The sequence below is a fragment of the Pavona decussata genome, unplaced genomic scaffold (assembly GCF_977016875.1).
Source record: "Pavona decussata unplaced genomic scaffold, jaPavDecu1.1 SCAFFOLD_72, whole genome shotgun sequence".
NCBI classification, from domain to species: domain Eukaryota; kingdom Metazoa; phylum Cnidaria; class Anthozoa; order Scleractinia; family Agariciidae; genus Pavona; species Pavona decussata.
The window spans coordinates 465,529-525,900 of NW_028145491.1; the positions used below are offsets into that span (position 1 = coordinate 465,529).

The window sequence follows — 60,372 nt, forward strand, 5'->3', positions numbered from 1 at the left end:
ATCGCGGCGTTTCGAGTGCTTTTTTTTTGGCGATTAGTGCAGAGCCCATGTCACGAGAGACCACTGTATTTGGCCTCAGCTGTAATGTTTCCCCACCCGTTGTGTTTCCTTCTTTCCACTTTGCATCTGTGTAACTTGTTTGTTCGTTTGTTTGTTATGTTTTTGTTCGTTTTTTTCTTTTTCGCGTGGCCAAGCTAAATAAATAAAAACAAACTAAATAAGCAAGTATGCGCTCTACTTTCATCACAGCTAGACTAATCACGTGACTGCGATATCCCAGCAAAAATTGCCCTTGTAAGCAGAAATTCGATGAGTTGACGTGAAAGTGTTTTGCCTTCAACCAGGTTCGACTGCTGAGGATCAATCAGTTCGGTGCAATGCTGATATCCAACAAAGACTACAGTAACAACCGCGTAGGGTCACAGCAGTCCGCACTGGTCATCAACAGTCCTTTCTACTATGGAGGGGTTCCCCGGGGCATCAATATGTCTGCCCTAGAGGTAATACTACAACCAGACTCTAATATACTTTTCAATTGAGATATCCAAAAAAGATCTCGTATCTTTCATTAGAGGTTTCAAACAGCTCCAGCAGCTAATCGTGATCTTTTTTATGACTTCTGAAGTGATAAGTTGCGTGAATGAAATTAATACAAGAATTTTATGAATTTGCTCTGTTTGTTTGTTTATTTTGATTTGACTGGCCTTTAAAAGTGACGAATGTGTTAGAGCATGTGCTTATTTTTGCGTAAACTGAGCTCTACATAAGCCCACTACTTAACACTTGTTTTCTCGGACTTGGCGCGTTTTGTACTGATGTTTTTGATTCGGTTAATATTGATCTGTTCGTTGAATCATCTGCTCCTATTAATGATTAATCCGGTGTGGTTACTTCCCTTTTTAGTTTACAATAGCCACTTGAATATTTTTCACTTTTTTTTGTTTTGCACTCTTTACATATTATTGTAACTGTCAAACTGTGAACTGATTACAATACATTACTGGTCATCAACAGTCCAATGTCCAGTCCAATGAAACAATCCAATGTCCAATCCAGTGTCCAATCCAATGAACCAATCCAGTGTCCAATCCAATGAAACAATCCAATGTCCAATCCAAAAAAACCATCCAATGTCCAATCCGATGAAACAATCCAATGCCCCATCCAATGAAACAATCCAATGTCCAATCCAATGAAACCATCCAATAAAACAATCCAATGTCCATTCCAATGAAACAATCCAATTTCCCATCCAATGAAACAATCCAATGTCCAATCCTATGAAACCATCCAATAAAACAATCCAATGTCCAATCCAATGAAACAATCCAATGTCCAATCCAGTGAAACAATCCAATAAAACAATCCAATGTCCAATCCAATGAAACAATCCAATGTCCAATCCAGTGAAACCATCCAATAAAACAATCCAATGTCCAATCCAATGAAACAATCCAATGTCCAATCCAGTGAAACCATCCAATAAAACAATCCAATGTCCAATCCAATGAAACAATCCAATGTCCAATCCAGTGAAACAATCCAATGTCCAATCCAGCGAAACAATCCAATGTCCAATCCAATGAAACAATCCAATGTCCAATCCAGTGAAACAATCCAATGTCCAGACCAAAGAGACAATCCAATGTCTAATCTATGAAAACCAACCTCTCTCTGAAAACTTATGTTTTCTCTGATAATGTGACTTCACTCGTGATTTTTCTTCCTTTTTTTTAACAGAGCCATGGAATCGGCTTCATTGGCTGTCTTGGTCCTCTTTCCATCCAGAACGCTAACTCTCAAACTAAGACCTTCAATCCTCGGTAAGCAGGTGTAATGTAGTTTAATGAAACACAAAGGTTAGTTATGTATTCAAACATCTTGCGGCCTCTTTGGAAAAGATAAATCACGCAAAACATTTCAACGTTTTCCTATCACTCGTTTGCTCTCTTTTCTTAGTAATTCATTAAGCCGTAAAAAGGCGTAGTTATTCTTTCAAATGAATTGCAATGGCATTTTTCGAGCAACAGAGCCTATTGTCAAGCAGTTATACCAACTTCGGAAAGGTAATATACAGTGAAATAAAACTTAAAATCATTAAGAATTTTAACCAGATTCGAAGACGGTGGCTTTTTGAATCTAAAGTTCACCTTTTTCTCCAGGCAAAGGTTTTTTTTGCAAGTATGCTGGTTGTTTTAAAAGCTTTAGCACGCGAGTTAATTACTGGACGCCAAACTAAAGCCCTGTTCAAACGGCGCATGATACTGTAGTTGATGATAGTCAGAACTATCATCCACTATTATCAATTATCAAGCGGGTGGTAAAACGGCTGAAAGAAACTCGTGATAGCTGACGATAGTTTACCGTGAACGTCTGGTGTCAGGCACCTGCCGAGTGTACACATGACGTTTTGTTAAGTTACAAAACTTCGCAAGGATTAATTTTTCGTGGAGAAAGCGGCTGGCATCGTTTCCTTCAGTTGTTAGAAGAACTAACGGAAAATAAATCTAGAGAGCGCTGGTGGAAGACGAGAAGGACAAGGGAGTTCATGCACCGTTTGACCGGGGCTTAAAATATCCGTTATGGATAATGCTTTTATTTGCGCGATTTATAATCACAAAAACCCAACAGAAGGTAATTTTTTAATATACATCTTGTAAATATGCGTGGTACTATTGATTGTTGCAGGACTGACAGAGACGCCCAAGATTCTAGCTACAATTACAAGTCGTGTTATAGCGAGATACAGTCGCAAGCTAGTTTCAGCGGTGATGGCTATGTTGTTTTAGGTAAGATCACGAGATTCCATCGATTGTTGTCTTACTTGGGAGCTTCATTTTCAAAGCTGGGCTAACATTTGACTCACTCCGAAATTAAAGGTTTTCAAATTAGCGCACAAAGGAAGGCGGGTAGGAAAAAGAAGGTGAGGCGTCTAGCAGTTTCGTCTTTCACCTTCTTATGGTACCTCCCGCGTCGCACTCATTCAAATGCGAACGGACTGTGGAGGAGGCAGGCCTCTGGAACCGATACGGCGCATTTTAAAAGTACAATCCACCATCAAACTGGGGATGGTTATCCACTGGTTGTTTTTTTCTAACAGTGTATTGGCCTTTTTTCTTCCTCTACCACAGACTCAGATTACTCATTGCCTGACAAAACAGACATAGAAATTACCTTCCGTACCACCACTCGTTCCGGGCTTCTCATCTCCATTACCAATAGCTCGGGGCCTGGATCGATTACTTTGGAGCAGCTGTACGGACAGGTAAATAGAAATTGTGGCCATTCAGATGTAGCATTCCCCTGTACTCCCCCACCCCCACCCCCAAAGCGACCCCGAACGAAATGCATGAAAGTTAGTTGAGTCACTGCCTTTTTGCGAACAAGCTCTGTCTGGCTACACGGCAGCTGCGCAACTTGGTTTCATTTGTCGTGCCGTGTCCAACTCAAATTGTTGATAATATATACATTTTTATACATATTGTGGTATATTTGTACTTGCAACCACTGCTAAGAGCTTTGTTTTTGGAACAGCCTCTAAATTCGACTACAGTATACGTTTGAAATCGTCTCAAATTTATTCTCGAGGAAGGCGGCTGCAGGAAGCTACATGTAAGATCGTTCTTTGGAGTTCTTGTGTATCCATAGCGTTTTCGATAGGTGCTTGAAACGGCGCGGAAAATTTACTTGTGGATGACGTTGTTTTGTCGCGGGACAAGATACACGAAACCGAAGATGGAAAAAAATGGAAATAAAATATTTTTCTACTGACCTGTTTCTTGTGCATTTCAGATTATTCTCATTTTCAATGGTGAGAGTAACTCATCCGTGATCAGGTGGACAGATCCATCTATCTCTGTGGACGGGCAGTATAACGCCTCCTTCCATCTCTGCGATAATAAATTCCACAAACTTGTGATGAGAAGGAACCTCAGTAATGTGGAATTTCAAGTCGATGATCATTCTGCCGTCAGAGGAACTGTGCCCAGCGGTTTCTCACTCCAGCACGGAACCTTCCATATTGGTGGTGTATCAGGTAAAATGAAAAAAAAAAAAAAAAACATGTCCTGTTTCACTGTCCAAGTGTGTTGTTTGTTCCGTTTTCGTACTATAATAGGATAAACGCTTTGAAGTTTTCCATAGCGGAACTAAGTCCAGCTTCAAAGCATAGAGTGTTAAGTCTGGTTAATGAAAGTCACTGAGTGTTCTTTTGCCGTGTTCCTGTTTATTACATATAGTGTAATTTAAGTGTGGATGGGATCTGAAAAAAATAGTTCATTTTACTGAAAACTGTTGAGCAGTTAGTTTCAGTTGCTAATCAGTGACATGTCATTACCAGACTCAACACTCAACACGCTCAAATTAGCACAAGAAATTTTTTTTATCAAGCTTGAAATAAGGTGGGGTTAAACTAAAACAAAAATCGCGAAATATGGAGGTAACTGTGCCCTCCCGTGCTCCAAAATCAAGATGTGCAGCTATTTTGTTTGTTTGTAATGCTGATGTTTATTTTGTCCTTGTGTTTTCAGATGGAACTGGTTTCCAGGTTCACAGTGGCATGTCTCATAAAGGGCTCACAGGTTGTGTGCAAGGCCTGACAATTGACGGACAGTCAGTCGGCATTATCCGGAACACTTTGCTTCATAACGTACAACAGGGTTGCAATGCCCCAAGAGCTGCTTAGTTTAGTAGCATTTATCTTGGCTGAGCCTCATGCGGTTGAGATAAACAAAAAAACGGCTCGAAGTCCTAATTTTCATGTGGTAGTCAAGCCTAATCAATCTCGTACCCAGAATCCTCAGGCTCTTTGGCCAGCGGTTGGTCGCCAGGACCTCTGGCGACCAACCGATGGCCAAAGAGCCTGAGGACTCTGGGTACGAGATTGGGGCATAATAAGTAAGAGCAGTTGTAATCAACGATCAAGTAGATAGTGCTAATTTATATTTTTAAACATTTAAGGAAAAAACCCCGAAATCTTGCTTCGCGTAATGGAGTAGCTTTTTCTAGGTTTAAGATGATCTGTTACCTAAATCTCAGCTTGTTAGCAAGTAAGAGGTAATTTGTACACTCTTTCTTTTTTGTAAGAACGTTGAGGTTGCTATGGGCCAACAGAGTATATCTAAGGATGATTGAAAATTTAACGTGTAGAATACTTTTAGCTTTCTACACCCAGACTTTTGACTTTATAGTATTTAATTTATATTTTTGTATCGATGTAATCTGTTTTCAGTGTTATTTTTTTACTGTAAGACCAGTTTTGTGATATTTTTTGGCCTGGCCCTTTGAAATTACACTTGTTTTCTTTAAGGCCGATGAAATACGAATAGTTAGTGATTGAAATTGATACAAGTGTACTAACCGAAGTTGAATAGATCTTGTAGTTGCATTTTTATACTAAATAAGATCTTATTAATTACAATATAATAATTTTCAATCTCGATGGCAAACGATGTGAATCTTGTCACAGGTAAACTGAGGTTGAATGGTGTGAAAAGTGTTTGAAAGTTAATAAAGCAATATTGCTAACTGCAACCTTGGATTGTTTTATTATTATTATTATTATTATTATTATTATTATTATTATTATTATTATTATTATTTATTTATTTCTTGAGATTAGAAGATCGTCCATTATTGGACCCCATGCGTACCCAATCGAATGTTCGGTAATCGAGGCACGCATTTTAAGGTTTCTCGTTGCAGAGGACAGAAAACTATAAATAAACTAACAAGACTGGGATTCATTCCACAGAGTAATCTCTACGGAGGTACAACACTGATAGATAGAGGGAGGGGGGGGAGAGGACTGAATAGAGGAAATGCGGTAAACTTCGGCATCATTATTTTGGTAGAATGATTGAACACCGTTCCTCCCAATTCAGTTCTTGTTTGGCCACATTGTAAAAGTTGAACGAGTTGGAATAATCGTGAAGTAGTTCAGTAACGTAAATTACATAGTATATTTTCAAGTGACGTTTTCGTTGCCGTTGCCGTTGTGGCTGCTTTACGGCCCTTGGGGCCCGTTTCTCGAAGGACCCGGTAACTTACCGGGCCTGATAAGTGTCTTTGGTGATAAATGGTTCTTAACAGAAGTCAATTTTCGTTAGCTTTAAATACTAAATTTTAAAATCTTATAATTCTATGAAAACATTGGCCAAGTACCATGTCTGTAATCACTGTGCAATCGGCGAAAAAAAACATTTAAAAATATACTTATCGGGCCCGGTAAGTTGCTCTCTGATCGTCTGGTTACCGTGATCATACAAAAAAAGAGCTACCAACCAAGGCCTTCGAGGAAATTCTTTTGGCCTTGGTGCCTGTTAATCTCGTACCCAGATCTCACTCACATGAAATGTAACTGCGACAGTCATAATTATTATCTCTATCACATCGCAAATGATATTTGATCAGTATACGTCACTTCATCTGTTATCCCTTAACTTAATTGGAAAAAAACGTAGAAATCCGAATTTGGCTTGGAAAGAGAGGAACAGCATAAAACTTTGTCTAAGTTTGAAAGTTTATCAAGTCTAATAACATCTGAGGTCATCAGTACTTGCTCCGGAAGACACCCTTTTCCTAATTATAGTTTTCAAGTTTCAATAACTCCATTAGCCCTATCCAATACTCTAATTTGCTATTTTTTCGGCGCAAAAAATGTGCACGTACAGTTGAACGCCACTTTACGATAACACGTCCAGTTAGGATAATATGCGGAAACCCTGTTAAAAAAGCCAACAACAGCGATAAGACTTTCAGCCACATAAAACACTGACGTCATATTCGATCACGTGCACGTTTTGGTTGGCCAAAGAAGCTTGCGAGAAGACAGAAACCCTTTAACTTATTAATTTTCCCTTGAAGGATTCTTACACTTTTGTTGGCAATAGATCAAAGTCAGCTTGGGCGCTCCTTAGAGCAACTCTCCGACAACCGAGAATTTCGACCAACAATTGCACTAATCTGACAAAGTGCTTAAGGGGGAACTTAACCTAAACGCCATTTTTCCGCCACTTGACATGGCTTTAATGGAAATATCTCGTTCATGTTTCAAGCAATCCAAAAACTCTATGCTCATCCCGTGAATCTTTGTTGTGGGGTGTTTTCTGAATTTTTGGGTGATTTTTGGGTATATTTGGGAGGAGATAATTTTTCTAGAAGGATTGGTAAAATTAAGAGAAATAAGAAATATTGAAGATTTAGTGAAGTTTTAAATTAGAATTTGTAGTTAATAATCAATAGATGGACACCAAGTTCGTCCACTAGCAACTCGGGGTGCTCTTGCGTGGGTATCAACTGTCTGTTAGTGTTCCAAAAATCAGTTTCTTTCTTCTATCCCTTCTTAAAACCTCTTCAAATTTCATTCAAATGTAGGTTAAGTGCCCCCCTTAAAGTCCATGAAAATCATTAATTCTTGATATTTCTCGAGAACGCTTCCATGCTACTGGATAGAACACCTCAAAATTAGTGATTTGGTCAAGATTGAGAGTTAAGTCTTGCATGAAGTGAAGCAACCGATCATCGAACTTCCATAGTTTGCTTATTTTTGTTCGTCTTTTGCCTACTTCGAATGCAACGAAAAGAGCACGTGACAATGGTTGTGACGTCATGAAGATTATTGCTTTTAATGTCCGCTCCCATGATAACCCCTGTTCCCTAGGAAGAGAGGAACCTGGTGACGAGTTTGCGTGGAAACCAGAAGCAAAAATAAGGATTTTGCTGGTACTGTTTTTCCAGGAAAGTCGTGTAACCAGTGCTGCTGTTTATCGAATTATGCCAAACATCGTAATCCACACATGCCTACCATGCTCATTTCAGAAAAAAAGGGTTGCATATAAAAGAGACTATAAAAGACTATTCAGGCCAAGTAATGAGAAATAAACTGAATGTTTTTGCATGCACGTGCAGAGCACGCGCAGATGGTTTAATTAATCAATTAATGGTTTATTACGTTATTGATTTGCTGTTAATTACAATTACATTCGTGAATAGATTCGCAGTCAGGGTGCATTGTCTAAAGGTTTGCCTTCAAAGAAAGTGATTTTAAAATGAAGAAACTTCTCATCGCATGTGTTACTGTTGGAGTGGCTGTTGGAGCTGGAGTCTGGCTTTACAAGAGATGGAAGGAAAATAAAAAGAAGAGCTCCGAGGACGAGGTGAGCGAGCAAAATTTGGGGGCAAAGGAACAATCAAATCGAAACAAAGAACAAATTGTTGAATCATGGAACCACAAACCTCTGGTGCTCAGCACGTTGATTGGAATCGCAAGCGGGTTACTTATCATCACTTTTGATTACCCTTTTATTATCCGAGGACGCAAGATTGTTTGAAGACGTTTGCAAGTAAAAACCCCATTCAGTGATTTAATTACGTTATACTGACGAATAGTGAAGCCTCGTCTTACGACCACTACGTTGATACTTCATGTTTTACTCGAAAACCAACAAAACAATTCCATTCTAAGTAGCTTCACACTGTAAAACGACAGCCTGCGACGAGAATTCAAATAACTAGTCGGTGAAAGATACGACCGAACACTGCTAAAAAATCTGAGTCTTTGGTGTCTGGGACAGGAAAAAGCGCCAAAATGATGGGGCCCTTAACACATTTTAACCAAGAGTTGTTATTTCTGAATGTAGTAGATTCTGTTTTTGAAATTGTTATTTTTCAGTGTTCGATTAATATATTCTTCTTCTCTGTTACTTAGCCTGGAGTGCAGATGGTTTACTGAGGAGGAAACAAGAGCGGAATGGGTGGAAAAAAATTAGAAAAAAAGAAGAAAAAAATATAAAACAAAATAAAATGGAAACAAATCAACAAAATAAGTCGAAAAGAAAGAAGAAAAATGTTAAAACGAAGAAAAATGCAGACAAAGTAAAAAACGCGCAGAAAATGTTGCAATCGCAACGAAAGAGAAAAACCAAAAAAACCAAACGGTAAAAAAAAAAAAAAAAAACGAAAAAAGAAAATGAAATGAAAATAAAGAAAGGGTTATCATTATTGACAAATTGTAACGGGTTAAGACCACACAACGCAAAGACAAAGATTTCACAAGGGCGCATACGCTGTAAAATAATGTTCGTATTGTTTATTTATTTTGTTGAAGAAAACAGCTTTACTGTCACAAGGAGAAGCACAATAAACTTGTAAACAAACATTTGTTAACCTCTTTTTTAAATAATACAGCATTGTGATGATAGAACACTGCCTTAAAATTTGCGTTCTATTCTGTTTAAGCAGCTGGAACTTGTGGTGACAGTTTACTGCAACCGTGATCTCTGAAAATTTTACAATTTCTTGTTTGATTCTCTTTTAATTCCAAAATCCCCATGAAATGGCGAAAACTTAGTCATGTTGTGCTGTGCTCTACAGCTGTAGATTCTCTCTTCTAGTCGCTTCCTTTACAATTTCGCCATTATCCATGAATTTCAACAATCAACCCGCAGCCAGCCTTTTGTAGAAAATGCTTTTCATTACTCCTTGGATTCTTCCTGAAAACATAAAATTGAAAGGGAGAGAATTCATTCCGTGCAAAACCTAACACTAAATATAATTAGAAGAGAGCACTGGGATCAGATATGGAGCAGCCAGCGTGGCCTGGGGCCAATTTAATAAAGCGTTCACTTGTAGCTGTCAATCTTGGTCCTTGCTATCACACGCTCATGCAGAAAACGAGTCCAAGAAACGTTCTTAGCAGACTTTAAAAATTATTTTTGAACTCGTGTTTGAATTCCTTACTGCGTTTCTTTTTGTGTTCGCTTGTAAAACTAGTGGCCCAGTTTATGAGCTAAAAGTTTTATGGAATCGACCCCTGGGCTTAATTCCAGAAAAGTTTGTTGTTAGCTTATGCCCAACCTCGTTCCGAGGAGAGACCCTAGGAGCGAGGTTGGCTCTTGCTTTGTTCTGAGAACAGGGAGCCTGCAGAACAGGCATTATTTATTTTTATTTTTTTGCGTTTTTCAGGTGAGCGGAGGCAAGCGCGAATCACACCTACGGGCTCGTGCCCCGCGCTCGCCTCGTGCTTGCCTCCGCTCGCCTGAAAAAAAAAAAAAAAAAAAAATAAAATAAATAAATAAAAAATAACGCCTGTCCTGCAGGCAAGAGAACAGACAGACGGCACTGGCGGATCCAGACATTCAGATAAGTGCGCCGTGGGCCTGCTGAAGAACGCTCGACTTGCTTCTCTTCGAGTAAGGAAATATATTGGAACCTCGGTCCTACTGGCCTCGGTTTTCGTCTAAAAGTAAGGGGGGGGGGGGGTCCCCCACATCCACCACTGGGTGGGTTACTGGAAGTCATAGTTCTCATAGATTTTTATCCGGGTACTCTGATTTTCGTTAATTTGAAGTGGATGCAACAACCCTGTATAACACATTGGATGCTGTGATGTAGCTTTCCTCTGCTTGAATTCATTTAATGTTATTTTCATTTATAAAGGGAAAGATACAAGGAAAGGGTATTTTATCCAGTTTTACTCTAAAAATCTTTCACTTTCTGGTTGTTGTCGCAAGGGTTAATTTAATTGACAGAGATTAAATTTTTCGTCTTGAGCGACATTAAGTTTACTGATAAACTTTAAAGGTTTGCTTTTAAAAGATCAAAACAATCTTACAAAACTCCATTTAAAACAGCAATGAACGCATGAATCACTAAGAATGGCTAAGCAAGGCACCATAAAAGATCAGTTTAGAAATAAACGAGAAACTGTTTAACGAGAGATCAGAGGTCACACAAGCTACACGTCATCAGCCATTATTAGTATATTTATGATATCAAGACCTATTGCTTATAATATAATGGGGTATTTTATCTCTATAAACCAGTAATAAGACCACTTTTCAAAGCCGGACTCCTTGGTGAATATCACTTTCCGAAGCTCTTGGAAATAAAACCACCCCTCTAGGGACCTTTCAGAAAATATTCCTGGCTTCCCGACATTTTCAACTAATCAATTAGATGGAAAAATGTGACAAGAGGAGTCCATGTTTGTCTTCTAACAATGAAAAAATCCACATTACTCAGTTCATACGTTTGATTAGCCAGTTATAATGCAAGCCATCAGATTGGTGACATTAGGAAGCAGTCACAAAATCCCACAGCAAAGTTACAAAGGCCTATTTTTGGAGGAGAGTTTTATGTAATAATTGTTACTTACTATCAAGCTGCAATTGTAGGCCGATCAACACAAGTGATATTTGATGTAATTTTTCACAATTTTTACTGAAATTGCTCTTATGCTCACAGGGAACCTATTGATGCCAGTGAGTTCTTATAAGATTTCAGTGCCATTTGGGCATGACTTCAGTCCAGACATACAGACAAACAGTAGTTTTGAAAAAGAACACTCTTTCCTGAAAAAACGGACGGCCAGCTGGGTGCCCAAAATTTACCGGTACTACAAAATTGTAGCTAGTTTACACACAAAATTTGAAAATTTTGCAACCTGACTGGTGAAAACTGCAGCAGAAATAGCAACAAAATTTGCATTGAAATTTAACTGCACAAACATGTATTAGGTATCAGTATAAGCCAAGGGGATAGTGTGCCACTGGCCTACAGTCATACACTTCAGTCTCATCTTGTTTACTAAGAGTCATTAGGAGACAAGAACAGTGTAAAAGAAATGTAACATTTTTGTTACTTTAAAAGACAGGTGAATAAACGATAGATGTATTTTTTTTCAGTCAGTGATACAAGCATACTCACAAAAAGAAAATCCAAGTTCTCCCAGCAGAAAGTCAAACCTACGACCTTCCCATTACTAGAGTGGATGCACTACCTTAACACATTTCTTTCACATATTCCACTCATCAACATTCAAATCCTAGCAGTATGCAGGATGTTTGTCATATGAAATTAGTTCTTTCAGCCTAGCTTCCACAAGTCTCCTGTAGCTCGGTGGTAGAGCATCTGAACTAGTAATCGGAAGGTCTTAGGTTCGACTCCTGTTGGGAGAACTCAGATTTTCTTTTGCCAAGCATGCCTGTGTCACTGACTAAAAAAATATATTCTATCAAGGAGTTTGAGTCTACAGAATGGAAAAGAGTTAGTGGACAGAGTTGCAGACCTGAGTGACCTCGTCATGTGCAGACTGCCAGTGTTGTAACAGCTCCTCCTGATTATTCCATGCTTGCATGCAGATTGGGCAGATGAAACCCTGATAGTACAAGCACCCTTGATTGGTTAGAATTCAGCACGCAGGATTCTAGGCAATCTTGTTACACATACAAAGAGCACATACTGCAATAAATATCACGCTAGCTTAACAAAACTTCCCACTCAAAAGACTGGTTAGTGTTAGCACAGGCAGCCCAAGTTCATGTCACTAGAGAGCGTGTAATAATAATTAATTATAACACATTCTCTAGTGATGTGAGCTTGGGCTACTTGTGGTGTTTAAGTTAGCAGCCAGAGATATTCTAACAGCATGTTGCAAAGACAAAAGAAACTGAAAGCTGCATTTTAAGTTGTTTAAAGGTATTCACAAAGTGAAACAGTTCAACGTGCAGTTTAACAATGGGGTGTTTATGCTGCAATAAACCAAATCATATGGAGAAACAGTTCAAAGGACAATTACAAAACTCAAATGTTTAGATGAAATTATGCAAGGGATTACTGATAACTAGTTTAAACGGTTCAACATTCATGTTAGAGTGTTACTTGTGCGTGATTCAAACAAACTAAAGGCAATGATTAAGGTTAAAAGGGTCTTCAACATTGCCAAGTGATTTAGGTGCAATTAAAGTGATTATTTTTAAGGCTGTTTTTATTGACAGCAATACATTTTTTCACCAGAGAATCCTATGAGTAATGTCAAAGAAAAAATTCTGCTTCACTTTTAATATAAATTTAATTATTTTTATAGCTTATTTTAGATTGTAAACTTCATGATAAAAGGTTTTGAATGATACTTCTGGAGCTAAAATAACATGTTGAAAATAATCATGTGGTAATATCAATAGTTAATCAGATTTCAAAATGTAAAGGTCAGCAATATATTAGACCTGGGAGCACGTACATTCTGCGAAATGAGGAGTACAATGTTGTCACAAAATCTAGTCAAAGCAACCAAAACTACTAGGTTCTTATATCTTGTCCCCTGTTCAGATTTTACATGTAACCTCTTACATTGTGATTACAACACACTTGTGAACTAAGACACAATCAAGGGAACCTTAACTGTTCATTTTTGTCCACAAAGCACTGTATGTTCTAATTTGAATCAGGCGAAATGCTGTTGTCTTGCACATACATTGCCTGTATGGAAACCATTCATATTGCTGTTAGATACAAAGTGTATTTAGTTTGGAACAATCATGTGAAAAAAAAAAGTGTGAATGGGTGGGGTGATAAAATCCATCACATTTTACATAGTGGTGGTGCTTAGGTCCTGCTGAGATGCCATGCCTCTCAAGTAATGTACCCAATATATTTTTCACTCCTATGCAGCAAGCCCTCACATACCTTAATTGAGACTTAACCCTGCTTAACCAAAATCACTTCAACAAGTGATTTTGATACACAACTGCAAGCCACTTAGTATGGTGTGTGAGGGTGCGGCATCTGAACTGGACTTTTTGTTTCACCTAAGTTACAACGTACAAGGAAACTGGTCATTTACTAGATCCATGTGTGACATACATGTACATCCTAGAAACTGCTTTGGTTTGTGAAGTTGAAAGTTTTTGCTGTTGTCATTGTAAAAAAAGATGTAAAATTTTTAGTTTGATCATGAAATAACCCATAGCTGTAATGGCATTTACCTTCCTTGTTGCAGTGGAGGCAACTTCTCCTGTAAATTTATTTATGTTTTACATAGCATATAACCAGTAGTCTTAATCACACTGACCTCAACAGTTTCAAGCACCTCAGGTTCATCATCAGTGTCCCCAGCGGGTGACGTATCAACAGCTTTGCCTTTCCTGTTTAGAACAATGAAAATAAGTCATTTCTTTTATCCATTTCAACCAAATCACCACTCCACTTTACTTATTGAAGAACAGTATGTATACATTGCACACTTTGTGAACATTTTGTTCACATCTATTACACCTTGCAACATTGCATTGCAGCACATACATACACAGAGTACAAACCCAGTGTCTTGACCTTGCTCGCCAGAAATTTCCCATACACTGCTGCATTAAGTTAAAGAGCAATTGAGGTCAGGACCCTACCACCTTGCTGCAGTGTTTTCCACACTGTTTCCATCATGTTTTATGTCTGTAATTGTTTGTAACAACACAACTGTTTTTTATGAGGAATGAAAACCATAAACGACATACCAATTTTATGCATTTGATTGCTGTCACTCCACTCATGTCCTAAATATTTGATGGAAGTTGCCATCTGATGCCACTTTACTTCTATTCTAAGACCTTAGCTGTTCTACGAAACCCCCAATTTCATTTTTCAACATCTCTCAGAATATCGAACAATTTGCTTCATGAAACTACAAAAGAACATTCTCTCAAGTGTTAATTACAATCCATGAATATTTTACAAGTAAGTCCACCAATTTCTTTTCAATGGTATTTTAATCTCATAAGAGTTTTCAATCAAATGATATGTTGATAAACTTTACTACTGATATGTACAGGTTTAAAGGTGCTGGGAATCAATGTGTCATTCATAATTTTTGCTTGTCTTCTCTGTTGTCAATCTGCTATGTCATACATTTCATTGTTGTGATTAATTTAATGGAAGTTTCCATCCCAGTTTACTTCTTTTTAAAGACCTTTCATGTATATCTTGTTATTTGTTTCTACAAAATGTAGACAATTTTGCTTCATTGAACATATGTATCTCAACTGTTCACACCAACAGTGAAAATTTATCAGATATACCTTTCTAACTTCTTTCTGTCCAAGTTTTTCTTGGAGGCAATTGCACTCTTGAGGCACTCCTAGAAGGGCAGGGAAAATTCTCATGGCATTGTCAGCTTACTAAAAGCATCACACACAATTGAACATATCCCATTTATAAGTTATATGTACAAATCTAGTAACTTGGCTCTATCACTAGTGAGACACAAACATTCAGAAAAGCATGGGTTTTGCTGAAAAAATGATCAAACTAAAATTTTCCCTCCTTTTGTATGACATGTAAACATCTTCAGAATTTTATGGTAAGCAATTAATTCAAAATTAAGACAAAGTTGGTGGCAATTAGAGTTCCAGTCAATTCCTGTTCATTACCAACAGTTGCCTAATGAAACCTGACTGGTTCATGTTCCTAAAATGTCACTTGAAGCAACAGTGTGTTACCATACCACGATAATCATTTTAAAGTGATTAAAAATCTGAACTGATGAGTAAAAATAATAATATTAATAATAACAATAATAATATTCACTATTGTTACAATGTGCACTTCAGGACCTAGAATACATGTACATGTACAAACCTGTATGATGGTGAAATGTGGGATATTTTGCATAGACTGAACAGTTCTGTAAAAGGGCAAAGTAAAAATAATATCAGTTGAAATGGAATTTGGTGCAAAAATGTTGTGATATATAATTTTGTTAGTGTCATTGTTAGTTAGAAATCCCTTTCTTTAACTTTTATTTCATTTATATAGGAATTTTTTCTCATGACTTTGTGCTTTTACTTGTCATTGTCATACATTTTAATTTAGTAGTATCACTTGCCGTAGGTCATGTTGTATTGCTGGTCGTGTTCTCTCGTTGTCTCCCTGTGGTTTAAAGTTTTTCTTGTTCTGTAAATCACTTTTAAGGTACATTTGCTGTTTCTATGATGTTTATTTGCGGTTTTCAAGTTCATTTCATTGTCTTTTGTTTCATTTAACTCTATTTATTTAATCTGTTTATTTCAAAGAACTGTTTTAGGATGGGCCTTTTTCTCCTGTATGAAATAAGTGATTAGTGTATGGTGAATTTAATTAAAGAATGTGAGCTGAGTTGACTGCCGACGGCTGCAGTTTTATCATGTGCATGCAAATGTGTACATATAAAATTTTTGTATGTACATTGTGAGACAATAAAAATGTGCGTTAAGTGTTTATTTTGGTCATAAAGACAGCCTTTAGTTCCTTTATGTGAAATGGTATGCTCCACTACCAAGTGCCTGATTTTTTAGCATTTTTCATCTTCTTCTCTTTTCCTGCTATGCCTAATATTATTATTATAATGGAGTTGACAACTGGGAAAAAAATTTAGTTTACATACTTTAGTGAATACTCAACGTCATAAGATATTCCCTGCACTTTCTTGTGAAGGCTTTGCATTTCAATCTGCAAAAAAAACCAAAAAGGTCAATTTGTTACCACCAACAAGAAACAGACTTCAGCCTAAGACAAATAACCTGACTGCGAAACATACTACTGAATGGTAATTACTGGAAAACTACTGATTGAGGTCTGTTTTTAAAAAGCTAAAGAATTGGATCAGTAATACACAATATGACCCAAAGAAGCTGAGGCCATCCCCACAAACGTTTTCATTTCTCATTGTGTTTCTAAGTTTTAATATGCTTTACATGCATCTGAAAGTGTTTCTGACATCTCATCTAATCAATTCAGTAAACTGGATTGAACTTAAAACTTTTTTGGATTGGTGATGGACATGACGATATCAGCATGACTGGCTAATAACTCATACAAATGGGTGGTGAACAAGATTGTTTGTGGTTTGATAAACCTTGGATAGACGTTGTAATTAAGATGATGTGGGAGAACTACAAATAAACATGCTCACGTATACATGTACCTTCTTGTCGATAAGCTGAGGAAGAGATCGTCTGACATGTTCCTGCACTCTGTAGAGCCCAACGGATGGCTCATTTAACATAGTGTGAATGTTTTCAAGGAATTTTTCTGTAACTGAGAAATAAAAAGATGTTGCAGTAGAGTGTAAATTGTGTATTACTATTTACATGAACTGTACTGTTTAGTATTTTATTGTTTTTCTTTGCAAATGTACAAGAAAGAGAAAAATGTCCCATGTGGAATGAAAACTCTTCTCTTGATTTGCTTTTGTAATTCATGTGAAATAGGTTTCACTTTTATCTTCTATCTAACACTCCAGTGCTTAAAAATAATAGATTTTACCATCCAAAATGACTAGTGAAAGCACAACAGCTGCTAGCCAAAACTAAAATTTTACTAGTGTGTGGCTAGTTGGCTAGAATACGTCTCGAACCCTGCAAACTTTTACTTTAGGTGGTTAGCGGTATTAGAAAAAAGTAAAAACAAGTTAAATAACAGTTTATCTATTTTCTGCCAAATACTGATTCCTCAATATGAAAAAAATTAATAGCTGGTTCTTTTTGCCACTCACCCTCAACCAAACCTCAAGTTTGTAGGTAACAGTGTAAAATGCTAAACTCAATCTTATGGAATTACCTAGAACTTAATACGGCAAAACTCACTTCCATTATACTGCTTCAATAATAAAAGTTAAAACCAAAATCTTTCCACGGATACGGATATTCAGACTATATACTAAAATATTGACTTTACTTCTATTTATGTACTTATTAATATTTTGCGAGGAAGCCCTTTCACAAACGTGAATTATAATTTGGGGTCCGTGGGAAAATAAATAAACTAAACACCAGGAATCTCTTATCAATATGGATAAATTGATAACTTATATGAGTGATTGCAGAATACCTGGCTCATTTGGAAGGGTTAACAAATCTACTGCTTCCACAGTCAATGAGAAATTAAATCTAAGGTAGTAGAACTTGTGGTCCTTCAGTCCTGCGGTCCAGTACGACTGGAGGAGCAGTGTTTTTACTTGAATATCAAGTGGGCCAGGTATTCTGCAATCTAGCCAATTTATAATTCAATATTAACGGCCAAATCAATTGCAGAACAGAGATAATAAAAAAAGGCTGACCTGAAGGTGGTGAATGAACTACAGCTTTTTACATGAACATCTTATAGTAACATATCTGTTCATTTGACATACCTCTTCTTAATTTGTATTCTGTTTCTTGACTTGTGAACTCTAAACCACCCATGTCTGAAAATGTGAATAAAAAATGAACCATGCATTAAGGTTACCGTGTACCTTCAGGGGTGGCTTCACTTTAACGGATGTAGCGCCTCTCGGTTACATCACAGATACCCAAAATCGTATATCAAATTAAAGCTTATAGAACTGGGTATCCAAATATTTCATTGCTTTTTCAAGAAAATAAATTCCTAATTTTTCCGCAGTGTCGAAACTTGAAGGCACGGTTCGTCTTTCTAGAGTTCCAACTCAACGCGATTTTTATATTTTGGAATTTTGTTTTTCTTCTCACGGTCAGGAACTCAAAGGCTAAAAAAGCGTGTCGGGGTTTTCCTTAATTCGATTGCGTTCAAAAGTTCCGTAACATTTTTAAAACTGCAAGGAAAACATGCGGAGTGAACGCACAGAAATGGCTGTCAAGGAAAGAGTTTTAAGAATTATCAAATTCCCCGACACCCTTTTGTTAATTATACATTTTTCTAGCATCTGGCCAAATTTTACAGAAATCGGCCAAATCGTTGTTGAGTTGTACTCTTGAAAGTGTCTCCTCGAAGCGGAAATTAAAGTTCGAGAAAACAGCGCTTGAAAAAAATTCTCGCTACACAAACAGGTACCGCCCCCTAACGCCTTTGCGGAAAATTAGCCAATCATTTTGCAAGCTACTTTTTCTTCCGGTCACCTCCTGTGAAAATTTTCTCGCAGTTTTGCACGTATTCACGTTCCAGGGTAATCAACTCCTTCACCATTTTGTTGGATATCTGCGGTGTTTGTTGTAATCTGTAATCATTATGGGAAAAACAAAACGGGGACTGAAGCCGTCCTTGTCAAGCAAAGCTGTTGGGCCGAAGCAGAAGCGGCAGAGGCGGGCAAAATTATCAGCGCAAAGAGCTACGGAATTATCGGGGAACCACCGTAACCGCATGTATTGTCTCAGTCAAAACGAAAATTCTTGCTACTCTTCGAAAAGCCGGCGAATACATCTATTCGAGCGAAATATTGTTGAGGATAGCGAAGTTTCGAGATTGTTTATCGAAAGTTTTGGTGAAAATTCGCTATTGAATGAACGTTCCAAAACGTTTATTAATGCTGCAAATGGGAAACAAGTATCCGTTTGACCCTTGAAAGAAAACGTTTAAACGGAACCGTTGAGAAGAGTTGACTCAGTTTAACGCTTTGGAAATTACACTAATACAGCAAGTCTTTGTGAAAACGCTACAAGCAAGAGTGGCGACTGTTCGCCTTACTAGTTATCTTGTAGCGACAGCTGACGTTGAGGAAAGATCAAGACAGTAATTATTATGCCTCTTGATTCTTTGCGTTATTTTTCAATTTTTTTATTTTCAGCTTGCCGAGACTTGTAAGGTTTACGCACCCGAACACAAGATTCAGTGATGTGATAACATTCAGCCGCAAATCATGAATAATAAAGAAGCTCATGAAGCGCGATTCACGGACGCGTGAATTGAAACAAGCGCGTCTCCAAATATTCGCTTGGCTGGAAGATTTTAAGGCCTTTACCTACTTTAAAATGTACCTTAAAGTTTTTGTGTTCTTCTATCTTAGTTTCGTACTCGAACAAACGCAAGTTCTTCCACTAAATACAGGATATTCGGAGTGCAGAAACGTGAGGGGTTCAAGACTATAGAAAGACCGTTCGCGCGACTATCGCAATGGGTGGCTTTATCAGCAGCAATATGCTGTCAATCAAAGTAAAATTTAACTTCCGGTGGAAATCGCTTACGTTCCAATTTCTCGGCAAATAATCACTCTTTTTCTAAAATTCTTTTTTTGTTTGTAAGAGCTTACTGTCAGGTTTATTTTTATCTAAAAAAACGAAAATCCAAAAATTTTCTCTCTGAACGTACACGGTAACTTTAACTACCTACTAAATACAGTCATAACATCAAAATGCAACGTTTAAAATTACATGTACTACGTGTGCAAGCTCCTGGAAAAAGCTTATATTGTATCCATGGTGTCAATTTAAATTACTTACAAAAATCATGTATTTCTAATTACTTAACCAAATATGTTAAAAGGAAATCTCCATCTCAGAGGAGTTGGTTTGACCGGATTAAGTTTAAAACATCAATAGTGAAAAGTTCAAGTCACTCTCACCACATATGTACAGTAACTACTAATAAGATTCAGACATGTTGAGAATGAAAGCATGAAAAACAATTTTCCGTCGAAAATTATCTACTCTAACTTTTTTCTGTAATTATATTGATTATGTGTACATATAAGTAATCCTTTATTTAAAGAGGGTAGCACTAAATAGTGAAAAACACTTATAAATCTGTGACCTTCTGTCTAAACTTAAATAAAACTAGACAATTTCAAAGGTTACAACTATGTACAACAAGATCAACAATATTCTGAATGAAGAAAAATAATATTAAGACTAAAATGGTACAAAGTTTTGATTGTATTTGAGTATTCTCACGTGAGTATGCATGCAAATCTGAATATTATTGTCCTTCGTTAATTTTTCGCGAGTATCTCAGATATTGCTCGTTACATCAGCAGGCATTTTTTTTCTGCATACCGGTAAAAATAAACACCATCGAACAACAGTTGATGTACTCGGGTGTACTGTCCTGGCTGTAGACGTGATACGTCAAGACCACTACTTGCTGTAGGCAATGACCGGTACTAACCTGTTCTGCCCCCATAAACCATATGACTGTCTAACATGGCTTTTGCAGTGTAAATCTCAGTTATGCCAGCCATCTGAGGATCTTTTAATGTGACTTTGAGACGTTACATACATTCTTCACTGTAAACTGCCATGTTGATTTCCTGAAATTACTCATGTAACTAGAACATAAATTGTCCTATGTTCCTGATTCGCGGTAGTCACGTGACTTGAACGGCGCGCGCACTGTGATCACTCCAAGCGCAGCCTCCAAGCGCGCGACTTAAAAAAAATGAGAGAAAACTACATTTTGTACTTCAGATGTAAGTTATCAAACGTTTTATACTTCGCAGCGTTCCTACAAGATTTGCATGAAATTGTCTCGTGTCTTTAAATTTGCATGGCTTGTTTGAAACAGTTTGTAGAAAGACACTGAGTATTAATTGGCCAAAACTAACAATTTTGGTGTTGGAGCAGAAAGGCTTGTACTTTTGTAGATTGATGCTTGCGCATTCATTTGAACTGAATTTAAGCTTAAGTTTATGTCTTAAGTACTTGAGCTTATTTTTTTATTTCATTAGCTTGCTTTTGATATCAAATGTATTTCACTTCGCAGGAGAAACAAAGTACACACAGACAGAACTTGAATTTTAACAGAATCGAAGCTGACCTTGAAAATTGTCTCAAACAAGCGGGGCCTATTCTGTTGTACGAATTCTGGATAGTTTGTCTTCAGCACAGATGCAGTTTATAGTCCTTTGCTTGGACAAGATCGTTCGTCGATATGTGGTAAGTTGGTTTAAAACGTGAGGTGTAAACATTATATAGTTGTTTCAACGCAGGTAGCCCAAGCTCTACAAACCTGAATGAGTACCTGACTGCAAAAAGTGATTCCCTATTTTTAGTGCAAAAAGTAAGTAAGTTAGTAAGTAAGTGAACTTTATTTAAGACAGGGTGGCCCAATCAGCTACGAGGCTGTTATGCACCTATCAATGTTTTGCCCCAGGATGGGGGGGGGCAACCCCACTGGAATTTGACATTTTCAGGCTTTCAAATGTCAAATTCCCACCGCTGGGGATCCCAGAACTTGTATAATATCAATAAACTGACTGAGGCAATCACAACTTTATTAAAGAACTCAACGACTCCAGGGTGCAGTAAGCTCACTCAACACTATACCTGTGAACTGCTTCACATGGTATTTACAGCAATACAAAACATGCAATGCCAGAACATGTCATCATCAAGTGGGTTTAATGCACAAACTTGGTGAAACCAATTATCGTAGGTATCACACTGTATCCACTAAACAGTTTCAGCTCCATCCTCCTCTTCTGGGTCTTCTTTCTTGCAGTAGCCACAGAGTACCTTAGGCAAGGAAGCACAAAAGGAGGTACCCAGTTACGTAAAATTCATACAAATGAAATCATGAACATTTTAGATTACAATCAAATATTATTGTGAATTAACTGTGTGGTATCCAGTTTTACTTGAAATCAATATATCTGAGTTGCAGACCTTCGCTGAGTCTTTCTTGTTGTATCCTCTCTTTTTCCTTGTCTGAGCTGCCTTTGCTGCCCCTCTCTTTCTGTTGTCCTGAACAGTCTTTAGATGGTTAAACCACATCCCAACCTTGAGGTAATTAAGACAATTACATGTAGTTAGCAGAAGTGTGAATTTCTGGTCACTACAGTTATAATGTGCCTTACCTCATTTGTGGGTAAGAGTACTTGTCTTGCTGCTCCTTCCAGGTCGTTTGGGTCAATATCATACAGAGTTTTCAGTACTTCACTTGGAGGTGATGATGCAACACTGGTCGAGGCGTCAACACGGAACAATTCGTCTGGCATCATGTAGTGCCCTGCGCATGTCTTGCCTTTACACATGATTTTTCAATCTCTTTCTCTCTCTGTCATAACCTCACGGCAGAGCATCTAGTGAACTCAGATTTAATAATTATGTAAATGAGTTTCTGTGCGACTATTTCGTTCAAAATCCGGCAGAAAAACACCATATGAATATAAAACTTCAGACATATATCAGATGGGTGTTAAAAACAGCAACTTTTTACTTTAAAAGCATCAAAATACTCCTTACCTTGCATTCATTCTACTTCATAAACTGTATTCTGCTGTTGCGAACTAAATAACAGCAGAATACAGTTTATGACGTAGAATCCATATGAAAATTAGCCATGTGGAATTTTTCTTGTTGAGCCAATGACGTCACTTCCTGTAATTTGAGCCTTAACTTCCGGAACAAGGCCAAGTAATGGCGGCCGAGAAATCTTGAATAAAAAGCTAAAAAAAAATACTTCCAATCGCTGAATTTTGAAATTTGGTAACATGAGTAAGAAGGTCATATTCTACACGAAAATGCAAAAAGATGGAAAATGAAATTTTCGTCCCATGGGCACTTTAAGCACTGATTTTGAACAGTTAGCTTTTGTCTAAGGTTAGGGGCACTGCTCGGGTTAGGGTTAAGCACTGATTTTAGTGATTTGGCCTAACCCTTTCACCACCACTCGTTTTTTCCTGAAAACTGCCCTGAACACCAGTATATTTTGATCGTTTTCCGGAATTACACGACTTTACTCTAAATGCATTTTTCACAGAGAAGGAGGCATTTTTGTAGAAAGCAACCAAGTTTTATTTTACTCTTTATAAAATGCTCTTTCATTTTATCTTATTTCCAGGTACTAGAGATGAAAACTGAAGGAACTATAAGCCTTCAAAGTTCGATAACATATAAATTTTGGAAAAAATATATATGTTTTTCCGTTTGAAACAGGAATCTTGCTATAAATTGTCAAACAAAACAATCTAAAAATATAAAAGTAGCCTTTGAAGGTCATATTTAATTGTTTAACTTATTTCTCTCAAGATAATTGTGTTTTTCACCCTCTAGTATTGCAATGCTGTTGGAATTCCATTCAACGGAATTACACAATTTTAGCCCAAAATGACAAGATGTCTCATAATCCAATATTGAGAATTCTTTTCACAAGGAGTGGGAATTTAGAGAAATAAAGGAAGTCATAATACCAAATTGGTATTGATGTCCCAGTCTCATCTATTTATTACATTGTAAAGCCTCTATCTTGAATAATCTTCCTTTGTATGATAGTCAAAGAAGCAATTCGCCCCTCCTTCCCCAATGCACAAGTAAACATCACACTGACCACACTTGAAAGTTGTCTTGTGCTTTGGGGAAGGATTTTCAGGACTTCTTTTCTTTGACAAAAAATGTTTCCTCTCACAGACAACACAGCGATGATTCTTTCCCTCCCCTTTGAATGGGAAGTGAGCACCAACATTAGTGAGGCGAGTGAGGTCTGGCACATCTGCACTTCTCTTCCTTTTGTTGGAAGCAGTTGATTTCTTTTGCTGTGCAAAGGGGGCTGAAAGTTGTATACAAAGATCCTCTTTGAAGGACAGCAGGTCTCTTTTCCTGCTTCCTTCTCCAGTGTGTTGACGCTTATATCCCTCCAAAATGTAAGCATTGTAAATGCTCAAAAGCACCATCTTGAGAAAGATGCGTAGGTACCACCTCTTCTGCTTCTTGGACTTGTTTAGGGCGGTCATTTGGTCGCACAGATCAACGCCTCCCATATAGTCATCATACGATTTGACAATTGGTGGCCTGTAAATCTTCTTGGTAACCCAGCTGCCTCGAACCTTCTCTCTCCTAGACACCAGATCACTTTGATCTTGCTCATCGTCTGACTCAGGACCAGGGTCGTCAAGTCTAACCCAGGCTGGTACCACTGGTGGAGGATGGATTGTGCTCAAAAAGAAAACATCTTTCTAATCTTTCCATCTCAAAGCCACCATCTTTTGGTCCTTTGCTGTGAGCCATGCCACATCTCCACGGTTCTTGAGCTGGATTCTTTTCAACTGCTCATTAGGGTAACCTCTTCTTGGCCTTGCAGTTCCAGCAGCCAATATACCCCTTTCTTTCAACATCAGGAAAAGAATTGGACTTGTGTAAAAATTGTCCACATACAGATGGTGGTTTGTGTAATAAAGGTCTTTCAATAAATCCATCACAACTTTACCAGTTTTTCCAAGATTGCCTGCCTGTCGGTTATCCTGTCCAGCATACACACTGAAGTTTTTACAATAGCCAGTCTTGGCATCGCATAGCTCAAAAAATTTCACTCCAAACTTTACAGGTTTATCTGGCATTCTCACTTTGATGGCAAGTTTTCCTTTGAACAGTACCATAGCTTCATCGATCGAAATTTCTTGAGAACAGTTAAAAAGTTGCTTGAATTTCGTCACTAGTTCGTTATAAATCGCCCTTACTTTATAAAGGGTGTCCCTGCTCTCTTCCTCACTCAGTTCATGTTCCGGGTCACAAAAGTAAATGTAAGAGTTCAGTTCGAAGAAGCGCTTACGGGATTTCAAAATACTTTTCACTCCGGGGATGTGAAACAATCTCGTTTCCGAAGACGAGAAAAAATAACGCTCGTCGCGTGGAACAACAATAAGATCGTTTGAAATAATAAGTGCAGCAAGAAACGCTTTCAACTCCTCCTGCGTGACAGCTCGCCAATTTTGTGCTTGTTTCACTTCTGCATTCTTGTTAGTGAACTGCACGATGTTTCTGATGATTTCCTCGCTAAAATACAGCAAGAAAAAGTCAATGGCCTTGCCAGAATCAGGCAAATCCGTTGTTGGACCAGGTTCGTGCGTTAACGGTTCATCGTTTACGGCAAAGCGCTGCCTTTCCCATGTCATGTTTTCGGGCAAATCAAACCCGAAACCTTCGAACTCATCCTCGTCTTCATCACTATTGAACAATTCTTCCAAAGCATCGTCTTCCAGGTCCGAAAATTCGTCTGAAGAAGTCAAATCAGCCAGAGAAATGTTGTCATCATCTTCCGAAGACATTTAAAAATGGCGAAGATCAAACGGAAAAACTGCAGAAGCGAAAATCTCGTAAAATTCGTATGAAAACCTACGTTTTTCTCGAAGGGAAAACCCCAACTCAACCCCCCTTAGGCAATTGGCAATTGCTGAGTTTCCCCAAATGGCAAAGTGGCCAGGCTACAAAGTCAAATATTCGGTAATCTTTTAATCTTTTAGCGGCCACGAGTGTTACGGCCATGTTTTCCTAGTGGCCTCAAAAGGGGCCACCAGTGGTGAAAGGGCTAAGATTATGCACTGATTTTAAATGGTTAGCTTTTGTGTAGGGTTGGGGACACTGCACTTTTCCACCCCTGACAGGCTATGTTTGCAGCCAAATCATTTTGCCAGGGGTTAGATCTGGGATGAAGTCTGTTAACGGTATATTTTAAAATGAATAATAAAGAAATACTGAAACATGAATGTGGTGTTATTCTTTTTTGTTATTGACTTGACTAGTATTTTTACAAATTTCACCATTCTAATTAATTAATTATGAACATCTTGAGCTTTCTTACATGCAGTTGTAAAGGAGATTTCTTTGCTGTAATCAAGAGTTACATTTGTTGAAGTACAAGGATTTAGCCTAGACGGTGCTATAAATCCCTTTATGATTCCCAGAGGAGTGACCACTTTTTCATAGTCATTGTCTATCTCCATGATTTTCCCCAAAAGCATGTTTGGGTGCATTGGGCTGGTTTTATCTACCTTGTCTTTCTGCTTTGCTTCGTTTGCTTAATTATGTGTCTGTTGTACTGGGATTGCTGTTCGCACATCTTTTGTCGTTTGGCTGGCCTTTCAACAGTTTCACGCTCATCTTTGTCTTCACTGTGTGTGCTTGGAACTACTAAGACCCCAGTATCATCCTCTTGATCATCAGGAAGTTTATCTTCATCAGTGTTCAGAAGATTCTCACGACGGGGCTTTATTCCAAATACTGCCTCATACGGTGTTGTGTTAATTGCTCGATGTAATGTAATGTTCATTGTGTATGATTCTTCCATTGTGCACTCACACCATCTTTCTAGGTTCTTGTCATTTGAACCCATTATTATAGATCTCATGTCTTCCTTCCATGTTCTGTTACTCCTTTCCACCAAGCCCTGAGTTGTTGGAGTCCTTGGTGCTCCATGACACAGTTTTATTTGGTTTTTCTCACAAAATGACTTCAATTTTGCATTTGAAAACTCTCCTCCGTTATCTGTGAGAATTTTCTTGGGGTATCCATAGCATAGGCAGTAACTATGAACGACATTCAAAACTTCGTGTTGCCTCGTCTCTGTCCTGCTTCATGTCGCTAAGCCGTACTCTGGCGACCATGGCATTCTCCTCACGGACAGCAAGTTTCTTGACCGCTGTCAGGACTTGCTCCACTGTTTTATTGGCCAGTGATCCGCCTGCATTTCGAGTGATGTCTTTGCATAGGTTGTCATCGCAGCATTCCAAGAGTTGTAATACTTTGTCTTTACCCGTGATTTGCGTAGCATCGACGTATTCCTGCCAGCGGGTTAAAAAATAGGTCCACTCTTCGCTAGATCCAGCGGCAGAGATCGTGGGTCGTTTGACTCTTTCGATCTTGGCGGCGATAGTTCGCTGTGAGTTGGTTAGTGCTGCCACGTGCGTGCCATTCGAGTGTACCGAGATCAGTACGGCCGCGAGTGCATCTTCAACATCTTCGGTCTCGTATGTACATTCCGGGAACGGGCATTTATACCTTGGCATGTTTGGTGAGTTTGTGGAGCCGTGTAATGCAGTGTTTTGGCGATATCTTGGCGTTTGCTCAAGTTACGGAGGCGTTGCTCGTGTCGTGATAATCCAAGATGGCGGCCCATCTGTAAACAGCGTGTGTTTCAAGCGTAAAGTTACGACTTTCTTGTCACTCTGGAGGCCGGGTAGGACACCAAAATGTTGTGTGGGCTTGTTCGCCAGCTATGGTTCGCTCGTCATAAATAGGAATGAATCCATTTCAGACGTTTCAGCTGATATTTTAATCACTCAAATCAAGACCTTGTCAACGAATGAGGAGCGAACAAAGCGTGGAGCTGAGGAGCCAGGCTTCCTATTGCATAACATAATTCTGACAATTCTCTAGTTTTGTCATGGAGTGGATGGCAGATGACGAATTTGGTATGATGGTCAATGAGATTAATGACCCACTTGTGAGGAGTCGTACATGTGCACGGTGACTCCCTAAAGTCCATCAGATGTTTGCCAGGATTCTGAACAAAGGTTACCTGTCGGCCATGTCAAATTTTTTTGGACACAGAGCTTTCCCATGTAAAGGACAATGAAAACACCAGCATTGCTCCCTGTCCTTCCCATAATATCTGCTTGTGATTCACTGATACTCCATTCCAAGACCCCGGTCAAAAATGGAGAGCTGGATGTTGTAATCATTGTTTGGGGAGGCACAAGTGGGTAATACTGGGTACATGGCTGGTTACCAGAGTCCACTGACCCCAACTCAGGAATGGTAGAGTCTGATACGGTTAGGCCTGGTCCAGTTGACTGTGGTATGTCGGAGTCTGGTACAACCAAGTCTGGAACTACAGAATCTGTCACGGCTGAGTCTGGTACAGCAACAGTGGGCATGGTAGTACTTGACACAGGTGGTTGAGAACCAGAATCTGATGTAAAAAAAGGAAAGGTAATAACTTCATTGACCTCTCAGCTAACTTCAGCACAGGAAATAACAATTAAGTTTTACATTTTCAAATATTAACAATATTAGACTACTAATACTAAGGCTATATGTACACAAAGAAATGCACACAGAGGACATATATGCTCTCTATGAGCCCTAAATGTAGAGAGTTACCCTTAGCCTACATGCAAGCTGTTTTGTCAAAAATGAGACATGGACAAAGAACTCTGAACAAGGACTGTTATAAATATACCCTAAACTCAAACTTATAAGCCAGGGCTTATAAATTTAGGAGGGGTTATAAACAAAGAGGCGAATATCTTAAGGGGGTGGGGGGGGGGGGAATCTTATAACCAGGAAACAAAAGGTACTTCAAAACAAGCTGTAGTAGTGCAGAGCAGTATTTTATAGTAAACTGGTGTGGGATAGAGAAAATTTTAAAGGGAGAGCTATGAATATTTTGCAAGTCAAAGATTCCTACTGATATGCTGTCAATGAAAACTAAATGACAAAATGTAGGAAGAATTTTCCTTACTAGCTGTATCTCAATTTTCTGTGTGTCATAACCCTTATTTTAATGAATAGGGATGATATTAGGATGAGGAGACACAGAAATTGAACTACAGCCCCTGAAGAAAAGTATTTTTTCCTCCAATCTTTTTACCCACAGAAGGAGGTTAACAAAATGGATAGTGGGTGGTTGTCTTCTCTGACAAGACATGCCATCCAAACAAGGTGCAAATATATAAGGACCTTGCTACCCTTGTAGATGGCTTCTTAAGGTGGCTGAACACAGTTTGTGCGCGCTTTACAGATTCTGTAAGTGATGTTATTAAGCGCACGCTAGGGTTGTGGTACGCGAATACGGCGGTTGATAAAGTGATCCCTCAATTTCACATGAAATGGATAATAAAGTTAAGTTTTGATCCTAAATAACTAAGTTTCTCGTTTCTGGACTCTTTTTCTTTTCTTTCCGAGCAAAAAAATACATTTGCCAAGACCTTTCGCATGCTTTTCATCTTTGCCATGAAACCCAAATAAAGCCACGCATGCGCATTTGACAAAAAAATTGCGACTGGTTGTTTTCGTGGAAATGAACTGTTTTCTAAGGAACGGCTCATTAGAATTCTCTGAAATTTGGCATGAAAATAGTTCCCTGAAAGCGTAACTCGCCTACAAAGAGAAACCTAAATCTAACAGAGGGTATCTTCACAAAACATTAAAATGCAAAATCAATATTTTTAGGAGATCTCTCTGTCAAAATTACATGAAAGTAGTGGAACTGTGTCAGTGTTTTGTGAGTTGTTCTGGATACAAAAAGTGGAAAAAATCTAATGAGTACATTTTCTAAAAATAAAGGAAACCTACTATTTATGGACGTTTAATACTTCGCTGCGTTGCCATGGAAACGGCACTTAGCTCAACAAGACGTACGAAAATAAATTTTTTCTTAGTTGGTCTTACACCATTCCAATTTTGAGCGTCCAGAAATACATAGTTTGCAAATAACGTCTTCTAACACCTGTACACTAAAAAACTGTATTCGGCCACCTTAACTGACGTGCTTCCTCAGACATTTCTTCTGCTAGCTGTTTCTGTTTGCGATGGTGGGTGAACCACCAGCTTTTAATCTGTGATTCTTTCAGCTCTGGAATGCCAGCAGACCTCATGGCTTTGATAACATCAGCTGGATTGGCTTTTATCTGTGATGTTTTTTGGCGATCATAGAACTGTGCTGTTACAGACTTAAGGTCATCACTGGAAGTTGCAGCATTTCAAGGTGCAAGAACTAGATCCTCAGGTGTAGTTGTAGAAAGGTGAATGAACTTTACAGACTAGGACTCATTATGTGTGCTATGTCCCTCCACTGTCTGGTCTGATGGTTGCCACATGTCTTCCGTCACAATAGCACCTGTTTGTCTAGCAATTGGCACACTTCGCATTGAGAGTGCCTGAACTTGAGCCTTGGTTTTGCTGGCACATTTTCCTTGACCAGCAGGAGACTGTGCTGTAATACCACCAGCATTTGCACCATTACAGGGAAATTTGAAGCTGCCATACAGAGATATGTCTTTAAAAGTCCCGATTTTCCCTGGTGCTTTTGATCGGTCAATGACAAATTTTTTGCATCTCACATTCTTCATTGTCTAGAACAAAAGAACAAGAAACATGGCATAATATACCACAAAGACCATCATTTCTAAATCCCTTGATGTACAGCATTAATGAAGACTTAAATCAAAAAATTTGTTCCACAAATCTTACATTAGGCTATACATCAGGGTAAAATTTCACACTGATCACTATGAAGAGTGCTATAAGTTTTTAAGAAGCACCACATTAAGTCTGTAAGCATCCTTCATGTACATATTACTTGAAGCAATACGAAATAAATACCCAAAATATGCAAGAGGTTATTTATTTAAGTGATGAAAAAGCACTGATCAGTTTTTATGGGACAGCATTTCAACTCTGTAAGCATGTACATGTTACTTGAAACAATACTAAATAAATACCCAAAACATTTAAGGGGCTATTTAAGTGATAAAAGGCACTAATCAGTTTTCATGGGACAGCATTTCAACTCCTTAGGCGTGTACATGTTACTTCGAACAAGAATTAAATAAGTGCCCAAAACACTCTGAATAGTCAATGTGAGAGCTGCTAGCCTGGAGGACAACTTAGCTGAATTTAAGTAATTTTCAAGCCAGAGTAAAGATTCTATGCCTCACTGTAAATCCATGTAGGTATTCAGAACAGAGTAGCTCAATTTTAGTTTTAATAATCCATATCTCCAAGAGATTTGCCAGTTGCTCTCCTGAGTCCAAGTTATTGCCCACAGGCACCCAACGCACTATTTTATGAGACACATGGGCAAAATGAGTATCCAGGACTGTCTTTTCTTCTCCTGCTTTGAAATCATTGTATTCCAGTAGCTTGATGTTAAAGGCTGCATTTACCTCTGCCAGGTATAACAACACAGCTGTGTTGTGATAGTGAGGTCCATTGTCTATAGAAAACATGTCTAGTATGAGTATTATGGTACTTCTTCTTAGAACACTGAACTTCAGAAGAGGATATATGTAATGTCTGTGTTCAGTTAAAACCAGTTAATAATGGCCATCTCTGGAGAGGCTTTACCAAGGAGATCAAGCCTCTTCAGAGTTTACTGGGGAACAAAACCCTCAGGGTTGAGAATTGACTTTCCTTGGCGAATTTACTGAGTTCTGACTCAGATTTTTGGCATTATGAGCTAATGCACAGAAATAACTTACCAGAAAACAAATACGCATCGAAGTTTGGAAACACTTTCTCCATCCATTCAAAACCAACATCAAGGGCGCTCTGGGTAAACCAAGCATCTTGCTTGGTGTCTTCACTCCAAAGATCTAGAACCTCAATTTGTCGCTCTCCAGGAGCAACTTGTGCAATGACATAGAATCCATGAAGTGAAATGCGACGCTTCCCATACCAGTCACGTTGAACCTCTCTTGCATGCATTCCAAGGTCAAGCTTCATTTTATAATCTATCACCACCACAGCTTCTCCAGGCTGGAGGTTCTTCAAAATATATCTATGACAAAAAAAATTGCTGTCAGTTAAAATTTCCTATTAAAATCAAATTCAAACTGCAAATGTCAATATGATGCAAGTTTTGAAGACTGATAGTAAGCAATTAGAACTTTGAAACACATGTTACTTTATCAATATTATTGACCAACCCTGCTGCAGAAAAGGAGTGTGAGATTGTATGGAGGAAAAGGTGTTGCAATGATATTTCAATGGTAAGGCATGAATACGATCCAAGTGATTTTTACTTGGGTTTCGAGTCCAAGAATAGAGTGAACAAGACGCTGTGGGAGCGTTTACTTGGGCGCCGTCGTTTTAGGAGTATCTGAGCATGCATGTTATTTCAGTCTTTGGTGACAGGTGAACGATAAAAGATGTGCTGAGAGTCTAAGGCTTCATATTTGCGATAAACGTGACGTAGTTCGACCGAAAATGTCACGCAAACAAAATAAAACATTACTCTCTTTAATACTAAGCACGTCGGATTTTGTAACCATGAGGTGCATCTAAGATAATGATGTATTTTGGCGACAAAGGAGTATTTGCGGTTCCAGTGGTAATGATGAATTTTGGTGACAGAGGGGTATTTGTGCGAATACCTTTCCACCCTGATACCCTTTTTTTCTGGGCTTTCTATGAGAGATGTTCCAGCTTTTTCACTGGTAACAGCGCACGATCGCAAAATGTCACGCAGAATGTGCAATATGACACGTGTGCGAAAAGACATGCGTTCTATATGGGACGCGTGCGGATAAGACAAACCTCACAGAACATCTGATTTACAGAAAGTTAACGAATCTATTTCATGATCACTGGAATAGGACAGAACTTTAATGACAAAATCAAAGCGCTCTGTGAGTGGCCAAAGAATGAACTATTTCAAATTATGTCTACAGTTATTTGTTTATTAAACACGCAAAAAAGAAAATAAACTTCACTCGCACTGGAAGGGAACGCAAAGGTCTAGGTGTACGTTCATTCTTTTTAGTGGTTTTGCGTGATTGCCAATGGACAAAATATCATGACACAAAAGAGAGTGTTTCCAGGATTTAAAAGGGCTTTAAATGAAAGAAGCTGGGTTTATAAAGTGGAAAGACACTGCAGCTCCCGTGGCGATTGAATAACAAGCAGAAACCGTCCAGTTTTCTTTCCAAGAACCGCCGAAAATATTTTCTTTCTGAATGCCGCGTCGCCGGATGAAACTTGATACACATGAAGATTTTGGTTGCCTAGCACGTGACCGATTTCTTCCTGGTGTTTTCAGCGTGGCAATTCCTTTCTGCATCCAAACGACGGCTTCTTTCAACGTTTTGTAACATCAGAAGGGGCTTTCAGTTTTGCTAAAGCCCGGGTGCTAAAGTTGCTATTTTGGCTTTATCCAACGTAAAAATAAAAATGCGTTTAGCGTTGCGGTACTCAGTTGTTGTTGGTATGAATATGCAAATTTTCAGCGTTTCTGTTTGTTCCAATGAATCGATCTTATCGCTAACACTCGACTCCGAAAGAAAGATTTTTTTCAGATTCTACGTTTAGCATGTCAATTTGGCGTGCCTGTGCGTTCACCTTTTTCCCTGTTTTCCCGTGAGGATCACATTTTGGTTTTATCCAAGTGAACGTAAATAAAGAAATTAATTCGTCAAGCGTTGATTGTCACTGTGCATTAGCAAACTTTCAGTGTTTACATTTGTTCTGGTGAATAGATCTTATCGCTCACACTGGACCCCGAATGAAATTTATTTTCGAAGCTTTTCAATTCAATTCAATTCAATTCAATTTATTTGCCATTAACAAAAAAATACAACATAAATACATTATAGACGACACACAATATTCTTACTATTACAATATTCATACTTGACTATTTACAATATTAAATGTGTTAAAGGCTAGGAAGCCTATATAGAAGCCGGGGGCTTATTAGTTATTAGCTTTAGTTTTAGTTTCCTACCTTACCCTAAGCCTTTCACCCACAGAATGGTCTTGAATCTTTAAAGTTAATTGAACGTTTTCTTTTTTATATTGCGGCCAGAGAAATGAAATGTTTTGCTTGGCTGTATGTAAATTCAGTGTTTACGGCCTGATCTTATCGATTACGTTTGACACTGAATGGGGATTTATCGTGAAGAGCCAAAAGAGCGTCTGAGGTTAATTGAAGTCGAACTTTTGGAAAATATCCGTCCTGAAAGGAAAGTTGCCCCTTAGTTTTGTTCAATGGAAGGAGTTAGCAGACAACACACATACTAGCTGTTTTCTTTTAAGAATACGATATTCGTTGTGTTAATTTTACGTCCTTGTTTTTTGTCCCGTAATGGCGGCTTATGATGAATACATGCAGACTCGCAGACTCAGCCAACATGTAGCGCACGCGCAGTAGATCTCTACAATTTGGCGTATACGAAGAAATCCTATTTTATAACTTGGCGCTCCGCCCAAGTAATGAGGAGACATCCAAACCTTGTTCAACTTACAAACAAAAGTGTGAATCCCAAAATATTTCTTATAAATAAGAGAAAATCATTAAAACATGCCAAATGATACTAGCAGGTGAGAAACTATGTTGCAAAAAGCGGAAAGTAAGAAACAGCACTCTAACTTGACAAAGAAAATGGAATGAAATTCATTACGCTTATCTCTGTAGATATGCCAGAGGGTGTTCTTTGGTATTCAATAAATTTCAAAATTTCTTTGGTTAATAACAACTAGTAATAACATTACAGTAATAATAATTAAAGCAGGAACCAAGTATCACACGTCACCAAACACAAGAGGTTCTGTACCTGTAGTAATCACCCTGGTGCTTTGTTCTAAGAATATGACCAACATATTCCCAAAAGTTTCTCATGAAGTCATCAAGTTGATCTTTGAAAGCTTGCTGTTTTTCAGCTGTGGCTGTTGAAATAGCAGTTGACATACTTGAGTGTATGTCATACACTGTCCTCATATCAGTACATTCATGAGGGTGGTCAAGGACACATGATTGAATTGCATGACCCATGTAAAGTTCCAGGCATGTAGAGTGATTTTGCACCTAAGTAAATCAAGCAAATAACAGCTAGTGTGAAAATTAACTTGGAATGTTTGTCTTCTTTAAATTTCTTATATGTTTTAAGGCATGCGCATGAACAATGCAACATGCACCTGTCAACTCACATCCTGTTTTCAACAAAACATTGAGATCTGAAAAGTATAAGTACAGTGTAATTCTCTTTCTTTGTATTTCTTGTCAATCTGTAACTGAATTAAAGGTCATGACTGCTACCAGTAGACTGTTGTATTTGTTAAAGAAGAGAAAAAGAAAAAGAAAAATACTGATTAGAGAACTTTGTTTTCAGGTAACGCTGCAGACCAGAACTCATTTTGATAATACTTGAAAGGTCCTCACATTAGCAGTCAGTTGCAATGCTCTGCACAAGTTCCCTCAACTTGGCAAAATTAGAGAACCCATATTCATTACAAATATTGCAGAGGCCCGCAAGCATTGTGTTGCTTCTGAAATTCTTTGGAATGTGTACATAGATGTAACTCCTCTTCACACCATTAGGAAATTCCAATTGATACTGTCTCACCAATTGTTTGATGGAATCCTGCCAGTATCTAACTGGGCACTCCTTGCCTTCAATAACCACACTGCGACAAGAAGAAGGACGTGACATATCGTCTCTTAAGAGAAAATCCCCTAATTGATCAAGGACTTCTTGTGAAACATACTGACGAGAAAATTTTATAGATGCAGGGGGCACTCCTCCCCTTCGAAACAAGATAGCGTGAACTCTAGCAGCAGTAACTGTACTTTTTGAACACTGGAGCAGTTTAGTCAAGAGAGGCTGTGGATAGTCACTGGCAACAATAGACAAAAGCCTTCTTCTTTCTGCAGAATTGTAGTTGACCCTTCCCAAGTTACGGGCTGCATCTGTTCCTGATCTAAAGCTGTCAGGGGTTCTACCTTGAAATGCAATTTTGCTCTTTGAAAATGTCCCTGAAATGTTGATGGCCTGGGTCATCTTTTTAGCTTGCTTTTTTATTTCATTGTTCACTTCTTTGTTTTTGCAGTCTTTGTGTTCCTCTACGAGAGAATGCAACACCTTGTCATGAACAGTCAAATCTCCTTTACTATTTCGTAAAATTCCAAAGGTGCTTGACCATTTTTTGGAGTGAAGGAGATCATCAAGGAGGACGTGCAGTGCAGATTCATCACCATGTACATAAAGATTCAGCAGATCACGAAATTTTTGAATTACTTCAGTCCGGATTTCACTTTTTTTTTCTGGTGTCATACAGCTGGTATGGGCTGTTTGGGAACTCCCCAACCTGAATACCTTGACTGGTCAAAGGAACTGGATCTGTTTGGGTCTGACCATCACACTGAAGATCCTCTGCTGCCTCGCGAAAATCTAGACTTTCCAGGACCTGGTTGTTTTCTGTGAAGTTTTCAACTGTTTTCTAAAAATTAAAGGGCATCGGGGGAAAATTGTCTTAAGCAAATAAAGGAAAAGAAGTGACAAGTGTTGGTATATCTAAGTCTTTATCCTTGCGGTATAAATTTCATACCTGGAAAATAATTATTACAAGTCTTTTTTATGAACAAAAGATCATGAAACCGATCATCATACCTGTAGCTCATCGCATTTATTTTCCAGTTTTATCCGATCTCTGCAGGGCAAGCAAATCTTCCTTTTCCTGTTGTTGTGTCGACCATCTAGGTTGACCCCGCAAAAAAGCAGTTCCAAGTCAGTCTCCACTCGGAGAATTGCGAGGTCATCCACATGTCTCCAAGCAATGTGTTGAGGGCAACAGTACGAAGGCCTCTGAGGCATATTTATGCCGAGAAAGAACACTTAAAAACATTCTTTTTGATAAAAGAAACTTCGAATATGAACAGCCACAGACAGATAAAAGACTACAGATGCAAACGGCCAAAAGAAGACGCAAAACTACAGCGTGTACGATCACCGGAAATGTCCCATCCAAGTTGGCGGCAGTCACGTCCAGAACACAGGCACAATGTAGTACCAGTTCCCCATTTCCCATGGCAGTGAAACTCGGTATGCAGAGCAAATAAGACCCTGGGACCCAAAATATCCCAAAAAATATGGGAAAAAACGATTTTTTGGCTAATTTTTTATATTTTTGGGGTATTTGGCCATTCAAAATGCTCTATTTTAATTGAGTTAATAATTCAGCATTTAGCGCCCTACGGCGCTGCGTGCATTTGCTCTGCCTTGTTCTTGCGTGGAACATTACTTAATGATGTTTACATGCATGGTATCCCACTATCATTCATCAAGGGCACAGTCTTGTATGTGGTTTATAACTCACATTTTACAACTTCAACATGTACCCACCTCGTCAGACGAGAGAAAGGCAAAGACACCTGAACTCTTTCAATCCCTCTTCTTCTGCACCTTTGTTACAAATATTTTTGGCAAGGTCTTTAACACCACAGCACCTGTTAATAGAGAAAGAGGAATACAAACACCAAAATTAATTATCCCTATCTTATGAACTCCAATAATGTTAGACTTAACTGACCTTATGGTTGAATCAGACATTGACCTGTAAACAAAAAAGGCTACAGTCTTGGACAAACTAAAATGATAAATTAGACACCCCCTCCTCCCAAAACCAATTATGAATCCACGCACTAGGCGAAGCCCAGCATTTTCCCACCATTGACGTTGGGGGAGGGGTGGTCTTTATTTTTTATTTGAAGTGTCCAAGCTTGTAGCTTAACAGAACATGTACATGTACCATGAACCAGAGCAAGTTACTTTGGAAGAAGCTTCTTCAAACTTTTTTTGCATACCTGTGACTTCATCCTTCCTTAGTGAAAATTGCTGCAAAATGAATGCCTTCAACTTGTCATACTGGATGTCCCACGCCTTCAGTAACATCTCAACACCACTGCATTTCAACTTGTTTTCAAATTTAAGAATCCTTAACAGTTCTTCCTCGAGCTGAAATCCATAAGAGAAAATCACAGTCTAACTGCAGGCTTCTTATACCAAGACATTCATGCAAGATGCAAGGATTGAACTTCAAGTATATGATTTTGATGCTATGATCAGAATCTAGCATAGGGGTCACCTTCATTACTGTTTGTAGCCAGTGTAAAAAAAAAAACAGTACTATTTATGTGAATATTATAATAAAAATTAGAATACCTCACTGCCATTACCAAGAAGGTGATATTTGGCAAGTGTATCTCTTATCCTTGTTCGTACATCAATCTTAGTTACGAAGCTTCTCCGGGTTTGAAATTCTGCATCCATAAGTTCTTTGATCACTTCTTCATCTGGTGAACTTTTCTCCAGCTCATCTTGGAGTCTTTTGCTATGTCTCGCTAATGAAGCATCATCATCAACAGCTTCCTCTATTGGTGTTGTAATGGAATGTACAAATAAAATCACCTTAAGCTTGAATATACAGGCTGAATCCCAAATTACATCGATGTTAATTATTATAGCCCTGTCAAAATGTTTTGTAGTAGTGGGCAGCATAGCTGTAGTAGCTAGCAACTGCCAGCGACCCTTTCCTGTTAGAGAACTCCCAGTGAAGTCCAAGTGTGAAGTAAGGGGCAAATAATTGAATGTAGGCAGCAAATTTGCCAGCTGCTGGCATATTTTGACAGGGCTGTAATTATAAACACTTTTTTTTGTTTCCACTGAAAGCATTCTAACAAATGCATGCACCAATTAACAACATACTTAAATGAGCCATAGTAATTTAAAAATGACATGTTGGAGCTTGGAGTATATACAGATAAACAGAGAGAATTTTCAAGCTCAGTAATTAAATATGTACTCTAACAAGAGTAAGCAGACAGCAATGATTAGGTCTCAAGGCCTCCTGGTGAAGGTTACTAAAGAATGTCTTAGTTTAATAACAGTAGGCAACAAAATTTATAAGATTTGAGCTAGGGTGAAAACAGTCCTGTAAAAATAAGCGTAACTAATACCTTGATCACTGTTTGATTTCAGCGGTTTAATTTCCACCATACTGCTTGCACTTCTTGAGGCCTTTCTTTTTTGCTGATATAGTTTGTTTTCAAGGGCTCTTCTAATCTTCTCTGCAAAGAGACCCTGTTATGCAATGAAAGGAACATCACCAATTACGGAAAGTCAAACCTTAGTTCTCGTATCTTGCTGACCCGGTGATGTATGTAAGGTTTCCATGCTTTGGCATTTTTAATCCAACCCAGCGTGGTGAATGAATCAGTCCACAGAAACGTTTCTTCAACTCGTAGAACAGATTGCAACGTTTGCTGTGTTGAATGAATTAGCTGGGCTAGTAATGTAGCTCCCAGCAATTCCAACCTGGGAATTGACTGACGCTTGATCGAGGCTACTCTCGTCTTGGGTGTCACCATATTGACGTGGGTTTCACCATTGCTGAATTCGGTTCTCAAGTACACAACGGCTGCGTAGGCTCTTTCCGACGCATCTGAAAATCCATGGATTTGATATGAGCATATGCTTGACTGTGCCAGGGAATAATTGGCATAACATCGAGCAACTCGGATGTTCTTCAGAGTATTCAGGTCGTTGATAAATGATTCTCCTTCCAAACTGTCATCCCAATTGACTGTCTCGATACAAAGACCTTGGAAGAGGATCTTCATGCTGATTGTAACGGAGTTAACAACCCAATAGGTTTCAAGGTACTTGCCAGGATAGCTGGACTTGGAGTTAAACCGGACACTAGCCTTCGAAATTGGTATTGCTTGATTTGTGGACAATCTTTCTCAATATCATTAAACCATAGAAACCTCAGCATTCTTCTGTCTTCTGGATTGATCTGTATCTGGTGGAAGGCCTTTTCGATGTCAGCTACTACAGCGATTGGATAAACTTGAAACTTAACCACAATATTAAACAAGTGTGGCGCTAAGTTTGTTCCTTCCTCTAAACACTTGTTAATGGAGGCAGTCGATATGTCAGATTTGGCTGATCCATCAAATACAACTCTTAACTTCGTAGTTTCCCTGTCTGACCGAATTATGCCATGATGAGGTAAGAAATGTGTTGGAGTTTGGTCGTTGCCGTTTTCTGATACGGCTTCAATGATCCCTGATTTGATTGGATCCTTGATTACGTGATCATAGTCTCTTAACAGTTCCTTGTTTTTCTTCAGTCGTGAGTAAAGCTGTCTCAATCTTGTAACAATGCATACTCGTTTGAAACAGGAACAAGACCTCCTTTCCATGGCAGACCTACTTCGTGTCTTCCTTCATTCTCATGAAAATGAATGCTCTCCAAGAACTCTCCAATATCCGACTGTGACACAGGGGGTTCCTCTTGTACTCCTAATGATTCAGTGTCCCAGAATTTCCGTAAGGCATTACATAACTCCTTGCTCTCACTATGTATGTCAAATGGGCTCAAGGTCATCGATTCTGATCTCTCTATGATGAGATTCGTAGTTGCATACTTCTCTCTTGATTCTTCAGCACTTGTTTGGCCAGACAAGACCCATGCAAACATGCTGCTAACTGCTACAGGGCCACTGTTGCCACGGATAACATCCCCAGACACAATATCAAAGTACTAATCTGATCCAATTAGCACATCTGTGTCCTGTTGACCAGTTTCAGCAATGCTCATGTCCGCAAGCGCGAGATCTTGTAGATGTGTGACTGTCGATGTTAACCTTAGCTGACACTGCCGAGCAAATTTTACATCTGCATCTACATTTATTAAGTTGATAAAATCTTGTAAGACATCACATTAACTGTAATAAAAGGTAAAATAAAATATACATATATAAACATATATATGTACATATGTATACAGCTATTTCAATTAAGGTTGTCGGATAAAAGCTAAAAGACAAGACCGCAAAGTTATGTGGGATTTTTTTATGAATAAATTAATCAAAATCAGCTATGCCTCGCCCGTACAGTGAAGATCTACGGTGGCGAGCCATTTGGATGAATGGAATTTTAGGATATGAAGTGGATGAGGTGGCAGCCGCTTTGAGGATGTCACCAAGAACTATCGAGCGATATGTCTCAAAAGTTTTAAACTCCAGGGAAGTAAAAGCAAATACCATCGGAAGACCGATAAACAGTGTGGCCATGCACCCGCACGTGGAATTTTTGATTATGGAAACAGTGCTAGGACACCCCGAAAAGACACTGTCAGAAATTGCGTACGATGTGTATACTGAGACGGGATCAGATTTTGCATTAGCAAGTATTTTTTATTACCTGAAACGAAATCGTTTCAGTCTAAAAAAGGTTAGTTTGAATTCTTCTGCTTTGGAATCGATTTTTTTTTTCATGGCTTTTGAAACGTTTAATTAACCTGGAATTTTCTCTATTTCATAATCAGCTCAACAAAATTGCGCTTCAAAGATCTGAAGAAGCAAGAGTGATCTTCCGAGGGGATGTTTGTGCCTTGAATTCTGAGATGTTTGTGTTCATAGATGAAAGCGGATTCGTAAGTGTTCAGTTCTTATTTGACCTGTTAGGTTTAAATTCATTCCATTCTTCCAATTGTAAAATTGATTTTTGTGTCATGTTTATAGAACAAAAGAATTTCTCGAACCTCTGGACGCAACCTCATTGGAAAAAGAGCAGTGGTAAAACAATTTAAGCAGAACTGGGGACCGCGTATTACTGCCATTCCCGTCCTTTGCACTGAGGGGATCATTGACCTGGGTATTTACGAGGGAAATGTTAATGCCGCGACGTTTCTGAATTTCGCGATGGATAAGCTTTGTCCTAATCTGCTTCCATTCAATGGAATAAATCTGCGATCGGTGGTAGTATTAGGTAAGGGAAATCCGTGAGCCAATTTTCAATTCACCAGGTCTAATTTTCCTTGGTGGTCAGGATTATTTTCTCAAAATCCACTCTGACTTTTTTTGACGCTATTGACGCTATTCACGCGACTGGAGCTATGGTTATCTTCTTGCCACTGTATAGCCCTGATTTCATGCCATTGGAAGAGCTTTTTGCTCAAGTTAAAAATTGGATCAAAGAAAATGACGCAGCGTGGCAATTTTGTAGGGATCCAGAATTAATGGTTGAAGAGGCTTTCCTTCAAGTTACAGAAGACGAAGTCAGAAATTATATCCAGCACGCCGAATATTTTTAATGGAACAAACTTTTAACACTCTCTTATTACAATAAATCAAAGATCACTCAGTTCTTTCAAAAGCTTTTCCTTTTGGACAAGGAACTTGTCATTTGAAAGAACTCCATCATCAGTCAAAGCTTTCAGGTCTTTCAACTGTTGTATGATGGTACTTCGTATTCGCATCTACAAAGACAAAAAAGTAGAAGCTCGTTACGTAAAAGTCCAATAAAACATGTTAACGTGCACAAAATAGACCTTTTTACCGATACGGCGGCCATTTTGAATAACTTAATTTTGCTGAATATTATGGGGTGCCCAGGGGGCAAAATCAACTGAAGCGAAACAACGCGTTATCTTGGTTAGTGTACGTGTCCTCTCCGATTCTCGTTTGCGGGACAACTTTTCCACGTACATAACAAAACTTACAGTCAACCCAGGTCACGCCTGAACGATATTTTTGAAATTTGAACGGAGTTTTGAAATTTACATGTCAGTTTTGAAAATCGCCAACTAGATTTCAGAGTTCCCGTATAAATTTCCCTAGCTTATTGACGGTATAAAGCTATGAATTTTTCATTACATTGCAAAATTGAATATTTCAAGAATAACAATTGTTTCCCAAGTATTTTGAATCTTTTTTTCAGTTAACACGTCCTTTTCGGAACGATTTCCAGAGAAATGTCCAACATTCCATTCACACGTCGGATATTTAATACAAAGAGAAATTCGAATGTTCATTTCATTCTTGGAAATACTGTTCACGCGTGACCTGGATTGACTGTAAGACAATCTGATATGTTATTGTACTCAACATCAGTGACATGTCCGCTTTCACATATATTTTTTCCCTCCTTCGCGGATTTCATGTTATTGTTTTTCGACAAGTACGCTTCCACGTCACATCATGATGTCAGGAAAATAATAGCTTCCCTTCAGCCAATTGTCCAGTTTCTCCGCGAAACAAAGCGAAATTCCATCAATAAAGAACTTTTCCTTTCTTCTTACTGCAATTTGGACATCGTCATTGTTCTTTAGTGCTACACAATGGCAAATGTAGCCGAGAAGCATAGTAAACTTTCAATAACAAGTCGGGCTTACGAGTATCATTCGCGATAGCAATGCCACGATTTCTCAAATATTTTCGCAGTTTCTTGACATTCCATACATTTAGCTCTTCCATACTGAACTTTTTTGTTTTCATCCGGTTGATCAGCCATGACTAAATGGTGATTAGAAAGTATAAACAGAGCTGTCAAATAACAACAATATTAAAGCGCGTTCAGTCACGCAAGCATTCTTTGCCCCCTGGGCATCACATAATATACTGTAAAATTAAGTTATTCAAAATGGCCGCCGTATCGGTAAAAAGGTCTATTAATAACATGGGCGACTTTTTTTTTAATTGTTTTTATGTACCTTACTCTCTGCGCTGTCTGTGGATTGCACGGACTCGCGATTGCTTGAACTTGACAGTTTGTCTTTGCACTTTTTAGACAAGTCTGGGGGTTCGTCCTCACTGTCATGAGTTCCATTTACCTGTTAAAGAAAACATCAGTGAGCTGTATTCAGTTCCCGTGTTAACTGATTAGGGAACTTAAGCAGCGACGACGGTAACACCAACGAAAATGTCGCTTGAAAATATAACTTTAATTATTTTATTTGTGCTACTTCGCCATTATTTCAACTCGTTCAACTGCTGTAGAAGCGCCGAACTACCCAGGAACAAAATTGGTAGGAGTGGCGTTTAAGTTAAAAAAAAAAAAAAGCATGAGAAATTCACTGTCGTTTTCTCACGTTCAAGAAAAATCCTAGAATTTGGTCATTTCACGTTGTTGTTTTGCAGAGGACGCAAAAGAAATGTACAACAATTTAAAACGCACGTGCAAAACTCTTGTTTTTGCTCATTAAGCCTTTTGTTTTGTGGAGTTTTCGCTGACGTCGCTGTTGTCGTTGCTGAGCTGCCTAATAGCTATGAATGCAGTTACCTGACTTAAATGGTCAGTACTGACACAAAAAAAGAATTTTACCATGAAACACGATAATCAGCTAACGCTGGGGCTCAAACATAATGATTTTCTTCCCTACTGCATAAATAGAAGACTTTTTTACTTTTCTACTCAGTAAAGGCTGTAAAAGCGGCATAAAATTAACATACGTGTATGCACGTGAAGTCCGTGAGTTTCGAGTTAGTGAAATGCTAATTCACATGGCGTTATAAAAATTATTTGAAGAAAAATATTGACGAGCATTAAGAACAATCCGACAACCTCATTACTGGAATGATAATGTTTGACGTGGGCAAGCAGAAAATTTAAAGTTCCTTACTAACATCCTGGCCCAACAACGCAGTTTAAACTCTGGCAGTTTATGATGCTCTCTCAACCTTGACAGGCATGCTTCATAACGTGACGGCGCTTCTTCTTCGTCATCAGTCATCTCAGAACTGGGTCCGGGGTTAGCTACACAAAACAATAAGTTGCTTAAAACAAGTTCCTGATCATCACAAGCAGAATCGAAGAAGCTTGAATGACAGCCGTCTTCTTGAGTTACACGTTCTCCTGAGTATGCAACCTGAGGAGACGGGGATGATATTCAAAATAAAATTACTATACCTTTCCTTTTCTTCCCCAATGTTGAAGCGAGTGATTTTTTGGCTTTAGTTAAGTGTGGATCGACCCACAACGTAACCATTCCCTTTTTCACTAATGACAGAGCCTCGGCAAGTTGAATTTCTGAAGTAATGGTGAACTTCTTGTTTCCTTCACCGATGTATCCAAAAGTAAAGTCACAATCTGTTGCTGGCCGGAGTTTCTCCGTGCACCTCTCCAATAGGTAGGCTTTTAATCTAGTCACACTGTCAAAGAGAGGCACGTTTCGAACGGAATACGAATCGTGTGAATTTTTGTTTTTTGCTTTTAAAACGCGCAGACAAATGTTTACAGTGTTTTCTTCCATCCTACTTGTCGCGCCTCAGCGAAAAAAATTAAGAACTACCCATGCTACCTTGCGGTCTTGTCTTTTAGCTTTTTGCTTTTATCCGACAACCTTAATTGAAATAGCTGTAAGTTGAATAAAAGTAAATATGTCAAATAACAAAAAAATAGATGATAATTCAAAATTATAATTCACTATAATTCACTTCACTTATTTTACGTGCTTTCCTAAATTTAACTTTAAAACAGATAATGACTTGCAATTTACTAAGTCAGGGGGCAGTGAGTTCCACTCGGTTATTGATCTAGGAAAAAAGGAAAACTTAAAGACGTCCTTAGAAACTTTTGGCATTGTATACTTAAAAGCATGGCTGTTATGTGTTCTTAATTTTCGGAAAACAAAGTGTGGAGATCTCAATTGTAACTACAGGTTTACAACATCCCACTGCTGCTTAGTGTTGAGATGCAATGTTTCTGACTTCACAGCAGACAGATTAAGCTTTGATTTCAATTGGCTTGTGATGTAAGTGTCTTGACTTCCGGTATCCAGAAGAATTCTAACCTGTGCAGTTTTAGAATTGACATCGTTGACAGCCATAGCCTTCGCCGTTTGCAAGAGCACAGTTCCCTTTGCCTTGTTTCTCACTGTTGTTGTTGTCTTCGTCTGTTCAGTAGGAACTTCCTTTTGTTTTGGTTTTCCTTGGTCAAGCATAGAACAAATCGACTGATGATGCCGCTGTTGGCAGTGTCGACATTTTTTCAGATTCCTGTACTCCTTTGCATCGTGACCAAATCGCAAACAATAATTATTATTAAATCATCGTTTATCTCTTTCCAAAATATTTCTTCGCTGAGCGGTATCTTGAACAACATTGCATGAGGCAGAATAATGTTCGTTTTGACAATGGGCACATTTGATTTTGTAGCTCCCACCTTGCTGAGAGACGAGTGAATTCGCGATTGGCGTTCGATGTCGAACTTTTGAATCACGGCTGGGTGCTTGAGCTTTCCTGCCTTCGATTGTTTTCACCATGGTCATCTCGCTTGCTTCCTGCGCTTCGACTTCAATCTTTATCACATTCAACAACTCCACAATTTTCCATACTGAATCCTTGGAGTTCCTGGCTGTCTGTAACTGAATCTCAGTTGGCAACTTAGACATAATAAGAGGAATTAAGAGACTGTCACATTGATCCGAGGTTACACCGAGCGATGCCAAGCCACGGGAATGAACACAGATTTGATCATAGACGTAACGAAGACAAGCCGGGCGATCATTAGAACCGGCGAAACCTTGACAAGCTGATCCATATGGGCGCTAATAATTTGTTGGGGACGCCCGAAACATTCTTGTAATAATTTGACTGCCGCTTTATAGTTAGCTTCAGTTAAGGTAAGACCCTGGATTGCTCGAGCAGCGGCCCCTTCAAGGACAGAATTGAGGTAGTTGAACTTGTCGATGTTGGAAATCCTTTTGTTACAATGTACTGCGGACTGAAATGAATCCCAAAAGGTATTCCATTTGGTAACATCTCCTTTAAACGTTGGAACGTACAACTTTGGTAATCTCGTACAAGTTGCATTTTGATTCACTGGTTGTGTTGTCGTTTGAGACGAACCGACGTGTTGCTGAGTTGGCATGTTTACTTTGCTCAAATTCTGAAGTTTGCATTTCAGACTGATTATTGAAGCAGTAAATTCTTCTGACTCTTCGATTTCTTTATCAATCTATGTTATTTCGCATAATGATAATACATGTATCAGGGTTCTCCCTAAAGTTTGGAGTAGAAGGAGAATAAAATGGAGTAGCTGACAGAGGAATTTATAAAGGCCCGTAAGTGCCTTCCATGCGCCTCTGGGGGGAGGGGGGAGGTTATGGGAGGAGGGAAAAGCTAGGAGAAGTGCATTTTGGTGCAATTTGGGAGATGATTGTGCCACTGATTATAGAACTTTTATTAATCCACATATACATTTTTGAGTAATACTGCAAAAACAGCTAGTTTGAAAATAGTGTGTTAAGCTTAAAATGTGTCGTCTTCAAAGTCGAACTCGAAGTCTGAATCTGCATCAGCATCAACCATGTCCATTGCAGTAAGTGCCTTGTGTACACTGTCACTGTTTGCTAAGGTTGATGTCTGTGGCTCTTCTTCCACCATAACGTCTAGGTTTTCTGCCATTAAATTAAATAAACATCATTTCTTAAATGGCTATTTGTGGTTTTTTTTATCCCTACTGCCTCTGCCAGGATTACTAGACACTCTTCGGACTTTGGCTCCGGTCCATTGATTGAAACATGAAGACATGTCGACAGCATGTCATTCTTCAGGCAGTTTCGGAGCCTTGTCTTCACCCTTTTGACTGCACTGGCTCCTCTTTCAAGAACAGCGTTTGACATTGGCTGTGTCAGGCAGATCTTTGCAGCATCCACCAAAAAGCTGTAGCTTACTTTAAGCAGTGCTTGCTCTTTTACAATTTTACGAAGAATCCATTCAGTGGATGATAGTTTGGACTCCTTCCCCCCTTGCAACACATTCTGAGGTGGCTGCCAGGATAGAATGAGGTATTTGAAATTTTGCAACTGGGTCTTCATCTGATCCTCACTGAACTGTAATTGACCAGCTAGAATCTTCACACTCTCTACACCGTATTCCATGAACGTGGGATCAGTGGCAGCAGGCAGGGTGGTTGGATTAAAGATGCTGAAGGCTTCTAATACTGGAGCAGCCTGAGTGTAGCGTCTGTCCAGATTCTCTTCCAGTGCTAAGGTGTAGCTTTGGCACAGGTTGGCCAATACTTCTTCCTGTGATGAGGGAAGAGTTAGCTCCAAATCTTTGTAGCGGCCTATCAAAGCTTCTTTTAGGGCATGAAGTGGCTTGCAGCTGGATCGAACTTCAGTAATTCTCCTCTTTGTTGATTCCAGTGATGGCTTAATGGCAGAATAGTGGATTTTGTTTTGCTGGAACACTTTACTTAAAGTGTTAAGGTGGGGAAGAACTTCGTTTAAGATGAGAAGGGTACCAACAAACTTGACTTCATCCTTTTCAGCAAACCATCAGTTGTAGCATCATGGTCCTTGAATTTTCTGAGCGTTTGCATCAGTGCCACCAAATTTTTACAAATGCTTGATACACTTTGCCCCGTTGACAGCCATCGTGTCCTGCAGGCCTTCGGGACTTTAACAGCCAATGACTTCTTCTGTGTAGGATCTGGCACTTGAATTTTCCTCAAACTTTGACAGACCTTGATGTATGCAGAGCATCTCTTAGGGTATTCGAGCCACTTCCAGAGCTGCTTGAGTGTAGTTTCCACTGTGGTAATGAACCTGACCTGATCATTTGCATCTCCACAGGCCAGAGTCAATCTATGGTTTATGCAGTGTGTTCGTACAAGAAGAGGACACACTGCTTTTAGCCTTGCACCAACGCCATTCTGGGCTCCTGTCATGACACTGGCACCGTCTGAACCAAATCCACAGACGTGTTCAACTTGCAGGCTACTTTCCTTCAGCTCCTCAATAATTAAATGGGTGATCGTTTCAGCATTAGCAGAATCGGATGTTGCAAGGCAGTCTTTAACTTCCAAGAAGTCAAAGTGGGGCTCGCCTGTCTCGTCCACATAACCAATGTAAATGAGAAGGTGTTCAGTCACAGCACAATCGGTCACTTCGTCAACAAGGATACTGAACCATTTTGCTCCTTTGCTTCTTGGATTCGAGCTAGTGTCGTCTTCTTCAGTAATTGCCCGAGTAGCAATCTCTGTTCTCTTTGACATTGCTCGCTTGTGTTCTTCCAGTGACTCAGTTCTTGAAGGCCTAGCTGTTCCTCTAGATTTAACAAGGATTTCAGCTTCACATTGGCAATCTCCTCATGTGCCAGCCAGTAAGCACCTCAGCATAGCGTTGAATGTCACCTTGTCTGCTTTTTCCTAGACTGCTTTCTGTTGCTGTACAAGGGGGCTCTTTCTTCACTCCAGTTCAAGAAGATAGGTTCCAAGGTGCCCAGTTGACTGTGCAAGGCCCAGGTCTTTTTTGCCTCCGGGATGCCCATTAGCCTTAGAGTTGAAGAGAGCTGATCTCTTGTAACGAATGGAGGGCTCACATTTAAACTTGGAATCCTTGTTGAATCTGTTCTTCGTGTTATGTACGCGACAAAGAAGGCAGTACATCCCCTCCCATTCAATGTAAACAAGCCACCACATCCCTGTTTCCCGCGAAAATGCGAGGGTTTCTTCAAATAGTCATCGGTGCTGGAATTTGTCACCTTTTCCCTGAGCTTTTGTTGTTCTTGTTTGAAAACCTCTGTACACAAGCCTGAGCAGGTGTAGTAACTGTGCAGGGTATTCCGGCGAAAAGCCTCCGGAAAGTACTCTTCCAGTAGCTTCATGGTTTCCTTGTGTTGCAGTTTTGGAGGAGTTGAAGTTCGAAATGAAAGGCTTTCACTATATCCCCCAGCTGACGTAACATTCGCAGATGCTGTTTTGCCTACATTGCTAGACGATTTTGAAGGCAAGGATTCTTGGATGCTGCTGGAATCTCCTTTATCGAGGGCTGGGAAATTGATGATACAAACTAAAGGATCGTCTTCAAAATACTTAGATAACAAATTCTACAGATTCTCCGTTTGAATTTTATGTGTGTGTTTCGTAAGTCTGCAGAAAAATTTAATTATCTCAGGAACAGAAAAAAATGTAAGTATTAAGCTGGCATAAATTAAATTTAAGTTTAAATTTCTAAAGTTGCATTTTTCTTTTTCACTTCTTTACTTGTTTTCAGAGATAGCTGAGAACGAAAATTGGAAAATGTTATTTTCAAAAACCGCCTTGCAAATTTCCAAAACCACCAAAGAATTTTTTCACCTGTTAACATGACTTACAGTGCGATCTTGTTCGGAACAAGTTATGTAAATTAGTTGGATACCGCTCGATGAAAACTATAATAACAAAATTATTTATTTAATATGGATTGCATTACATGATTACCTGGAACACCTTTTTTCTTTTTGGGTTTTGGAGCTGCCACCTGCCACATCTGAGCCAGCCCACGCTGCTGCTTTTCCGCTATTTGGAGGTGTTGGAATGAAGAGTATGTTGTCTGATATGGAGTGCTTTTCGTCGGTAACCGCTGCCTCGCAATCTGAGCCTGTTTCGTTTGCTGAACGTTCGATTGACATCTGCAAGCAGATTCAGGCGATGGTGTGGTGAAATTCTCGACGAGACTTTCAAGTGTATTCAGTCAAAAACATTTTTGGACACTTGGCTCTTTAAGGAAAACTTTATTTATTTCATAATGTAATTACCCAAGGGAAAGTAGACGTCGCAAATGGAAAAGTTTCTGTTGGATGCAAAACAAAGTATTTATTTATTTATTTTTAATTGGATCTGAGTAGCCGGCGCCCCCAGGACAATTAGCCGGCGATTTCCGCCGGTCGCCGGGGCTTACGGAGATCTCTGCAGAAGGATTGTTTGGCAGTTGGACTTTGAAACGCACCTAATGCATCATCCTTTCGGAGACTTTTAACTAAGTTAAATTTTAACGGCTGTCAATGCAGCAATTGCCTCTGACCCGATTTATTTTTATTTATTTATATTTAGATGTTACTTTTCAATTTAATTAGTAGTTATTATCTTTTTTTTATACTGTCAAACACTTATATCATGAGCCTGTGGCTCGGGGGACTGGGAGACCACCCCCTGTGTATTTGACACTAAATAAATTACTTACTTACTTACTAGAGAACCAGTGAAGGCTGGATCATCTGGCTCACTGTTGACAGAAACCCATTGTTTCAAGAGTTGCTTACTGTCGTGCAGCACCATGAGCGCCAAAAACACATCTTTCATGGCCACGAGTGCCTCCACCAATGCTACAAGCAGCTCTACCAATATTTCTACCACAAAGATTTTGACCTTTTCCATTCCCATCTCCTACTGCCACATCTTCGCTTTCCTCGACGGTCTCAATCTCATCTTCCGATTTAGAACTAGCGGCACTGTATTCTGAAATATCTTCACTGTCTAACAGGCTTTCTTCCCTTAACTCTGAGTCTCTTACCCAAAAAATCTCTGCCAAAGCTTCCTCTGCATTCTTCAAACCTGGTCATGACCGTGACGTCATGTTAGATTTACCGATGGCACATATCAACAATGCGGGTGATATTTTGTGCCCACAATGAAAATTGTTTGGTCAGCGGTTTTTCTGTTCCTTCCCAGACTCTTCTAAACAACCCAGATGAAAACAGTGAGCAACCAAATAAAATAAAAAATGGCTTTTTCAAGGACGTGTATATAAGTTTTTGGTCTCTGAGGCTCATTTTTCAGGACGTATGTTAACATTTAGTGGGTTAAAAGAAACGTATTATGTGCTTAGTGGTACTTAGAAAATGAAAGATTAACCAAATAAATATGCTATCACAGTTTATTTGTGTGGAAAGGATATACATGTACATGTACATGTTTCAGCTACTGCTGTAGTTTCAAAAATCTGCTTGGAATATGATCAGAGGCTCAGACCTACCAACCCCCAAAACATGGAAATCTGGAGATTTTGAAAAAAAAAAAAAAAGCCCAGAAGAACATGGAGATGGGGATCTCAAACCTGGAGATTTCCAAATTTGAAATGAAATGAAAATGGTATTTTTCTTGCTGTAAGGTATTCTTTACCTTATTTGTGCTCCCTTTTCTTTGAAGTAGAAGGCTGAGGCCCCTAAGTCTCAAAGACAGTTTCTGTTTCACTCACAGTGCAAGCGGCCATTTGAGTTTAACATTCACAGCTATAGCATTCCCAGAGACCTAAGCACACCTATGTGTCATGGGAATGAGGTTGGAATTGTACCCAGATTTCCCTCAAACATAGATTATATGTGAAATGTGGCAAATTCGACCACTTTTAACACATATTTTTCAATATCTCTTGATACTACCTGAATGGTTTGGCAATTTCAAGATTTTCTGATTCACTGTGAGATTTGGAGGCCAAATCGTGAGACTGTGAGTTGATACCCCAAACAGTGAGTCTCACCATCAAACTGTGAGAGTTGGCATTTCTGGGGGCTTATCTTTAATTTGGAGAACAACTGTTAACTCATACCAAAAAATGAGTATTATTTTAAACAATTATGTACTACTGTTACAAAAATCTCTTGAATGCGTAGGCATAATTCCACCAAAGAGCGGGTGGAGGATGATGCAGAACTGGAGTGCTGTCTAGGGAGGCTGATCAAAGACTCCAGCCCTGACTTAGAGAACATTAACTTCGAAAACACTTTTTAGAACACTCTTGAGAACATTAACAATGCCCATTCTCTGTTTGCATGGTGTGATTATCTAACGATCTAATGGAATAATAAAACAAAATATTAAGGGCATGACTACATACAGACAATATTTAAAACAATTATTGCCCTTGATTAATCCCCCCTCAAATAATTGCCCCCTTTTAGTGCAGAGCAAAACAAACAAAAAAAAAGCCTGTGGCTATTATTCAAATTAATATGGTACACCAGGCATGGTAGGGACAGGAAAGAGTTCTATTGATGAATATTTTATGGAAAATGACATTACAGTAAAGATTAGCAAACTTTGTGACTACTGAGCCTACTCTTTGTCTCTTATTTGTGGTCTTCTCAGTTAACCATTTGGCCACTGCTGTAGTGGCATTGTACTCAGCATGATCAGAACTTGTGAAGACGAGGTGTTCTGTGTGAAAGAATACATGCGTGTATACTTCCAAGAGTTGATTCTCCATGCATTTTTACAGAACATGTGATCTACAGATCATTTGATAACAACTACACAGGACATCCAACTTATCTTAACCCAGCCGTTTCCAGAGGTTTTTCAAAATTTAGCAAAATTGGCAAAGTGTTTATTTCCTACCCCATGTGCAGTAATAATACATAACTTACAGGGCAAAAAAACAACACCCCTTTAGTCTAAGATAGTTAAAATTACTAATTATAGAATAAAATACACTAGTTGCCAGTTCAAAATTTTCCAAAAATCAAACTTGAAGGTAAAAATTTCCGAAATTTCAATGAAATTTGATCCGCACGTCACAGGGGTGAAATCCGATCCATCTCGAAAGCATGTGTTTGTTTACGTGGGATGCTGCATGGTTCTCAGTGCAACTGGAACTGTTGGAGGCATACCATGTTCTAAATTCTTCCGAGTTCTGGGCAAGATATATAGATAGTTTGTTAAAAACAGCATCGCAGCCAAAGGCTGAATTACGCAATTATTTACAAATGCTTTATAATACTTAAAAAAAATAACAAACTGTTCCTTTTTGCGTGAACATGCGAACCCATAGTCCAGCACCTGCCCAGAGTCAACAGAGATGACAAAGCCTACACCAAAATTTGCTGAAAATCCTCTATTCGACAAGGTGTCATCAAAGACACAGCAATTTCTACTACATTATGTTCTGTGAGGTCTGGATTTTCTCTCCGATGGAGTTCGTGAACATGCTCGCTAGCTTTAGGAAGCTTTTCATCTACAGCGATTTTGTGTGCTTCATTAAGTCTCTGTGAGTGTTCCCTCCAGGCAGATGGCTAGCAAGGTAGGGGCATATTCTAAATATCACACATGACAGCAATAGCTTCACGTCCAACACCGATTTGACAAGAAGAATAATCAATGCATTGATTAATGTCAACTGCATTTTGGGCTTTCTAGTTGCCACCACAGTTAGCTAATGTTTGCAGATACACTTGTTCTTACATTTTGTGCATTAAATATGAATTGAGGAACTGTTGCAGCAGCCATACCGTTTTGCTTGTTCATCGTGGTACACAATTTTCCCTCATTTACACTTGTGTAGCTCTTGAAATGTGTTTATCAAACTAGACAGTTCAACTAAGCGGTAGCTGATTTAGGATCTGTCTTCATAATACTCCTTGGTGTGAGTTGGTGTCACAGTTCCCAGTTTTCTCTCCGATGCAGTTTCTTTCAAGCATTCGGTGTCACTCTGGTTGCTATCAGATGCGCTTGGATCACTTTCAGGCTTGTTTCTTTCTGGCATAGGCTGTGGACTTTTTGACAACACCTTCTTGTGCTTGTTGTTTACATCGCTGGAAGGGAGTACCATAAAATCGGCATTTCTGAGACAATTTCGGCATTTCACGCCGCTAGAAAATTTCTGTTTTTGTCACAATATAAAATACTTCAAATGACTACGCTAGAATCCTTCTCACAGTGACTCATTAGACCAATATGGCGGCTCCAAACCATGTTCTTGATTGCAAGAGTAGATACCAGTTCACTCTCGGTTATTTTAACTGCCTGAAATACATTTTTCACCTGCTACAGCAGTTATGGGACCTTTCCAGCCGAGTTTTTTTACGAGTTTAATGATGTAAACACTTCGCATTCCCATGGTAACAGATTATGGCAGCAATTTTGAATCTGACCACTACAGAGAAATGGGTTGAGATATTGACACAAAATAAATGGCATTTGTTTCTTTGACTAATCCTTCACAGCCAAATTCAAAAAGCTGAAATACAATTAGTTTGACCAAATTCAGGTGAAACCCCCCCTTAATCACCTTCTGTCCTTTGTAAGTGATGCCTTCTTTGTGAACTCCCCTGCTAGTATTGACAGTCTCTGTATAGTCTCCCTACTGGTAGCTCCACGGTGGAAGTGGCAGAAAGCAGAAGCAACCGCACAACAAATAACTGTGGTGCTTGTGTTTTGGACAATGGCCAACACAAGCAAGTTGGTACACTCGTTGCGATTTTGGGTGGTGCCATGCACTCACCTTTCAAGGAGCTTTGTTTCAGTCGGTCATAAATATTGGTTTCAACAATTCAGTAAAACACCTCAGGCAAACACTCCTCTGCTTTTAAGGCAGTTGTTCCAATACTAGCATCTTATTTCCATTTACACCACGAAGTCTCACCAATGGGGCAGAAGTGATGTTGTTTGGCCGCATCTTGCGAGTGAATACTGTGATGAAGGATGGCAATGATGTTTTTCTTCTTGATGTAAACAGCAACATCAACCTCTGTCTGTTGGGTTTGCCTTGGACAAAATATTTTGTGAAATTGCAAGATCATAGTACTTTTGGAAGCGTTTGATCCGGCTGATCACTCACTTAGTCGTCCCTGTCCTCCAATGGGTTTGCCATCAGCGAGTTTTTCTTTGGTCCTTGCTTTAAGGTTCATAAGGTGCTTACCCATGCGTTTCTGGACATCCCCCACACAATCCAGCTTTTCTATCTTGCAGTCACCATATATATTCTCCACAGCATTGAATGCTTTACTGTCCTTGTCACAAACCATCCATTTGTATCTGATATTGTGAAGATCCACAGATTGTTTCACAAAACTGTGCCCCCCGCCCCCAATCTTCCATAGCAGGTCACCTGCCAGTAAAATTAATATCACACTCACCAGAAGCCAGATGTGTGATTTGCCATTCTTCAAACTCGTCGTTGCTTTGGCACTGCGTCTTTTTTAGGGTACAGTTGCGGCATTCAAGAACCTCTCCAGTGTCTAGCGCTATAACAATGGCAACTCCAGTCAATGAGTTAAATCCTCTCTTTGCCCATGTTTCAACAAATAACACTGCTGCATCCACAACAGCATCACTGGTTTCATTTCCATTTTCTTTTAACATGTGGCTATGCACTATTTGCCCTGCCATTCTCATTTTGTCTTTGGCTTCAGCCTCCAAAGCCTCAAGGATGGTATCCACTTGTTTATAATAGGCCAGTAGTGATAAACAGGGCATGTTCATTGTGCTGCAAAATGATGTTAGCCCCTCCTAACCACTTCCTGTCTCTAAGGAATTATAAATGGTATGCCGATTTACATCGAAAGATTGCCCTCTAGGTTACAGTGGCAGATGTTTTCAATGATGTAGATTCGAGGCATGAACTACACTCCACAGAGAGATCTGTCATTAGTCCATTTCTCCCAAAAAACTGTTCCTTCCGAGTAAAACAACCTAGAACATGATAACAGTATGGACTAAAGTTAAATCATATACGTAACACACACACACACGCACACAAAAAATGATAATTCAATTAATAATAACAATAATCATGGGAAGACTCCTCAAGAGGATGGACAAAGTCTAGGAAAATTGAACAGTTTCAATCACAATATATATATATGACATGAACAGTGATAAGTGAAGAAAAGGTTAGGAGAAGATAACTCAAAACCAACTCCATGTTTTTTCCACTGTTTTTTCACCTTTCTTGCACACATGGGCATCAGACAAGAGTGCAGACAATTTTTTGAGGTCTACGAGCCTGTATCACTCTCCCTGGAAAGCTATTTCATCATCAGAACTTTCTGATGAACAGTTTAAAGAGTTTTGTGGCTTCATTTTTAGTCTCCACGCGCTCATGGGTTGATTGCTCTCCGAATCTGATGGAGCCTGAACACACTAGGCACTCTGTGTTCCATCAGGGATTTCACGTATCACGATTTTTCCGTATCTCTGAATCCCAAGGCTTTCCTTTCTTGTTAGTTCTAAATACAGTATCCTTTTCATTTCCAGCCATTTGAGAGAAAAACTTTCCTGCTCTAAAACTTAATCTCGACTGTTTTGTGACTACACTACATTTGATCCCATGAGGCCTCAGAGAAAGCAGCATGTCAAGTAGGAGTACATAAACATTCCTCATGGAATTGCTTTTGGGATATCTTGGAATTGGATGGACTTTAAGAATTCTAACTTCTGTCATTATTGTGATCATTTTGTCTCGGTGTGCATTTTATAAATAAAAAGATTCGCACAAGGTTTTCTCATATGGAGTCTCCTGGTTCAATTCTATTTCCTGTCTTCTATTGTCATCCTGATACATTACCATACTTATAAACAAAATTAACAAACTGAACCACAAGAAGTACATTGAAAAATGGAAATACTGTAGCAACTGCCATGGTTAAGACTTTTATGTTTTTTGCATCATGGTTGGTGCGTGGTATATCATGCTGTGCATGTATGGTGTGATGGTCACCATTTGGTTTTAGCTTGGACCAGAACCTGACAGGGCCACCATCCTTCGCCAACTCAAGGCGTCTAGTAAGAAGTGTCATTATGGTTACTGTAAATATCTGGTTTGTGTTACTATATGGTTATGTTTCAAAAAGAGGAATTCTTACTTTTAATGTTTGAGGGAAAAAGCCAAAAGAAGCAAAGCAAAAGAAGGCTGTTATGGCTTGGTTTAACTCTTAACTGTATTGGCAGAACTTTTATCATCGGTTATAATTTGCAATTTTTCAACTAAACAAGTTGGTATAGGTTTGTTATTGATGAATATTATGATGACTAGAAATAACGTATTGTAAAAAGTGTATTTGGAAAGTGCCAGGGAATTGGTAATTTATCTTTATTGATGTTCTCAACAAACCACAGCAAGAAGTTGCTAAGTAGCTGTAGCATGCAGCAATTGTGTGCAGAAGTGGAACTTAGAATACAGTAAAAACCCACGTGTAAGAACCTAGAAAATTAAGAACCTCCTGGCAGAAATTTGCTACTTTAATACCCCAAAATCTGAAATTTCATCAGTGCGCGAAGCGTACACATTGAAATTATAATTTCACGAGCAAACCGAAATAAGATATAATAGCGTATTCTCCCCGTTTTCCCACCAATTCAAGCCATTTCAAAGTCAAATCGAGGCTATAGAGCCTCGCTTCCGTGTTCTCCCCTTTCATTCTCCAAAATCGGTGAGCGCAAGGGAGCGGAAGAAGACGAGTTGAGACGTAGGATAGGAAACAAAATAACTTTATTGTTATGTAGTAACCGCTTTGCACGTGAAAAACGAATGCACTACATTGATAATAAACAATGAAGTGATAAACGCAACAATTATGGAGTACAAACGTGTGCTCAAACATTCCCAAAGAGTGGAATATCGTAACTATCAAAAAATGCATGACATACAGCTTGAATATGAAAAACTACAACATTGATCAAGTCACTGTAAGTCTCCATTAGGCCTCTTCCAAGGGTCTTGACTGTCACTACACATCCTAGTTGTGCTTAGCACCTGGAAGGAGGAAGCAAACCGAAATAAGATTTTGTCTCTTAAATCCCTAATAGGGAACATAAATGGGTGGGACAGGGTGGGACGCTATTATATCTTATTTCGGTTTGCTCGTGAAATTATAATTTCAATGCGTGCGCTTCGCGCACTGATGAAATTTCCAATTTCACTTCACAAACCTCAATAAGATATAATAGCGTATGTTCAAAGCACCTAACCTTCCTGGAGCACCGTGGCCTGGAAGGCATCCTGTGCTGTCCCCTCAGAGACAATATCCCTTAAATAGTGTCTTCTGAAAGTGGACTCTTTCTTCCACTTTGCCATGTTCATTATCTCCTGACATGAGAGCCCTTTAGCTTTGGCCTTAGAGGTTGAAGCACCTCTGGTTGAATGAGCTCGAAACTCCGAGGTGTCAACCCCTGATTCTTTCATCATTTGTACTAACCACCCAGCAATTGTACAAGGAACTACCTCCTTATGTGGCTTGATATAGCTCAACAGTAGCTGATTTTTATTGCAATCAGAGCGCCATCCTTTAGTGTGTTCTAAATAACAATTTATGGTTGAGACAGCACATAAGTTAGGGTTAGTGTCAAAGGCAGTGAATGTCAACTTAAGGGGACACTGACCTTTCTTCCTAGATTTTGTTAACCGACCAAGCTCAAAGACTATGCAGCTCTCTTTTACTGTCATGTATCTTAAATCAAGAGCCCGAAGGTCAGGGGATCTGCCTGCTGAAGCAAGAGCAAGCAGCATACTCAGCTTAAGGGTCAACTGTTTGTCCGAAAGGTTGGCATCACATCCTAGAGTGCAAATATGATCTAGCACCCTATCAACATCCCACATCACCACATACCTTGGTTGTGGTGGCCTGGCATTGAAACATGCGTTCAATACTTTGCAAAGCAACTCATGTTGCCCAGCCTTACAGCCTTCAATGGGCTTGTGAAATGCTGAGATTGCTGAGCGGTGGTTGTTAATTGTACGATAGCATCTGCCTTTGTTAAACATTTCTGTGAGGTAATCAGCTATAGAGGCCACAGTGGAGCAAAATGGATCAATTTCTCTCTGATGACACCAGCCACACCACTGTGACCAGGCGCTATTGTAAGCGCTCGTAGTTCCCTTGCGCCAGGAGTGGGAGCTGAGTAACTCAGCAGTTTGCTCTGAAACTCCTTTTGCAAGGATGTTTTGCCTGAAACCATCCAAGCCACTAGTTGTAAGCTTCCTTGTAGAACAAGGGGGTGTGGCTTTTGACTGGGAGACATAAGGATGTTCTCGAGAGGAGGGAGCAGAACTGGCTGTCTGCAAGACATTTCTAGTAGAACTGGGTACCATGCTTGTGTATGCCAAGTTGGTGTTATCATAACTATTGTTGCCTGGTCTTTCTTGATCTTTGCTAGACAACGGCAAATCATTGAGAAAGGTGGAAAGCTGTAACCTTTCAGTTTCGACCAAGGAATCTGAAAGGCATCTGTTGCCTGGGCAAATGGGTCTGGAAACCAACTGACATAGTTCATCAGTTGAGCATTGAGACGGTCGGCAAACAGGTCTATCTCTAGGGGCCCCCAGAGTTGGTCTAGTGCCTGGAATATGCTGGGATTCAGTTTCCAATTGCTCGAGTCCCGGAAGTGCCTGGACTCCCAGTCTGCCTTGTGATTGTATTTTCCAGGAAGATATTCTGCTGTCAGTGTAATTTGTTTGGTCAGAGCATAACCCCATAATTCCTGGGCTATCCCTACCAATACCGAGGATCGTGTTCCCCCCATTTTCAATACATAAGCCACTGCTGTCCTGTTGTCCATTCTCAGGTGGACATGCAACTGCCTTTCTTTGGCAGTGAAAGCTCTCACAGCAAACAATGCTGCTTTCAGCTCCAATGCATTGATATGAAGGGTGTTTGATTCCTGCTGAGACAAAGTCCCCTCGTGCGAACCCCTTGGCAGACTGCTCCCCAGCCCTGCAGTGATGCATCTGTCGTTATTACCAGGTCGGGTGCTGGAGTAATTATTGACCGACCATTCCAGGTGGAAATCTGATCCACCCACCATTGAAGGTCGTTCCGACAATTCTGGTTGAGTGATACCATTGTCTCGTAACTCTTTCCTGCTAGCAGACCTTTCACTTGCAACATTTGCAAGTGTCGGTAATGCAAGGGTGCAGGGAGAACAGCCTGCATTGACGAAGTCAGTTTCCCAATTATTTTGGCTAGGGTTCTGACGGAGGCAGTTTTTTCCCAAATCAGGTCTCTGCAGGACTGGATGAGTTGATTCATTTTTTCCTTTGGCAATGATAAGTTCATTTCCATTGAATTTATCACAAAGCCTAGGTACTCCATGCAATGTGAAGGATCTAACACTGATTTCTTCCAGTTGATTACAAAACCCAAATTCTGATGTAACCAGAGGGTTGAGTCCCTGTCCCGCAATATTCCCTCCCGAGTCTGATTGAACACAATGATATCGTCTAGATAGACAATCATCCTCAGGCCAAGTCTGCGTAACAGGGCCACCACTGGTTTCAACAGCTTTGTGAAGTAAAGAGGGGCAGGAGCTAGACCAAAAGGGAGGCAAGTGAACTGATACCATGTGCCCCCCCCCAAATGAACCTCAGGA

General features: G+C 39.2%; 8 protein-coding genes, 2 long non-coding RNA genes and 2 pseudogenes across 16 annotated transcripts in view; 4 read left to right on the forward strand and 8 right to left on the reverse strand.

The window, feature by feature from the left end:
• LOC146476779 (laminin subunit alpha-like) overlaps positions 1–5,532 on the forward strand; it is a 54,051-nt gene extending 48,519 nt beyond the window's left edge. For all 3 annotated transcript variants that reach the window (XM_085113921.1, XM_085113922.1, XM_085113923.1), the window contains 6 exons: positions 345–500; positions 1,741–1,823; positions 2,689–2,789; positions 3,132–3,265; positions 3,793–4,036; positions 4,530–5,532. In XM_085113921.1, coding sequence (XP_084970047.1) covers positions 345–500; positions 1,741–1,823; positions 2,689–2,789; positions 3,132–3,265; positions 3,793–4,036; positions 4,530–4,684 — 873 coding nt within the window. In that variant the 3' untranslated portion in view covers positions 4,685–5,532. The remainder of the gene's footprint in view (positions 1–344; positions 501–1,740; positions 1,824–2,688; positions 2,790–3,131; positions 3,266–3,792; positions 4,037–4,529) is intronic.
• A 2,334-nt stretch (positions 5,533–7,866) lies between these two features.
• LOC146476780 (uncharacterized) lies at positions 7,867–8,969 on the forward strand. The gene is made up of 2 exons (XR_014865474.1): positions 7,867–8,156; positions 8,708–8,969. It is a non-coding gene; the product is annotated as an uncharacterized LOC146476780 (long non-coding RNA).
• Positions 8,970–9,061: 92 nt separating this feature from the next.
• Positions 9,062–20,794, reverse strand: LOC146476781 (BLOC-1-related complex subunit 8 homolog). 3 transcript variants are annotated; one of them, XM_085113938.1, is made up of 9 exons: positions 20,641–20,789; positions 17,936–17,989; positions 16,730–16,842; positions 16,190–16,254; positions 15,406–15,451; positions 14,847–14,905; positions 13,850–13,922; positions 12,068–12,157; positions 9,062–9,491 (listed from the first exon to the last, which is right to left on the reverse strand). In XM_085113938.1, exons 1-9 carry the CDS (start codon positions 20,711–20,713, stop codon positions 9,474–9,476), a joined length of 591 nt encoding a protein of 196 aa, XP_084970064.1. In that variant the 5' UTR covers positions 20,714–20,789; the 3' UTR covers positions 9,062–9,473. The 3 variants fall into 3 exon arrangements, with proteins under 3 accessions (XP_084970064.1, XP_084970065.1, XP_084970066.1); XM_085113939.1 differs by lacking the exon at positions 12,068–12,157 and having other exon boundaries at positions 20,641–20,794; XM_085113940.1 differs by lacking the exons at positions 12,068–12,157; positions 13,850–13,922 and having other exon boundaries at positions 20,641–20,783.
• A 102-nt stretch (positions 20,795–20,896) lies between these two features.
• LOC146476782 (uncharacterized) lies at positions 20,897–22,478 on the forward strand. Its single transcript, XR_014865478.1, has 3 exons — positions 20,897–20,941; positions 21,235–21,407; positions 22,370–22,478. It is a non-coding gene; the product is annotated as an uncharacterized LOC146476782 (long non-coding RNA).
• On the reverse strand, positions 21,768–22,504 carry LOC146476783 (uncharacterized). Its single transcript, XM_085113964.1, has 2 exons — positions 22,328–22,504; positions 21,768–22,250 (listed from the first exon to the last, which is right to left on the reverse strand). The coding sequence occupies exons 1-2, from the start codon at positions 22,502–22,504 to the stop codon at positions 22,074–22,076; spliced, it is 354 nt and encodes a 117-aa protein (XP_084970090.1). The 3' UTR covers positions 21,768–22,073.
• A 6,207-nt stretch (positions 22,505–28,711) lies between these two features.
• On the reverse strand, positions 28,712–36,291 carry LOC146476784 (uncharacterized; annotated as a pseudogene).
• Positions 36,292–36,467: 176 nt separating this feature from the next.
• LOC146476785 (uncharacterized) lies at positions 36,468–40,458 on the reverse strand. Of its 3 annotated transcripts, none has more exons than XM_085113958.1 (3): positions 38,698–40,458; positions 37,904–38,112; positions 36,468–37,696 (listed from the first exon to the last, which is right to left on the reverse strand). In XM_085113958.1, exons 1-3 carry the CDS (start codon positions 38,735–38,737, stop codon positions 37,469–37,471), a joined length of 477 nt encoding a protein of 158 aa, XP_084970084.1. In that variant the 5' UTR covers positions 38,738–40,458; the 3' UTR covers positions 36,468–37,468. The 3 variants fall into 3 exon arrangements, with proteins under 3 accessions (XP_084970084.1, XP_084970083.1, XP_084970081.1); XM_085113957.1 differs by lacking the exon at positions 38,698–40,458 and having other exon boundaries at positions 36,468–37,188; positions 37,546–37,696; positions 37,904–38,654; XM_085113955.1 differs by lacking the exon at positions 38,698–40,458 and having other exon boundaries at positions 37,904–38,654.
• LOC146476786 (uncharacterized) lies at positions 39,357–40,222 on the reverse strand. The gene is made up of 2 exons (XM_085113865.1): positions 39,956–40,222; positions 39,357–39,866 (listed from the first exon to the last, which is right to left on the reverse strand). Exons 1-2 carry the CDS (start codon positions 40,220–40,222, stop codon positions 39,357–39,359), a joined length of 777 nt encoding a protein of 258 aa, XP_084969991.1.
• A 134-nt stretch (positions 40,459–40,592) lies between the features above and the next one.
• Positions 40,593–42,018, forward strand: LOC146476787 (uncharacterized). The gene is made up of 3 exons (XM_085113965.1): positions 40,593–40,977; positions 41,072–41,179; positions 41,268–42,018. Exons 1-3 carry the CDS (start codon positions 40,624–40,626, stop codon positions 41,529–41,531), a joined length of 726 nt encoding a protein of 241 aa, XP_084970091.1. The 5' UTR covers positions 40,593–40,623; the 3' UTR covers positions 41,532–42,018.
• A 1,157-nt stretch (positions 42,019–43,175) lies between these two features.
• On the reverse strand, positions 43,176–45,662 carry LOC146476788 (uncharacterized). The gene is made up of 3 exons (XM_085113962.1): positions 44,434–45,662; positions 44,147–44,280; positions 43,176–43,357 (listed from the first exon to the last, which is right to left on the reverse strand). Exons 1-3 carry the CDS (start codon positions 44,774–44,776, stop codon positions 43,220–43,222), a joined length of 615 nt encoding a protein of 204 aa, XP_084970088.1. The 5' UTR covers positions 44,777–45,662; the 3' UTR covers positions 43,176–43,219.
• Positions 45,663–46,625: 963 nt separating this feature from the next.
• Positions 46,626–55,031, reverse strand: LOC146476789 (uncharacterized; annotated as a pseudogene).
• On the reverse strand, positions 51,949–56,256 carry LOC146476790 (uncharacterized). Its single transcript, XM_085113963.1, has one exon. It carries the CDS (start codon positions 55,486–55,488, stop codon positions 55,111–55,113), a length of 378 nt encoding a protein of 125 aa, XP_084970089.1. The 5' UTR covers positions 55,489–56,256; the 3' UTR covers positions 51,949–55,110.
• Positions 56,257–60,372: the final 4,116 nt, after the last annotated feature.

Excerpts from the sequence above, each read along its gene's own strand:
- LOC146476781 (XM_085113938.1), bottom strand. The coding sequence starts at position 20,713 with ATGGCTGGCATAACTGAGATTTACACTGCAAAAGCCATGTTAGACAGT. Across the intron at positions 16,255-16,729 it reads CTCAGCTTATCGACAAGAAG|ATTGAAATGCAAAGCCTTCA; the intron begins GTACATGTATAC and ends TTTTTTTTGCAG. Across the intron at positions 14,906-15,405 it reads CACATTTCACCATCATACAG|GAGTGCCTCAAGAGTGCAAT; the intron begins GTTTGTACATGT and ends CTGCCCTTCTAG.
- LOC146476783 (XM_085113964.1), bottom strand. The coding sequence starts at position 22,504 with ATGTGTAAAGGCAAGACATGCGCAGGGCACTACATGATGCCAGACGAA. Across the intron at positions 22,251-22,327 it reads TACTCTTACCCACAAATGAG|GTTGGGATGTGGTTTAACCA; the intron begins GTAAGGCACATT and ends AATTACCTCAAG.
- LOC146476785 (XM_085113955.1), bottom strand. The coding sequence starts at position 38,413 with ATGCTTTCAGTGGAAACAAAAAAAAGTGTTTATAATTACAGCCCTGTC. Across the intron at positions 37,697-37,903 it reads TTCTTGGTAATGGCAGTGAG|CTCGAGGAAGAACTGTTAAG; the intron begins GTATTCTAATTT and ends TATGGATTTCAG.
- LOC146476786 (XM_085113865.1), bottom strand. The coding sequence starts at position 40,222 with ATGTTTGCATGGGTCTTGTCTGGCCAAACAAGTGCTGAAGAATCAAGA. Across the intron at positions 39,867-39,955 it reads AGAATGAAGGAAGACACGAA|AAAAACAAGGAACTGTTAAG; the intron begins GTAGGTCTGCCA and ends TCACGACTGAAG.
- LOC146476787 (XM_085113965.1), top strand. The coding sequence starts at position 40,624 with ATGCCTCGCCCGTACAGTGAAGATCTACGGTGGCGAGCCATTTGGATG. Across the intron at positions 40,978-41,071 it reads ATCGTTTCAGTCTAAAAAAG|CTCAACAAAATTGCGCTTCA; the intron begins GTTAGTTTGAAT and ends TTTCATAATCAG. Across the intron at positions 41,180-41,267 it reads TCATAGATGAAAGCGGATTC|AACAAAAGAATTTCTCGAAC; the intron begins GTAAGTGTTCAG and ends TCATGTTTATAG.
- LOC146476788 (XM_085113962.1), bottom strand. The coding sequence starts at position 44,776 with ATGGAAGAAAACACTGTAAACATTTGTCTGCGCGTTTTAAAAGCAAAA. Across the intron at positions 44,281-44,433 it reads ATTGGGGAAGAAAAGGAAAG|CTAACCCCGGACCCAGTTCT; the intron begins GTATAGTAATTT and ends TGTTTTGTGTAG. Across the intron at positions 43,358-44,146 it reads GTTGTTGGGCCAGGATGTTA|GTAAATGGAACTCATGACAG; the intron begins GTAAGGAACTTT and ends TTTCTTTAACAG.
- LOC146476790 (XM_085113963.1), bottom strand. The coding sequence starts at position 55,488 with ATGAACATGCCCTGTTTATCACTACTGGCCTATTATAAACAAGTGGAT.